This window comes from Mytilus galloprovincialis, chromosome 9, assembly GCF_965363235.1.
Source record: "Mytilus galloprovincialis chromosome 9, xbMytGall1.hap1.1, whole genome shotgun sequence".
NCBI lineage: Eukaryota > Metazoa > Mollusca > Bivalvia > Mytilida > Mytilidae > Mytilus > Mytilus galloprovincialis.
In genome coordinates, this window is record NC_134846.1 from 3387940 (window position 1) to 3456230 (window position 68291).

The 68291-nt window shown below is 34.1% G+C and overlaps 1 protein-coding gene and 1 long non-coding RNA gene across 2 annotated transcripts; one reads left to right on the forward strand and one right to left on the reverse strand.

Moving 5' to 3' along the window:
• Positions 1-39379: 39379 nt before the first annotated feature.
• On the reverse strand, positions 39380-54399 carry LOC143044272 (growth hormone-inducible transmembrane protein-like). Its single transcript, XM_076216208.1, has 8 exons — positions 54278-54399; positions 48785-49022; positions 47650-47761; positions 47056-47197; positions 46279-46477; positions 45201-45299; positions 44566-44737; positions 39380-40301 (listed from the first exon to the last, which is right to left on the reverse strand). Exons 2-8 carry the CDS (start codon positions 48987-48989, stop codon positions 40217-40219), a joined length of 1014 nt encoding a protein of 337 aa, XP_076072323.1. The 5' UTR covers positions 48990-49022; positions 54278-54399; the 3' UTR covers positions 39380-40216.
• A 1067-nt stretch (positions 54400-55466) lies between these two features.
• LOC143046589 (uncharacterized) lies at positions 55467-57555 on the forward strand. The gene is made up of 2 exons (XR_012969169.1): positions 55467-55579; positions 56447-57555. It is a non-coding gene; the product is annotated as an uncharacterized LOC143046589 (long non-coding RNA).
• Positions 57556-68291: the final 10736 nt, after the last annotated feature.

Here is a 68291-nt window from a genome sequence, read left to right on the forward strand (position 1 = left end):
AGAAGACCTAAATGCCGAAATACGCGTGAAAATTAAGAAATAGCCAATTTTGAATAATGAAATGGATATTTTGAATAATGGAATGGACTGCGGCGACCCTTTAGCCCCTAATTATAGATAAACCTTATACCTCATTCGAAAGCTGATTACAAGACGAACAAAATGTGTATAGTCAATATGTTCCGCAACGAATATTAAAAGACCTGATTGCCGAAATACGCGTGAAAATTAAGAAATAGCCAATTTTGAATAATGAAATGGATATTTTGAATAATGGAATGGACTGCTGCGACCCTTTAGCCCCTAATTATAGATAAACCTTCTACCTCATTCGAAAGCTGATTACAAGATGAACAAAATGTATATAGTCAATATGTTCCGCAACGAATATTAGAAGACCTGATTGCCGAAATACGCGTGAAAATTAAGAAATAGCCAATTTTGAATAATGAAATGGATATTTTGAATAATGGAATGGACTGCGGCGACCTTTTAGACCCTAATTATAGATAAACCTTATACCTCATTCGAAAGCTGATTACAAGACGAACAAAATGTATATAGTCAATATGTTCCGCAACGAATATTAGAAGACGTAAATGCCGAAATACGCATGAAAATTAAGAAATAGCCAATTTTGAATAATGAAATGGATATTTTGAATAATGGAATGGACTGCGGCGACCCTTTAGCCCCTAATTATAGATAAACCTTATACCTCATTCGAAAGCTGATTACATGACGAACAAAATGTATATAGTCAATATGTTCCACAACGAATATTAAAAGACCTGATTGCCGAAATACGCGTGAAAATTAAGAAATAGCCAATTTTGAATAATGAAATGGATATTTTGAATAATGGAATGGACTGCGGCGACCTTTTAGACCCTAATTATAGATAAACCTTATACCTCATTCGAAAGCTGATTACAAGACGAACAAAATGTATATAGTCAATATGTTCCGCAACGAATATAAGAAGACCTGATTGCCGAAATACGCTTGAAAATTAAGAAATAGCCAATTTTGAATAATGAAATGGATATTTTGAATAATGGAATGGAGCGCGGCGACCCTTTAGCCCCTAATTATAGATAAACCTTCTACCTCATTCGAAAGCTGATAACAAGAGGAACATCATGCTTATAGTCAATATGTTCCGCAACGAATATTAGAACACGTAAATGCCGAAATACGCGTGAAAATTAAGAAATAGCCAATTTTGAATAATGAAATGGATATTTTGAATAATTGGATGGACTGCGGCGACCCTTTAGCCCCTAATTATAGATAAACCTTATACCTCATTCGAAAGCTGATTACATGACGAACAAAATGTATATAGTCAATATGTTCCACAACGAATATTAAAAGACCTGATTGCCGAAATACTCGTGAAAATTAAGAAATAGCCAATTTTGAATAATGAAATGGATATTTTGAATAATGGAATGGACTGCGGCGACCCTTTAGCCCTAATTATAGATAAACCTTATATCTCATTCGAAAGCTGATTACAAGACGAACAAAATGTATATAGTCAATATGTTCTGCAACGAATATTAGAAGACCTAAATGCCGAAATACGCGTGAAAATTAAGAAATAGCCAATTTTGAATAATGAAATGGATATTTTGAATAATGGAATGGACTGGCAGGACCCTTCAGCCCCTAATTACAGATATATATTGTACCTCAATCGAAAGCTTATCAAGAGAGGAACAATAGGTATATAGTCAATATGTTCAGCAACGCATATTAGATGAGTAACGAAGGACTTAAATATCGAAATACACGTAGACATTCAGAAATAGCTAATTTTGAATAATGAAATGGAAATTTTTAGTGTTGTCAAATCGTACACTATTGTCTAACCGGTTACTCGGATAATCGTTCGACCGATTAACCGGTTAACCGGTAGTTTAAGTTGGTGTTTGAAAGCCTTATATCTTTAGTACCCTACACATAGCTTTAAGATGTGGTAACAACCTTCCATCCAAGTAATAAATTTACGCTTTTTGTCCTTAAGCATTATAAGGCTTGTTTGTGAGGATTCCTTGCGAAGTTTGACTTTTAATATTCAGATACACCGTATCAACTATGGCGTTTGTATCAACTTCAGATTGAAAAATAGAAAAAAAAATTCTTGATCTCGTAGAAGCGAATATGTCTAAACCCGATTATATTTTCCTTTTCTCTTGTCTCCGATATTAATGTGGAGTGTTTCAATTTGAAATGATTAAGCATGTTACTCGTACTATCACGTATACATTTAGTACATTCACATTGGTTTTCATTTCGCAATATTTTAGTTAACATTTCGTTTAAAGTATATCAAAGCCTTAGGCAGCAACCATTTGATTTTCTGGGGGGGGGGGGGGGGGGGGGGGCTATGTTTTTTTTTTGGAAAAAAAAGTTTGTTTCCAGGTTTTGGTGAAAAAAATAATTTGTTTTGGACCCTGAGAAAAAAAAATTGTTTGTTTCACCCTCAGCTGCCACTATATGTAATGCTAAAATTTAAAGAAAAAAATTGTTTTCGGTTTGTCGCTAAAAAAATAGATTGTTCTTCGCCGAAGGCGAAAAAAAAAGTTTGCACAGAAAAAAAACCATAGCCCCCCCCCCCCCCCCCCCCCAGAAAATCAAATGGTTGCTGCCTTACACGACGGAGGTTGCACATTTAGAAGTAGGTCTACACGCTATTAGATCAAAATAAAATAATGAAGTAAATCGTAAAATTTAATCGTATTACTGATTTAAAGTTACTGTTAAAATAACAAGTATACTAATTATGTTTCATTAAGATCTTGCCCCAAGCTGAGCGACACGTTCTAATTAATTTTATGTTTGTCGGATTACCAATAGCAATCAATAGATCTGTCAAATTAATTACCGCGACGACAATTTTTAAATAAAACATAACTATTTAATGATTTCAATACAAATTTATATTAAATTTATTAAAATTGAAAACAATGTCCGGTTAACCGGTTAGTGTTTTTGGTATTCGGTATTCGGTCGTTTGACCGGTTAACCGGTTAACCGGTTAATCGTTGACAACACTAGAAATTTTGAATAATGGAATGGACTGGCAGGACCCTTCAGTCCCTAATTACAGATATATATTATACCTAAATCGGAAGCCTATCGAGAGAGGAACAAAATGTATCAAGTCAATAGGTTCCGCAACGCATATTAGAGGAGTAACGAAGGACTTAAATATCGAAATACGCGTGAACATTGAGAAATAGCCAATTTTGAATAATGAAATGGATATTTTGAATAATGGAATGGAATTCTCTGACCCTTCAGCCCTTTATTACAGATCTACCTTATACCTCATTTGGAAGCTTATAAAGAGAAGAACAAATGGTATATAGTCCATTTATTCCGCGGAGTAACGAAGGACTTAAATATCGAAATACGCGTGAACATTTTGAGGGGAATTTCTGCTAGGACCTGACCGAAAAATCCGAAAATCTTGCACGCTCGTTGACGAGGTTAAGAAGGGAAAACGTTGGTGGTTGGGGTTGAAGGGGAAAAAGTGGGGTTGTGGTCCTGGGAAAATGTATCTTTGTGGAAGAAAGAAAACACATCAAGAAACATCTGCAGATAGTAAACACAATGGATTGTAAGATTACAAATATGTCTGATCAGAGAGAGAATATGGCGCAAGAGGTAGAAATTTTGGAAAATACTGATGAGGAAACTCTTAGAAGTAGGTCAGGACTCAACCTGGATTGTCAAAGACATTACAGATGTTAACACGAAGTGTGGGTTTTCAAAAAATATAACCTTGTGCTGGAAAGGGGAAAATATCCGCACTTGGGGATGTGAAAGACTAAACAAACAGCTGACCACCGTCAAGGAAAAGAGAGAGACCGATGGAACTGTGCAAATCGTGAGCTATGGGATGAAAAAAAAAACAGACGCACCGGCTATGATTACCACGACTTTTATATTTTTGATAAGGACGGTATGATTGGAAGTGTTAGGATATGTTGTTTAAGCCTGAAAATTGGGTCTAAAACCATTGGATTTGGGATGGTGGGAAAAACCTAAAAGGAACATTTTGACAGATCCTCGCTGAAATTGAACACGGGTTGCTGCAGCTAATCTTTATGGTCATAGTAGTTTTTGAGGCAGGTGACGACTTTCCCAAACTCGACATCATAGATATGTTCATCATTAGCTAAAACAGAGCTGACACATGATTGCTCAACCAAGGACTTTTTGGACTTTGACAATCGCAAGGTATCGTAGTGTTTCTTTTTTTATTATTACATGCCTAGAAATTAGTGAGAGATCCATTACGGTGGTAGCATTCAAGCAAGCTAAAACCCCAGAGGAATTGTGGCTATAACACCTGTACCGGTCAAAGCTGAACCCAGGGTACTGCTGGTTAACACCAAACTAACCACAGAACAAACACCCAGTGCTACAGATACAGCTTTGTCCGAACGTTTATAGGCATTCAAGGTATTTTGATACCTTCAAATTTCTGCATCGAGTTGATTCCACACACATTGACTATAGTCTGTCGGTACAAAGAATCTAAATCGTTCATTTATTTTATAGGAGCATACCGAGGAGGGGAATGTTTTTAAAGGGACTGTAAGCATCTAAATATAAGATCAGAACGGCTCCGTCGTGGAATTGCTGACCACGCTCCAATTAGAGTCCATACCCATAGATAATCCGGGCGTTTGAGGATTTGAGGTAGAGACCGTTGGCACTGGGATTCACTGTGCAAACGCAAGAAGATGAAAACGGATAGTGAGATGTTCACCTCTGAGATCGATGAGCCTACCGTCTTGATCGTTGAGATATGTTTGCATGCGATTGCTGGTTCGCACTGGCACGTATACTATCAATAGGTGCTGGGGGGTTTGAATGATTTTCATAACGGGACCGTCTGCGGAAACAAAAGCTGTAGATTGAAGACTGCTGTGTACCATTTACATAACTTCATGGTTGATATCACTATGCTGTTGATTCTGATGATATTTACAATGTGCTACCCTTCTGTATAACCGTTTGTGATCATACCGAACGTGTAAATCTGCCACTTGAATCCCAAGACGGTGTTGATGTTATTGACAACTTTGAAGTCTACTTGATAGAGTTTGACGAGGGTCAGCGTTGCTTTTAGGGTCGCCCGGTTGGCATCGATGATGATCTTCGTTTTGTGTTTGTTGAGCCGTAGCTGTTGCTGGGTTTCATTGTTGATGTCTTCGATGTCATAGGAACCTGTGCTCAGTGCGATGGAAAATCAGTTGTCACCATCATCGGGAGAGTAGCGGAAGGAATGGTTACCTGTATGCATATGAATGTTAGGGATGGAATTATTGGTTTACCAGGTTTACCAATGCTATCTCGTAGGTCTTGGATTCCTTGAGTTGCAGTGGGGGTTGAACCGGATAAGGATTTGGCTATCATTTCCAGAAACGATGAAGGAAAACCCATGATTGGGGTTGGTGATTTTAGCAATTTGCTGCAATCATGTGTTATCCATTTATTTATGGTACACCATTGTCACATATTTTTGCTTCCACTCTTCGATACCGCCATTCTTCTCAGTTGTTTTATTAACTTCACCACGATCGCGTAGACTTCGGCATGGCGGCTGGCAAAGAGGAGTTACTTGTAGGTGAATTTTATCCATTTTTTTACTTTTTGTACACGACGTTCATCTTCTGACCATCGGATTCAAACTGCAGGATGCTGTCGGAAATCACAAGTGAAAATGCCTCGGTGTTTGCAGGTACTTTGGGCTCGAACTCGATCAGGATCTGAATGTCAACGGTCGACTCTTCAACCACTTGGACTGGTGACTCACTTCAATGACAAACAGTGGATAAAGATCGACGAAACTCTGCGACATTCTTGTACACTCTGGCGATCTTGGTTTGCGTGAAACTGGCATTGAAGTCTACCGCCGGGTAGCATTCTGCGTTGAGAGTGACGAAGATAATTCGCAACCGGTAGTGGTCGAACACGGCTTCATTTTGAGTCCGATCGTACTTTTATCGGTCTGAAAGGCAACAATGATGTATCTCGGTTTCTCCCGACCGCTCTTGGCAGACAAACGCAAGTGGAACTGTAAGGTTTAGGTAACACTTGTAGAATCACACTGTTGTATTCAGAAACCACAATCGATCTTACTCTTGATGGTCTTTTACAACCGCAGTTTTTTTTTCATCGGACGGAAGGACGTGAGGAACAAACCTAGAGGTCTTACTCAGGTTGTTTTCGCCACGTCCTCAGGTTTATTTTCGCCACGTCATTGATGGCAGCAGCAGGATGGCATTGTCGTCCGAGTCGCGTACGAGTGAGAATTCGTGCTTGAATCCATACACAATCTTGTTGTAATCGTCTGCAAAGCCGAAAATATATATCAGGGGTATGGTGAATGAAAACGATCCTTTTATTGGCGGGCTTGGTGATAATATACCCATGACGTGCTGCAAACCCTGTGTTTTCGGCCTCGGCTTCGGTAGATGAATCTTTGTACCACACTAGTTGAGACCTTGGGATTTGGGAAAAATTGTTGGGATAAATCACATTCCCAGCATAGTGATGGCAACGACTGGGTCGTTGATATGTTTGATCAGCTGGCCTGAGAGCTTGCATTAATTGTAACTGATAGTCTTGAAGAGATACATGATTCCATTGTGAATGAGAGACACTAGATTTGCATTAGCATATGCACTACCGTGGTTCTTTTACAGTCGCCTCTCTACCAAGAGTTAACTTTCAGCGGGATGGAGGAACAAGTCTTGGGTTTCGATGTTGATGCGGATTTCACCTGAATTATTCAGGTTGGCACCAGCTTCAGGTTCGTATTCGTGAACCTTATATTTTTGGAGACTTTCGTCGTAGATCAACCCTTCGGTGATTATAAGGATGTTAGACATTATGTATTTATTTATAGCGTTGCACAAAGTCGAGGTTTGTAGCAATGCCAGAACCGGAGATCAGGTTGTTCAACTGGGTTTGCTGCGGTTTGCTGATTGACCATTGGACTGTTGAGTAGACATTCTGCGTTTTCGGGGGCGGGTCACTTTATCAACCACATGGTCGACGGCTTTGGGCCCCTTTTTCAACACCTCTCAAGGCTGCATTGGTGTTTGCACTCACGGCCTTACTTTCTATGGTTTTGGTGGCAGAGGAAGTAAACATGCGCCCAGCCAAACTGGCAATTGTGCCAAACAGTCCTCTACCACTGTATGCCTACTTTCAGGCGTAACCTTTCTTGATTTGCAACATTTATTATAGGATACTATGATGAAGCGCCATATATTCTTCGATGCTGATATATCTACCCTTTTTCATAGCATGGATAATCGACACAATTTCGTTGCGCACACCATTATTTCCTGCTCGGTATGCTGCAGCACACAGTTCCAAGCGATCGAGAAGCTGCTTGAAGTGCGAAAAAAACACGGTTTGCAGCTCACTGCCAAACTTATACTTCTGGTAGATGTGGGACACGATTCCCTTCCACTTGTAATTCTTATTCGCCTTCGGGGTTCTTGAAAAGATGAAATTGCCTTTATACATATCACCGGAACTTTTCAGGATCTCTGCATAGTCGTCAAGGTCGTCGAGCTCGAACGATTCTGGTTTCTTTTTCACCATAACTTCCCACAGGCCAAGGGTTCCTTGGGCGGTGGAGGAGGGAGTACTGGCACTGTTGCAGGAAGGTCTGCCATCTTTTTGGTGATCTGTGAAGTTGCCTCTCGCTAAGCCTCAACCACAGGCTTGAACACCTTGTAAAGGTCCCGGCTAAGCTCAATCTTGTAGAGGCGATGCTGTATATTACTGGCTTGAATCTTCCGTTTGGTGTCTTCCAACTCCCTGACAAGTGCCTCACGCTGCTTAGGGTCGATAATCTTGATAAATGTCATTCATCTAATAGGATCGAATGCTGTTGAACGCCCCTAAGCGTTGGTGTGAACGCACCTAATCAATGAGTTGCGCATGAAGGTATTACACAGCTGATACGGATCCCTTTTCTTCGAAAGATTCAAGTGTCATGGGTATGTGCACTGGTGGCCTCAAAGCGTCTTGGCAGGGCATTGGGGTTGAGAAAATCGCTACACCTTACCATAATGGTGGAGTTCCATGCATTGAAATCACCTCCACCGCTTTAGATCGGTCGAAGGATCACGCAACTGCATTTTCAACATGGAACCCACTCAAAATTGCATTTGCAGGGCCATTCGAACTTGCAGGGTTCCTCTGTGTCCAGATATTATCTATTTATATTATCTTATACCTCAAAGAACTCATTTAATTTGCATATTTTCCATTTGCCTTTGTGCTTGTAAAATCGATGGTTACAAATCCATAGGGCTTAGACCAGCAATGCTTACACAGAGAGTCAAACTGTACTGTTCCTTGGTGAGATCGTTGCAGTGATCGAGTCGGATGTGGTCGATATTCTTAGCATTCTGCTGAAAGAGGCAGGGGAAGTTGGCATTCTCCCGGATCGACTGGCTGGGCAGTGTGAAGTAGTTCTGGCACAGTTAGAAACAATCGACGTTGTCTTCACACGTGTTCTGTTTTCTCAGCATCAAGTCGTCGAACACCATGAGGTTCACCATGAGGTTCTTACGGTTGGGATCAAGTTCTCGGGGGTTTGGTACATCGCTCCCTTGACCGAAAAAAAGTCTCGATACCACTCGGGTGTCGCGGTGGTGATAAGGTGTTGACCACATCGATCAACGAGTAGGGTGACTTGCCCTTGCACTGTAGGAGGTCTCGATATCTTCTTTAGGAAAGCTTTTTTCCAGCGCTTGCTCCAACAGCTGGTAGATAGGTTGGTGAAGCGATTATCCGTAGACGTACAATCGATTGTAGTCGGAGCCATCCATCGCGCTGGAATAGGTTGTTCAGCAGCGTCGTCTTACCACAGTCCGATTTCCCAATGATCAACCGTCTTATCGATCGCTGAAGTAGGAGGTAGTGATTACTCCTCGTGAGGGCGTTGGCACTGTAGGAAATGTCTTCAACGTTCATTTATTAAAATAACATAGAGATGATTTTCTGCGTGAAAGTCATAGAAAGATGGACACAGTTAACACAAGCGAGGTAATGACCAGCAACGGGTGACGGAGAAAGGTTTGCAACTGCAAGGTGTGCGATGCCAAGAAGTCTCAGTTCGTTGCTACAACCGGTACAGGGTTCATGAACAAACTAATCAACCGATTACCCATGGAAATGCATGTACCCGGACACAACTTCACCGGGCGAGGGACTAGACTTAGAAAACGACTACTTCACGATGGCACCCGAAGGCTTGGTCAAAACCCATTATTCAAGTTGACCAAATATCACCACGATCTTTGTTATGCCCAGCACAAGGATACAACCGCACGCAACACCATCTGTGACGAAGCTATGCTAGCCTCGATTAACACCATTCCCAACTGTACCACACACGAACGCTTGGACTGCAGTATCGTCGGACCAATCATCGGTACCAAAGTTCGATTCGGTCTGGGTGTTAAAAATAAAGGCAACAGTAGTATACCGCTGTTCAAAACTCATAAATCCATGGACAAAAAACAAAATCGGGGTAACAAACCAAAACCGAGCGAAACGCATTAAATATAAGAGGAGAACAACGACACAACACCGAAACGCAACACACACAGAAACAGACCAATCATCAGACAAAACACCACGAGAATAACAAATGTAACATGAAAACCAAATACATGAATTTGGGATAGACAAGTAAAAAACTGTTCGCTGGACCGATGAGTTAGCTGAGGAGTTGCACAAACCAGTTCGACGTTAGTTTCATAAACGCTGTGTAGCGGTGGGTGGTGTGGATGAGACCTGGGCGGCCGACCTCGTTGATATGAGTGACTTCTCTAGGGACATCAAGGGAAATAAATTTATCCTGAGCATTATCGATGTCTTTTCGAAATATGACTGTCTATACCACTCAAAAACAGGAAGGGGGTGATGGTGCGGGATGCCTTCCAAGCGGTGTGCCCAAGAAGCTATGTACAGACAAAGGCACTGAGTTTTACAACACACATCTAAATCAGCTGCTTCAAAAGCATGGTATCGATCTCTACTCCACCGGGAACGAAGATAAGTCGAGTATTGTCAAACGTTGAAACCGCACCATGAAAGAGAAAATGTTCAAATACTTTTCAGCCAACTCCACACGCACCTATATCGATGTCCTGGACGATCTTGATCGCCAGTGCAATACCACCAAGCACCGCTATCAAGATGGCCCCTGTTGCCGCAAGTCATAAGGAGCATGAAAACAAGTTGTATTGGAACCTTAACGGCAGCATACCTCCCATATAACCACCGCGATTTTCCGAATCACCAATAAGAAAGGTACATTCGAGAAGGGATACACCCCCCACTGGACCGAGGAAGTATTCACCATTTCCCTAGTTTTGTCGGAGGTCCACCGGGCAATCTTTTCAACGATCTTTTCATTTATCTCCTCAAGGGTTTCAACCAAGCTCGTGGCCGGGGTGAAAATCTAGTTTCCAGAGTGAAAGTATCTCTCGTTCTCATCATCCGCCTTACCTGTTGGATTAATCTTTTCAAAAATACAGTGCATGATCACATTGGTTTTCCCCTTACAATGCCCATATTCTATAAGTTCCCCTAGTGACACCCGAGAGACCTCAAGGGAGGTCTGCACATCCATGCCATGATGGAGTCATATTCCAGGTAGTAAATACATCTTTAAAGGCTTTCTTCGGCGAATGTACCTCAATGTTATCCCCAATGGCTTTCCTATCTTTCCAAATCTTTTCCTGCACCTTCTTCAGCAGTCGATCTATCGACAGCCTGCTAACCCCTTTCAACCCAAGTTGTTTTGTCTGGGTGATAATCTCCTTCCTCGTGTGGGGTTTGGGACGACGATGAAATTTAAGATTTGTCTTCGTTTCTATCACCTCTCAACCAACTGATCTTTCCTCAACCGGGAATACCCTCGAAGGTGGTTCATTTTGGCTATACCTCTCAGGGCTTTGACGTTTTCAACTACTAACTCCATGTTCACTATTGGATTCATGTCTTTATCCTAACAATAAAAAAAATCAATTTAGGTTACCCCAAAATCACCATCCCCAGTTCACTGGTTTTCAGACCCAGTTTTGGGGCCTACAAAACATATCCTAACACTCTCGATCCTACATCCTTATGAAAAATAAGAAAGTCGTGAAACGTACCCGGTGTGTCTGGATTTTTTAATCCCATAGCTCAAAAATTGCACAGCTCCATCGGTCTCTCCCTTTGCGAAGACGGTAGAAAGCTGCTTGTTTAATCTCTCACATTTCCATGTGCGAATAGTTTCCCCTTTCGAGCACAAGGTTATAATTTTGCAGACTTTTACTTCGTGTCAACATCTTTAATGTCTTTGACAATCCATGTTGAGTCCGGCCCTACTCCTTGCTATTTGAGAATTTCCTCATCATTGCAGCGCTGTTCTCGATTGGCTTTAACAGCGTCCACTTTTTTTTCAGAATTTATACCTCTTGCGCCGTATTCTATCTCTGTTCAGACATATTTGTAATCGTAAAATCCATTGTGTTTATTCTATTTGTGAATTTTTATTGTCGAGCCTGCAACTTTTGTTGCAGAAAGCTCGACATATGGATAGTGATCCGGCGGCGGTGTTAGATTACTTTTTAAAAGCTTTATATTTTAGAAGGTAGAAGACCTGGATGCTTCAAACTTTATATATATAGATGCCTCATGTTACGAACTTTCCGTCAGCCACATGTCTAATGTCATTGACCTCATTTTCATGGTTCAGTGACTACTTGAAAAAAGTTAAGATTTTTTTTAATGTTAAATTCTCTCTTATTATTAGTAATAAGATAACTATATTTGGTATGTGCATACCTTGCAAGGTCCTCATGTCCGTCAGACAGTTTTCACTTGACCTCGACCTTATTTCATGGATCAGTGAACAAGGTTAAGTTTTGGTGTTCAAGTCTATATCTCAGATACTATAAGCAATAGGTCTAGTATATTTCGTGTATGGAAGGACTGTAAGTTGTACATGTCCAACTGGCAGGTGTCATCTGACCTTGACCTCATTTTCATGGTTCAGTGGTTATAGTTAAGTTTTTTGTGTTTTGGTCTGTTTTTCTTATACTATATGCAATAGGTCTACTATATTTGGTGTATGGAATGATTGTAAGGCATACATATCTAACTGACAGGTGTCATCTGACCTTGACCTCATTTGCATGGTTCAGTGGTCAAAGTTAAGTTTTTGAATTTTGGTCTATTTTTCTCATACTACATGCAATATGCTTACTATATTTGGTGTATGGAATGATTATTAGGTGTACATGTCTAGCTGACAGGTGTCATCTGACCTTGACCTAATTTTCATGGTTCAGTGGTCAAAGTTAGTTTTTGAGTTTTGGTCTATTTTTCTAATAGTATATGCAATATGCCTAGGTCTACTATATTTAGTGTATGGAATGGTTGTAAGGTGTACATGTCTAACTGACAGGTGTCATCTGACCCTGACCTCATTTTCATGGTTCAGTGGTCAAAGTAAAGTTTTTGAGTTTTGGTTTTTATTCTAATACTATATATGCATTAGGTCAACTATATTTGGTGTATGGAAATTATTTACATACTTATCTATAATAAAATTATGTCAGTCGCGCAGATTTTATTTGACCTTGACCTCATATTCACGGTTCATTGCTAAGTGCTATGTGTTTGTGTTTTGGTCGGTTTTTCTTAATTTGTAAGCAATAGGTCAACTATATTTGTTGTATTGAAGAATTGTTAGATGTACATGTCTGCCTGGCATGGTTCATCTGACCGTGACCTTATTTACATGGTTAATTGATCAATGTTTCATTTTCTTGGTTTATGTTGAGTTTGTGTGACAGTTGTAATAAAGCTTTACATTTAAGACTATCAAAATAATATCAATGATTAGTAAAGAAGGCGAGACATTTCAGCGTATGCATTCTTGTTTTTTTGTGTGTGTGTCTCTTTCTTCCACAAAGAATGTCTTGATTAGGGACTGAATGGTTGCAGCAGTCCACTCCATTATTCAAAATAAGCTATTTCTTAATGTTCAAGCGTATTTTAATATTTAGGTCCTTCGTTACTCCTCTAATATGTGTTGCGGAACATGTTGACTATATACATTTTGTTCCTCTCGTAATAAGCTTTCTAATGAGGTGTAAGGTTTATCTATAATTAAGGGCTAAAGAGTCACAGCATTCCATTCCATTATTCAAAATATCTATTTCATTATTCAAAATTGGCTATTTCTTAATTTTCACGCGTATTTTGGCATTTGATCCTCCTTAAACCCTCTTATGGTCATTGCGGCACATATCGTTTATACTCAGTTTATTCCTCTATCATTTATCTTTAATTTAGTGTATAAATTTTGCCTTGATTAGGGACTGAAGGGTTGCAGCAGTCCATTCCATTATTTAAAGTAAGTTATTTCTCAATGTTCACGCGTATTTCGATATTTAAGTCCTTCGTTACTCCTCTAATATGCGTTGCGGAACATATTGAATTGATACATTTTGTTCCTCTTTTGATAAGCTTTCGATTGAGGTATAAGATATACATGTATCTGTAATTAGGGGTTGAAAGGTCCTGCCAGTCCATTCCATTATTCAAAATATCCATTTCATTATTCAAAATTTGCTATTTCTCAATGTTCACACGTAATTCGATCTTTAAGTCCTTCGTTACTTCTGTAAATTGCGTTGCGGAACAAATTGACTATATACCTTTTGTTACTCTTTTAATAAGCTTTCGATTGAGGTGTAATATATATCTGTAATTAGGGGTTGAAGGGTCCTGCCAGTCCATTCCATTATTCAAAATACCCATTTCATTATTCAAAATTGGCTATTTTTCAATGTTCAGGTGTATTTCGATATTTAAGTCCGTTGTTACTCCTCTAATATCCGTTGCGGAACATATTGACTATATACCTTTTGTTCCTCTCTGAATAAACTTTCGATTGAGGTATAATATATATCTGTATTTAGGGGCTGAAGGGTCCTGCCAGTCCATTCCATTATTCAAAATATCCATTTCATTATTCAAAATTGGCTATTTGTATATGCTCACGCGTATTTCGATATTTAAGTCCTTTGTTACTCCTCTAATATGCGTTGCGGAACACATTGACTATATACCTTTTGTTCCTCTTTTAATAAACTTTCGATTGAGGTATAATATATATCTGTAGTTAGGGGCTGAAGGGTCCTGCCAGTCCCTTCCATTATTCAAAATCGGCTTTTTCTCAATGTTCACGCGTAATTCGATCTTTAAGTCCTTCGTTACTCCTGTAATATGCGTTGCGGAACAAATTGACTATATACCTTTTGTTCCTCTTTTAATAAGCTTTCGATTGAGGTATAATATATATCTGTAATTAGGGGTTGAAGGGTCCTGCCAGTCCATTCCATTATTCAAAATACCCATTTCATTATTCAAAATTGGCTATTTCTCAATGTTCAGGTGTATTTCGATATTTAAGTCCGTCGTTACTCCTCTAATATACGTTGCGGAACATATTGACTATATACATTTTGTTCCTCTCTGAATAAGCTTTCGATTGAGGTATAATATATATCTGTAATTAGGGGCTGAAGGGTCCTGCCAGTCCATTCCATTATTTAAAATATCCATTTCATTATTCAAAATTGCCTATTTCTTAATGTTCATGCGTAATTCGATCTTTAAGTCCTTCATTACTCCTCTAATATGCGTTGCGGAACAAATTGACTATATACCTTTTGTTCCTCTCTTGATAAGCTTTCGATTGAGGTATAATATATATCTGCAATTAGCGGCTGAAGAGTCCTGCCAGTCCATTCCAATATTCAAAATATCCATTTCATTATTCAAAATTGGCTATTTCTTAATTTTCACGCGTATTTCGGCAATAAGGTCTTCTAATATTCGTTGCGGAACATATTGACTATATACATGTTGTTCCTCTTGTAATCAGCTTTCGAATGACGTATAAGATTTATCTATAATTAGGGGCTAAAGGGTCGCTGCACTCCATTCCATTGTTCAAAATATCCATTTCATTATTCAAAATTGGCTATTTCTTAATTTTTGACGCGTATTTTGGCATTTAGGACTTCTAATATTCGTTTCGGAACATATTGACTATATACATTTTGTTCCTCTTGTAATCAGCTTTCGAATGAGGTATAAGATTTATCTATAATTAGGGGCTAAAGGGTCGCCGCAGTCCATTCCATTATTCAAAATATCCATTTCATTATTCAAAATTGGCTATTTCTTAATTTTCAGGCGTATTTTGACATTTAGGTCTTCTAATATTCGTTGCGGAACATATTGACTATAAGCATGATGTTCCTCTTGTAATCAGCTTTCGAATGAGGTATAAGGTTTATCTATAATTAGGGGCTAAAAGGTCGCCGCACTCCATTCCATTATTCAAAATATCCATTTCATTATTCAAAATTGGCTATTTCTTAATTTTCACGCGTATTTTGACATTTAGGTCTTCTAATATTCGTTGCGGAACATATTGACTATAAGCATGATGTTCCTCTTGTAATCAGCTTTCGAATGAGGTATAAGGTTTATCTATAATTAGGGGCTAAAAGGTCGCCGCACTCCATTCCATTATTCAAAATATCCATTTCATTATTCAAAATTGGCTATTTCTTAATTTTCACGCGTATTTTGACATTTAGGTCTTCTAATATTCGTTGCGGAACATATTGACTATAAGCATGATGTTCCTCTTGTAATCAGCTTTCGAATGAGGTATAAGGTTTATCTATAATTAGGGGCTAAAAGGTCGCCGCACTCCATTCCATTATTCAAAATATCCATTTCATTATTCAAAATTGGCTATTTCTTAATTTTCACGCGTATTTTGGCATTTAGGTCTTCTAATGTTTGTTGCGGAACATATTGACTAAATACATGTTGTTCCTCATGTAATCAGCTTTCGAATAAGGTATAAGGTTTATCTATAATTAGGGGCTAAAGGGTCACCGCAGTCCATTCCATTATTCAAAATATCCATTTCATTATTCAAAATTGGCTATTTCTTAATTTTCACGCGTATTTTGACATTTAGGTCTTCTAATATTCGTTGCGGAACATATTGACTATAAGCATGATGTTCCTCTTGTAATCAGCTTTCGAATGAGGTATAAGGTTTATCTATAATTAGGGGCTAAAGGGTCGCCGCACTCCATTCCATTATTCAAAACATCCATTTCAATATTCAAAATTGGCTATTTCTTAATTTTTACGCGTATTTTGGCATTTAGGTCTTCTAATATTCGTTGCAGAATATATTGAATATATACATTTTGTTCCTCTTGAAATCAGCTTTCGAATGAGGTATAAGGTTTATCTATAATAGGGGCTAAAGGGTCGCCGCAGTCCATTCCATTATTCAAAATATCCATTTCATTATTCAAAATTGGCTATTTCTTAATTTTCACGCGTATTTCGGCATTTAGGTCTTCTAATATTCGTTGCGGAACATATTGACTATACACATGTTGTTCCTCTTGTAATCAGCTTTCGAATGAGGTATAAGGTTTATCTATAATTAGGGACTAAAGGGTCGCCGCAGTCCATTCCATTATTCAAAATATCCATTTCATTATTCAAAATTGGCTATTTCTTAATTTTCACGCGTATTTCGGCATTTAGGTCTTCTAATATTCGTGGCAGAACATATTGACTATACACATGTTGTTCATCTTGTAATCAGCTTTCGAATGAGGTATAAGGTTTATCTATAATAGGGGCTAAAGGGTCGCCGCAGTCCATTCCATTATTCAAAATATCCATTTCATTTTTCAAAATTGACTTTTTCTTAATTTTCACGCGTATTTTGGCAATCAGGTCTTCTAATATTCGTTGCGGAACATATTGACTATATACTTTTTGTTTCTCTTGTAATAAGCTTTCGAATGAGGTATAAGATTTATCTATAATTAGGGGCTAAAGGGTCGCCGCAGTCCATTCCATTATTCAAAATAGCCATTTCATTATTCAAAATTGGCTATTTCTTAATTTTCACGCGTATTTTGGCATTTAGGTCTTCTAATATTCGTTGCGGAACATATTGACTATACACATGTTGTTCCTCTTGTAATCAGCTTTCGAATGAGGTATAAGGTTTATCTATAATTAGGGGCTAAAGGGTCGCAGCAGTCCATTCCATTATTCAAAATATCCATTTCATTATTCAAAATTGGCTATTTCTTAATTTTCACGCGTATTTTGGCATTTAGGTCTTCTTATATTCGTTGCAGAACATATTGACTATATACATTTTGTTCCTCTTGTAATCAGCTTTCGAATGAAGTAGAAGGTTTATTTACAATTAGGGGCTAAAGAGTTGCCGCAGTCCATTCCATTATTCAAAATATCCATTTCATTATTCAAAATTGGCTTTTTCTTAATTTTCACGCGCATTTCGGCATTTAGGTCTTCTAATATTCGTTGCAGAACATATTGACTATATACATGTTGTTCCTCTTGTAATCAGCTTTTGAATGAGGTATAAGGTTTATCTTTAATTAGGGGCTAAAGGGTCGCCGCAGTCCATTCCATTATTCAAAATATCCATTTCATTGTTCAAAATTGTCTTTTTCTTAATTTTCACGCGTATTTTGGCAATCAGGTCTTCTAATATTCGTTGCGGAACATATTGACTATATACTTTTTGTTTCTCTTGTAATCAGCTTTCGAATGAGGTATAAGATTTATCTATAATTAGGGGCTAAAGGGTCGCCGCAGTCCATTCCATTATTCAAAATATCCATTTCATTATTCAAAATTGGCTATTTCTTAATTTTCACGCGTATTTCGGCATTTAGGTCTTCTAATATTCGTTGCGGAACATATTGACTATACACATGTTGTTCCTCTTGTAATCAGCTTTCGAATGAGGTATAAGGTTTATCTATAATTAGGGGCTAAAGGGTCGCAGCAGTCCATTCCATTATTCAAAATATCCATTTCATTATTCAAAATTGGCTATTTCTTAATTTTCACGCGTATTTCGGCATTTAGGTCTTCTAATATTCGTTGCGGAACATATTGACTATATACATGTTGTTCCTCTTGTAATCAGCTGTCGAATGAGGTATAAGGTTTGTCTATAATTAGGGGCTAAAGGGTCGCAGCAGTCCATTCCATTATTCAAAATATCCATTTCATTATTCAAAATTGGCTATTTCTTAATTTTCACGCGTATTTTGGCATTTAGGTCTTCTTATATTCGTTGCAGAACATATTGACTATATACATTTTGTTCCTCTTGTAATCAGCTTTCGAATGAAGTATAAGGTTTATCTACAATTAGGGGCTAAAGAGTCGCCGCAGTCCATTCCATTATTCAAAATATCTATTTCATTTTTCAAAATTGGCTATTTCTTAATTTTCACGCGTATTTCGGCATTTAGGTCTTCTAATATTCGTTGCGGAACATATTGACTATATACATGTTGTTCCTCTTGTAATCAGCTTTCGAATGAGGTATAAGGTTTATCTATAATTAGGGGCTAAAGGGTCGCTGCAGTCCATTCCATTATTCAAAATATCCATTTCATTATTCAAAATTGGCTATTTCTTAATTTTCACGCGTATTTTGGCATTTAGGTCTTCTAATATTCGTTGCGGAACATATTGACTATATACATTTTGTTGCTCTTGTAATCGGCTTTCGAATGGGGTATAAGATTTATCTATAATTAGGAGCTAAAAGGTCGCCGCACTCCATTTCAAAATTCAAAATATCCATTTCATTATTCAAAATTGGCTATTTGTTTTTTTTCACGCGTATTTTGGCATTTAGGTCTTCTAATATTCGTTGCGGAACCTTTAACAGCTGACTATGCAGTATGGGCTTTGCTCATTGTTGAAGGTTGTACGGTGAGCTATAGTTGTTATTGTCTGTGTCATTGTGGTCTTTCTGGATATTTGTATCATTGGCAATCATACCACATCTTCTTTTTTATATTTCCTCATTTTTATGCATATTGTAGCATTTAGGTCCTCCGTAAACCGTCTTATGGTCATTTCGAATCAAAATATAGCTATAGTGTCACAGTCAATTTTTTTTATATTTTTTTCACTATTCACCGCTTCAATTTGAATAATGAAACATAAACCATTTCATTATTCATTATTCATTTTTCAATATTGAATATTGAATAGTGAACTATTTCATTATTCATTATTGAATAATGAATAATGAACTATGAATAATGGACGTACTTCAGCGCGGTACAATAGAGACAGTTACATGGCGTTAAAATTGCTCTTCTCCGCACGAAGAAAACTATTACACGGCGTTGAAACGACTCGTCTATACACAATAGAGACAGCTACACGGCGTAAAATTGATTCTTCTTCACACAATGGAAAGTGTTACACGGCGTTAAGATGACTCTTCTTCACATAATGGAAACTGACACACGGTGTTAAAATTATTTTTCTTCATACAATTGACGAACTGTTACACGGCGTTAAAATATCTCTTCTATATACGGCGTTAATGACTCTTCCTCACACATGGAAAGCGTTTCACGCCGTTTAAATTTCTTTTAAATGCAAATTGCAATTTGCCGCCAGTTTATTAGTTGTAACATCCTGTCGACTATTTAATAAAAAAAAATGCATTCACTGATTTCTTTCATAGATTTTCTCCAATATTATTATAGATTACACATATCTAATTTGTTGCAAGTTTTGTTTCATATAAGTGACCCCCCCCCCCTTTCCTAACCTAGTTATATTATTAAAAACTGTGCTTGTTGTATTCTTCTGATTGTCTTAATAAATATTTTTTTATAACATTGTGTCTCAATCATATTGAATCACTTGTAATCATTTGTATGTAATTAAATGATAAATGTTGATCGTTCTGCTCCTTGTGGGCGCTTTGATTAGCAATAAAATAAATTTGATTTGTTTACCCAATGGATATTATATAGCTAAGATAAATTTAGTAAAATGAGAAGTATGAAAACGTTATCAAAAATACAATACATTAGGTTCTAAATCCTCAAATATCAGTCAAAGAAAGGCAGAAATAAGCAAATTAAAGGAATGGTCAAATTCATAAGTCGAATACAATCTAATGAAGCCATGGCAAAATTATAAAAAACGACTAAATTAGGCCGTTAGTTTTCTCGTTTGAATTGTTTTACATTGTCATTTCGGGTTCTTTTATAGCTAACTATGTGGTAATTGGATATTTCTAATTTAACAACAGATCAAACACTTCAGATAAGTTTTGGGCTTTGCTCATTGTTGAAGGTCGTACGGTGACACATAGTTGTTCATTTCTGTGTCATTTTGGTCTCTGGTGGAAAGTTTTCTCATTAGCAATCATACCTCATCTTCTTTTTTTAATATATAAACGACAATTTATTCTAATCATATGTTATTGCAACATCCAAGCAATAGGATTGGACACAGATGGAGTTCGGTATTAAAAAAAAAGAAAAACGAATAATGGGGTACTAGAAAATAAAGAATAAAGAAAAGCGGACTACTAGAAAACAGAGAATAATGGGGTACTAGAACATAAAGAATAAAGAATAATGGGGTACTAGAAAATAAAGAATAATGGGGTATTAAAAAATAAGGAATAATGTGGTATTAGAAATAAGAATAAGAATAATGGGAGACTAAGAAATAAAGAATAAAAGATAATGGGGTACTAGAAAAAAAGAATAAAGAAAACTAACATTAAAAACATTACTTGCCACATGTACATGTAGTATAGTTTTGGATGAATCAGCATTGTTTATTCAGGTATGCTCAATTTAATACAAAATGATTATACCATTGTTTAGGAACCCACAGGATTATTGAGGTTGATGAGGTTGAAATCTTGTAAATCTTCGTCTCTTTCCGACCGACAGGAAAATTCTTTCAAAAGTGGGCGTCCGTTTTGTTAAATGGGATGTTTAAATTACCAGCCACGTATAGTCAAAATAAAGATGTTATATTCAATGCCTCGTTTAAAGAGAATGCCAAGCTCTCTACATTTTAAGAACGTGTGTTATAACTGTTTGAGGGATCCGTAGATACATGTATACACAATTTCTATATATGTTCCTATCCGTTTTACATCCATTTTCTTGTTGAAATTCAAATTTGCAGCCTTCCATTCCAGCCAATCCCTATCGAAGGATCTACATATCGTTAATTTGTTCTCGTCCTGAACATGCATACAATATTTGACTCAAGAAGTTTAGCCATTTGTAAAACAATAAATCAATAAGTCTGTGTTGAGGAAACAATCTTCATGATAGTGTATGCTGAACTGCATTTGATAACATTTGTTTATACATGTATATAAATAACGTTTATGTCTATACCGATTAATCTGAGGCAAAGGGACAGTTAAAGAACAATTAATGCAATGTATCATTTGATAGATTTTAATAATAATGAACCGTCTATATAGTTTTTGGCACAACTGATTCCGTACGGGCCTCAAAATGAGTCCCAACTAGCTATATATTATATATAGTGTGACAATTTGTGAAAAAAAAATCAAAACAAAAAAAAAAACAGCTACAATCTCCTTGAGTTATTCTCAAACAATAAACCCAAAACTAATATATAGTACATACAGTAATCAACAACGACCACTGAATGATCGGCTCCTGACTATAGGAACAGGTACAGTCATAATTAATGTAATAATTGATGTGGTCCGGTTAAAAATCTTTCTAAACGCTTAACCTTCAACCCCAATACTTGTAGCGAAGGATAATAGTTAACCTTAAGACCAAACTTTAAAAATCATTTGAAAAGTGCTTGACTCAGGCGAGACGCCGACACGGAGTACGAAATACGCGGGTATACCAATAACTTGAATAAGCGCATGTAGCCGTATAGGAATACTAATTAATCGGTTATTATTCATCAGAAAATATTACGAAATAATCTTCAATTTAGAAAAAAATATGTTTTTCTATAGAGAAGGACAAAAAAGATCTATTTAATAGTTATGTTATTCAATCTAATATCAATTATTTTATTTCAAATATCAATAGTATGCTACCATGGTACGAAATGTAATTTCAGTCAAAGTCAAAGTTAAGGTGGTACCCAACACTTTAACTAAAATTAATTTGGCTCGTTTAATTATCTTAAAATTTTGACAAAGTATTTACAATGACCCTTTGACAAAAATATAAAAAAAAAATGAACAAATTTGAACCAACCGTTTTATCAGAAAAATTACACAGGTTATATAGCAGTTTGACAAACACTTATTTTGATCACTGAGAAGCTTAATATTCCCTTAACAACACAACGTAATTAAAACGTTTAGCTGATTTTACAGAGTTACCTTCTATAGTGTTAGGTACCACCCTAAATAGCCTTCCCTTAGTAAATTTGACTCCAGCTTCTGATATAATATAGAATCGCTCATTTCTTTAAACGTCTTAATATTTCATAACAAACGAATTATATAAATATCAAAACATAATAAGACCTGTACCTTTCTCTCGTCGTATAATTATAGTGTTTTCTGGCTTTTTTTCACTAATTTTTTAATATGTGTTTTCTAACTAGTTGTTTCTCTCGTCGTTAAATAAGTGTTTTCTCTTCGTTTGTCGTTTAACATAAAGCTAGAGTATCCTGACTTTACATGTATCTAATCTTTTATGACACTGACTCCTTGATACAATAATAATAATCAGATGGGCATTTAATATCAAATTATAAAACCATTATGATTTAAAATATGTTGATGCATTAAAAACATATACAAAATCATATATATCCAGTTTGCGTCTGAACTGAATAAAATTGTTTCCATTTAAAAGCATTTAATACATTATTTGATTATCACTGCGCCCAAACAAACCACTAGTCGAGGAAAATATGATTACTCAAAAGTGTGGAAAATAACGTGTCACGATTTTGATGAATTGTGTCTACAATATAAATGTTGAAACTCGCGAGCCATCATAAAAAATCGAATATAACGACTGCAGTATTCGGATTAGCTAAGATAAATATTGTGTGAGTTTAATGATTGATTGTAGAGTGTGTATTTTGCTTAAAAGCAAATATGTTTTATGTATTTTCAGGACGAGAACAATCCTATTTTTTTTATAAATTAACATTGAGAGAGGTAAAGTGGGAATACAACCACGACAAAAGACGGTATTTTCTTTTATTATGGCGTAGCCAATTTCCGCTTAATTTGTTTCACTCACATGTCAAAATTGGAGAAAAAAAGATAACAAGAAAACGCCTAATTAGAATTGAAAGACATAGTATAACAATATGTTATTTTTCTTTATATATAGCTGCTAAAGAACATAAATTATGATGTTGCAATTACATAAGGGTCTAAAAGGGTGGTCCTTCAGGTCTGTAAGGGTCTAAAAGGGTGGTCCTTCAGGTCTGTAAGGGTCTAAAAGGGTGGTCCTTCAGGTCTGTAAGGGTCTGAATGGGTGGTCCTTCAGGTCTGTATTCTTTATTTTTGCAGATACTTTTTTTCTATTCTTCCTAATATTTGGCCAATTATTCTCTATTCTATAATAATTTTACAAAATGTTGTTCTTCGTTAATTGTTTTGATCTCTTTTACTGAAATCCCTATTTAAGTGGCCTATGTTTGTGTGTATCCGTTATTCTCAGTTCTGAATACCCATTCAAACCCTTATATATATTTTGGTAAAACTTTGACCTGAAAGACGTCAATAACAAAACTTAAAATGTATCATATAGATGACACATATCGATTTTCTTCTGTTAAAGTTTTGATTTAGTTTCTGGTTTTCTCATGTCTTTATTCATTTATAATTTAGCTACATATTTTTTTGTCAGTAAGCTTTTATTTATTCAGCGTATATTTGGCTATAAAGCTACCAACTATTCAGAGTATTTTGGCCATGAATTTTAACTATGCAGCGTATTTTGGCCAGAAGCTATTAACTATGCAGCGTATTTTGACCAGAAAGCTATCTACTATTTAGCGTATTTTTGGCCATAAAGCTACCAACTATTCAGAGTATTAATTTTGACCATAAAGCTGTCTACCATTCAGCGTATATTGGCCATTACGATATCAACTCTTCAGCGTTTTTCTGGCCATAAAGATATTAACTATGCAGTGTTTTTTTTTGGCCATAAAGCTATTAACTATTCAGCGATTTTTTCCCATAAAGCTATTATAACTATGCAACACATGTTTGGCTATAAAGATATTAACTAAGCAGTGTATTTTTGGCCATAAAGATATTAACTATGTATCGTATGTGTGGCCATTAAGCTATAAACATATGCCCTGAAGACATGAAAAATAAAAAAAAAAATTTTATTATACCAAACTTAGTATAGAAGGGTCATGTGTGGGATGTTTTTTATTGTGCGTTCTATTAAATGAAGGTTCTTTTTGTTTTGCAGCTGAACACAATTTCAAGGGGACGAGTTCCGATCTACAAACGAAAGTTTAACTCGCTACATGGTCATGCGCTTGTCCAATGCCGTGTACATTGTCGGTGGTTGACTTCTCTCTTTTTTAAAAATCATTTATTGAGTATAGTGTTGGGAATCTTGATATAACGATTACGCCATTTTTACATGCTTTAATTTCTAGATTGGGATTATGTCATATTGTATTATAAACATTTGTCTTATGTAAAAGAGCACATGTCAAGTTGACTTCTGTGATGTCTTGGTTTTTATTTGTATTATTTGTATTTTATTTTGGGTTATGGATGCTTTCTTGATGATTTGCATTTTGTAATGTTTTTTGTTTGTTTGTTTGTTTGTTTGTTTGTTTGTTTGTTTGTTTTTGTTTGCTTGCTTGTTTGTTTTGTTTTGGTCTAGGAGGAATTTAAGGGGTCCGGCGACTGTTTTTTAATTGGATATGTAAAACATGATCGGAATGAAAAACATCCACATCTGTACATATATTAAGGGGACGATTTAAGGCTGTGGGTAATGTACATGCACTTGTCTATTGTTGAAGATAGTTAGACGACCTCTTAAATTGTGTGTTTTATAACTTTCAGTGTCGTTGTATCTTCGATATATTTACTCTCCATCTCCTTTTATTCCTGATAAATTATGCCCCATTCGGTTCAGATCAATAAATTGGTAAGTAAGTTGAATATTGTCTGCTATACATAAAAAGAAGATTAAATCCGCCAAATATCCTTGTGCCTATCACAAATAAGGAATTCGTCAATGGTTGTATCATGTCATGATATCTGAGTGTTTTCTTTTTCTTGTTAAAGGGATTCGTGTTTATGAAATAAGTTTGTTTGTTTACTAGTATGTTTATTTATTTGCAACGTTTAGATACTCGGTGTCGGTGTCAAATTTGGCATGTTGAATATATGTATGCTACTCTCTTGGATTGCTGTCTCATCGATGTTTAACAAACATGTCTATTTATTTTATAATAAAAATCTTATACGGTAGAAAAAAATAAATTGGTTACAATTTCACATATTTAATTAATTCAATAATTCACACAATATCTACAAATAATTCCGACTGCTTACGTTATGATCTCGTCAAGCTTTTTCACAATAGCTTGGTTAATTCCAGTAAATCTTATATACGAGCAGTCCTTCATTTCCAAAAAGAATCGGGTCACGCGCTTCAGTTCACGATCAACGTCTGCAGCCGTAAAATTTCGTCGATTGGATTTCGGTACGTTCCACTGAACACCGGAAGACACAAATGGGGTTGTGTTCATTGTATTATATTCATCGTATTCTGAAGAACTTTCATCTGTTTCCGAGTCACTGCCTGACTCAAGTTCCTCGTCCGTATTTTCTGATTCTTCCGGAGTCCGAAGGACAGCGTTTAATATCTGTGCTTTGCGACGTTTTTGCTTTTTCATTTTTCGCATAATTATCTGAATTTTGATATCTTTGGCATTCATATCAATGCCACGTAAAAGTTCATGCAAATCTATATCTTTTAATTTTTTCAATTCTTCTTCATTTAAGCTTGGACGTCGCTTTAAAACCTGACTCCTGTGAAATCTAAAATATTTGGCTTTCGGAATATCCGACTCCTCTTTAATCGCACATGATGAAGATAGTATATGCGATGCACGAGCACGCGTAACTGATGTTCTTCTATCCGGTATTAAATGTTCATGGTGAATACAAGAACACTTTCGGACTTCTGGTGTTTTTGGTCTTTTTTCGATTTTCTTTTTAGTAGATTTTATTCGGCGGACGGATTTACTTCGGTCGCGCTTCCTTCTTTTCGATTTTTCCTTAATTTCTATCAGCAATCCTTCAGGCATCGAAAGCAGAGGAGCACTATGTCTTCTTAGACGGCTGAATTTCTTAAGCGTACGATTTTGATCAGTCAGCAATCGCTCAACATCTTCAACACAAGCTTTACTAACTTCTATTCCGAATTTAGACAGAGGTCTACTTTTACGATCTTGTTCGATTTCAGTTCCTTCTAATATCTCGTTGGTAGAAATATCTAAACTTTCAACATCTTTAAGCAAGTCTATACCTATATCGGCCATGAACTTGTCTTTCAGTGTTGGTGACGTCAAGGTTCTTTCATATGCAACGTATTCATCAATCGAAGGTTTCCATTTTACTCGTCGAAGTTTCTTCTTTGATTTTCGACTGCGTCTTTTTTTCTTTCTTTCTCTTATAGTGTTTAATATCTTACGAAACTGAAGTGCCACAAAAACTGCATTTGCTGCTTGTAAAAACTTACGTTTTCCTGTCAATACTGGTGCCGGCGTTTTCTTTTTGATGTTCAGTCGCATAGCTCTTAGTTCCTTATCAGTTAGCGGTGGAATTTCAATATTTTCGGGTTCAATAATTTCTTTGTAGCGTTTTTCCTTTTTCCTACGTTTTTTCCTCATTTTATGCTTTGTTTTCTTTTGAACCAGTTCATTATCTTTCAAGATGATCTCTATATCCGATTCTGTATCTCGGTCCATTTCATTGTCTTCTCCCGTTAACACATCAGTAGACGCGTATAATGCTGAAATATCAAGTAAATGTTTCTTTCTTTCAAACTGTTTCATTTCAGTTACCTTATTCCTATTGTCACGTTCGTAACCTTCATTTAAGTCGATATCATCATCACAATTGCTGTCAATATCGCTAGCGTCATCGAATATTTCGTTTTCCCGTGCGGTAGGTTCGGGGCTGTAGAACAGTTCTAAGTTTACATCAAACTTACTACTTGTCAAGTCTCCTTTTTTCTGTGATTTGGCCTGTTGAAGGAAACTTTTGAACCAATTCTTTTCCAAATTTTTACCATATTCTTTTCTAATCTCAAAATTACTTTTGTGTTCCTTCACTACATTCAGTTCATTTGCAGATTCGTTGGCAGACGACACAAGAAACCCCATGTCACCATTTGCTGTTGCACGTCTCAGTGAAATTGAAGCTGGATTTTTACTTCTCTCAATTAAATCATCTAGTTCTGATTGGTTTGGACGTAACTTTAGTTCTCCTGTGAATCCATGAACTGCTTTCCCCCTACTGTGACGAAAAGCCAAAACTTGTTTCTGATTAGCGTAAACGTCGTGTATTGTTTCTTCAACTCGATCCAGGCTTTTTTCAAGCAGTTCGTTTTCTTTTTCATTGTTCTGTCTTTCGTTTATTCTATCGTTCCTTTTCAGTAACTGAATTGGCGGAAGCTGTTCCAGAGAAATTGAATTATGGTGCGATTTAGAGGCACCAAAGGTCATGCGTTTTTTCATACGATTATCAGTGGACACTTTGTGCAGCGGTGGCAAATTGCATGTTCGATTCGCATACATTTCAGGCATATCTGTTTTTGATCGCTTGAAAGCTTGTTGATAAATATTAGTTTTGTTTGATCTGTTGCCAATACTATCCTTCGTCAAGTTCGAAAATGCACGGCGGAGTTCCATCGCTGTAGTCCGTTCACTGGCTGCACTGTGTTCGTCGATGAAATATGCTGTTTGTTTTAATCCCGTTGAATTATGTCCGGTACTGATATTGAACTCTGGATTATAAAATCGTCCTGTTGGAGATTTTGATAACTGTTTGAAATACTCGTTGTCAAAGTTAACAAGTTTTTGCAGTTCTTGATTTGTTAGTCCAATTAATGAATTAGCACGAAGATCGAGAACTTTTTCCGCCTCCTGCAAATGATTCGATGAACGGCGTTTCTGGAAAATTGCGGTAGATGCTTTAACATTGTCGCCTGTCACAGCTATATTGTTTTTCGTAGTTTTTACCATTTTTCTTTACTTTTTTCTTAAACTAATTAATTAGTCCTATTGTTGCGACCGTCCAAACCGACATGCCGTTAAGAATGACCAAGCTGTTAAATTGCCGATTGAAAATAACTGCATTTTGGGAGACATTTTTATTTGTTACACGTAAAAAGTATATAACACATCCTATCAAATAAAATATTCAATATTGAAATATATTACAAGTTAATTAAAAGTTTAGTTTATTTTCTCACACCTCAGATAACACATAGAGAAACGGTGGCATTTGATGCAATATTATAAATGCTTATTACACACATTAATTGATTTCATTTTGATCTTAGGAACAAGATAAGTCACTTCAAAAGTAACTTGATGCGATCGATCAGCAAAACATATAGTTACAATGTTTTAGTTTTTCATAAAGCAAACGTATAATAAAACGAATTAAAATGCTATTTAAAACAAAGATATGAAATCATTTTTATATTTTATTAAAAATGTGTCCGATCCTTATAAATGATCATGAATTGGCTGTAATATTGTAAGATAGATTTGGTTTCTTCTTTTTAAAAGTAGAATCAAATCACCGTTTATAGAAATGTCTCGTTAATTCAGAATTATGCCGAGCGGTCGTCCATTTTAGGATTATGCAGAAAGCTTTTAAGTAGCCATGTGGAAACGCACAATAATAGGAACCTCAATGGAAAAAAAACAACACTTTCTAAATTTTATGAATACAAATATTTCCCCTGTAGCAATTTCGTTAAAAACCAAAGCGCTGTAAGCGCTGAGGGCAGTTAACCAAAAACCAGGCAAACGTAATTATGTGCAGTGGCGGATCCAGAAATTTTCATAAGTGGGGGCCCACTGCCTGCCTAACAGGGGACCTGCTCCAGTCATGCTTCAGTGATTCCCTATATAATCAACCAAATTTTTTCTCAAAAATGGAAGGGGGCACTGAAAAACCCTCTAAATCCGCCTCTGATGTGGCATTAAACATTCATATATTGTATATTGTACATTTATGTTTATCAAATGAATTAATTATTTAGGCAAATAATTTATATGTTATCAAGGTTTCAATAGCAATGAAATTATAAATGTATATTTTTTATGGTGAGTCTGCAGTGGTACAAGTTCGCAATGATTGTAGTTGTTCTAGTTGGTAGTTAACGTTGGTTTTAGTTGACTGTTCTAGTAGTACGTGTTGACTTAGTACGAACATGTAATAGTATGAATGGACTGGTTTCCCTGTAAAGAAAACTGAGTATGTGTTCTATAGTACAATAGTTATGCGACACAAATCAGACAAATGTTCACCACTGCAAGGATCAAAGGTGAGGTCTGACTGACCTGCCCATAGTAAATGTAAATGATTTGTTATATTGTCCCATACATGAATATATATGGTTTAGGGGTGGGGATCTCGAGGGTTTTCAAGTTCTCAAACAGGAAGGGATAGGATGACCCCAGGGACTTCCCCTATATTTCATTTGATTTGTTATATTGTCCCATACATGAATATATATGGTTTAGGGGTGGGGATCTCATCGGTTTCCAAGTTCTCAAACAGGAGGGGGTAGGGGGACTCCCCCTATATTTCATTTAATTAGTTATATTGACCCATACATGAATATATATTGTTTAGGGGTGGGGATCTCGACCGTTTCGTAAGTTCCCAAACAGGAGGGGTGGGTCACCCCATGGACTCCCCTTATATTTCATTTGATTAGTTATATATATAGTCCCATACATGAATGTATATGGTTGAGAGGTGGGGATCTCATCCGTTTCAAAGTTATCAAACAGGAGGGGGTAGAGTGGCCCAAAGGACGCCACCTGTATATCATATGATTTGCCTACATTCAGGTAGTTATTTGTGAAAATAAAGTAAGAATCTTCCAGCTACTTTAACTGACCCTTCAAAATTGAGAAAAAAAAATTACCCCTTCAAAATTGCAGTAATATGTTTACACTTTAAAAGCATCTTACATGCATTATCAACATTTATCACTAATAAAGAAAATTTATACTGTGACCAGGAACATATATAATGTTAGATATACTGTTCCCAGCTATCACATTGTATTGGATTTTGACATTAAAATTTGTCAAAAGTAATTTTGAGTTTCTGTTTAAAATATTTTCTGCTTTTTTTTTCTTTTACATATATCTTTTGGTTTTCAATTCTAGTGTTTATATTCATTTACCATGCATAGATGTATTTTGTCACCTGCCTGGATTCGCCCAAAACCCGGAATTACCCTTATCCGCTTCCGGAATCGGATCCGAAATTGTAATTGTCTTTTCACGGCAGCCATTGTCATTGTGTTCCAATGTTGTTTTAGTCAGTCAGGTACGATTTTACTCGTATTAGGTAACACATTTGTTGTCGGCGATTTTCTGTATATAGCTAGCGATTGAACAAAATTGACATCGCTGTCATGAATAATAATGATTAAAATAAGTTTTGAGATCGTTTATTTGGAGACTTTGGCGAAAAGGTTTGCAAAGCTATTTTTATTTTCTTTCAAGTGGAACTGAGACTACTATAAATGTGATATAGTTGTCTCAGAGTGGAAGGCCCGTCGGGCGCGGCTAGTAACCAAGTCGAAAGTGGAAGGTCGCGGATCTCGGACCACCGCTAATTTGAACCCCTGCCTCCAAATTGAAAAGATACGAATTTCGTCTTCTAATTTGAAATTGCCGCCAACAGCATGAACAGTTGAAATTATTATATAATAGACTACTGACGTAGTTGTACTACGTATTGACGACAAACAATATTCCTACGACTTTTGCCAAACTACTTGTCTTAAAAGATTTTCGGCGATTAAATATTTCGTACTAATGTTTTTTTGACATCTTAGCCAAAAGCACAGGCAATAATAAACTACATAAGAATTCCTAATGAGCACTACTTCCTATGTGCAACTTCAAAAGTTTTGGGTGATTCGACGATCATTTAAGGTTTTTCTAGTCATATTTTTTGTAATCCAGAATTAAAAGTATTAAAAAAGTGTTCAATTAGTTATATATAACATAGTAGCCAGATAGATAATAACAATGGCCAGTATTTTTAATAGCATTTATTGGGTAGACCACAAATCTAGGGGGCTCGCATAATGCAGATTAACTGCATAAAAACGACCTAATAAACGGTCTTTTTCCGTAACGGCTAATTCTGGTAAAACAAACCTGACAAAGTGAATTCCAAGACTTTTAAAAATGTTGTTGTGAAAACATAGTTTAAACCAATTTTAATATTTGTATCTATTCCTACAAAATAAATTTTCCGTAATCATAGACTAAATTTTGTAAAAGCCATATAGGTGTCAAGGTTTTAAAAGAATACAACACAAACTGCCTTCAATTTACTTAAAACTTTTCTTGTCAATCGTCTACGGACAGGACAGAAAATATCATTGGCCCCCCTTTTTTTTCATTTTTCAAGTTCTGTTTTAGAAAGCTACTTATTCTGTTAAAATATTTCACGAGATTTGAAGTTTGTTTAGATGATTTTCAAAACCACTAATTTTAGCAACTGGGTGAGGTGAGGGGGTAAACTTTCTGTTATTATTTAAATATTGTAATTATTATTCACTTTGCAGGTGTTCCGTACAACTAATTTTGAGTTTTTTAGTGCCTGCGACAACATGACCCATGATGTACACATGATGCATAGAAATCTAGCGATTGACAGCATTTATTCTATGAATGCTAAATACTGAAATGCATATATCTGCATTTTCTGCAAAAGTGATGCAGACGCAGAAGAAACACGCGTTATGTTCAGTTTTTGTCTCTTGTGGCAGCACCTTACTGGTGCCATGCAGACAGACTTAAAAGAAATTTACCAACAAGCACTGGCACAGGCACTGGTTTTGTCACGTTCGTTTTAGCAGTTTGTTGTTGTTGGGTATTACTTTTTGTTTCAAAACTAATAGGAAAAGTTCAGAATGTCAATATTTTATATGGGTTAATTTGTATGCTTTGCTTATGCATGGGTATTATATGTTTTTTTAAAAGACGTAATTTTAGTCTTCGTATTAAAGAAAAATGTACTAGTATCAATTGGGCACAGGACGTTTGCGATTTTTTACCTGTTAAACGATAGGACATTTGTGCTTCAAATACTATGGACATTTCCGCTTTTTTGGCAGGTCAAACATGCGGGTCCCAAGTCCGGATAAAAGAGGAGGATAGTCATAAAAACCAAATATTGCAAAAGCGCAAATGTCCTATGTAAAAAGCGCAAATGTCCTATGATTTAAAGCGCAAGTGTCCAAAACAAATAAGCGCAAATGTCCTATTAAAAAGCGCAAACGTCCTGCGCCATATCAATTTTAATATTTATGCTTTATATTAGACTTCCTATTAAAGAAAAAAGTACAAGTATCAATTTTGATAGTTATGCTTTTTTGTCAGTTAAATATTTTAAAAGGACACGTTTTTGGAGACTACTTAATATTGTTAAAGTATAGAATATCAATGTATATTCATGTTTTGTATAAATGTTAACTTTAAAGAAGACATATTGGTAAATAGATTTCTTATTAAAGTGTACGTTTTTATAGTCTATTCTTAATTTATATACTTCAATTTTAAACATAAATAAGACCGGCAATATAGCTAAACTCTATATAAATCGCTATTTTACCAGAGCTGGCAAAATAGCGCCAAAAACGGGCCTTACGAAAAACAATCCTTTACGAAAGTAAAAAGAAATAAAATAATATAAGAAATTTTACGGTTAGATGTTTATTTTTCGTTCGTTTTTTGAACATTAAAGGGAAATTCCGCGATTTTTTACTTATCATCTAATTATGTTCATCTTAACATAAAAAACACATTTGCAAAGTTTTAAATTTATATTCCTTCTAATAACGGAGAAAATCAAGTATTTGTAACTTTTTTGGTTGAATTCTCGAGTGGGTCGTGACGTATTAGCCCGATTTATTGAATTCTGGGAAAAAATAAAATCTGTTTAACTCTTATAGCTTATCGACAATATACGTAATTAAAAGCGCACAGCTGACGAATGGTCGAAGTTATTAACCACAATATAAGAATGAACGAAAATGAATATGCATATACCGTTTTGTATTGATTGAATTAAACTCCTATAAAATTATCTCTAGTAAATGTTTTTGAATAAATTAAATTAATTATTGTTGAGATTTTTTTCATAAAATATTTATTGAACATTTTTACTGATATTGAACTGAAAATATTTCAGTTCTTTTTACCGTTATTGTTTTGATAATCATTTCAATGCAACTAATGTGTGAGCAGAGTGTGTATATTATTTTGTAAAGGTCACTGTATATTTCTCGGCTTGAGGTCAATTCGTTTACCTTGTAGCTATTTAGCCGCAGGTGTGAGTTCAAGCGTACACAGGTATAAATGTTGTTATTTGGAAAGGATAAACAGAAAGGATTAGAAAGAGTATGCTGTCACGATGTCAATACACTAAGATTTAATACACGATGAGAATAAAGATACAATAATTAAATTGTGTAAATTAATTGAAAATAAAATTCAGATTCGTAATTCCGAAAGTGTATAAAAATAAAAGGAAACAATTTTTGATTACTTTCTTAGCGGCAATTGGCGTAAAGATTCAAATATGAAGCAAAAAATAGTAGTTTTAATCTTTTATAAAAACTAAATGCAATATTACCCAATTTGATATACCATTGTACATCTGTTTGATATCATTGACTTTACCGGAATTTCTTAACTTGTATTCAAATCTGGCTGTGTATAAATGCTAATAAAACTATTGCAATTTTAAAGTTTTTAATTGACAAAAAAATACAACATACAACATGCATGATTTTTTTTTAGTTTCTTTTTAACATTTTATTCTTACATAATTAAATTCATTTGACAATCATTTACACGAACTTTTTGTGAAAAGAATATCAATTATCTAAGCTAAGGCATTATTTCTTTTGAGGATTTTTGAGGATTTTTTTTTTAAATTCTATGATAATATTTGTGCAATGTTGAACATGATAGCCGTCATTAATCCAAATAAGTAATACAGTAGTTGTAATAAAAGTTATATTTTAGTCATGCATAACTGATATTGACGAATTTATAATAGTTCGTCCATGCATCGTTGTTCTTGAAACAATCATTATTAGTATACATGTAAGTTTCCTGACGTATAAGAGCCATTGAGGATGAGCTCCAGAGAAATCAGACTAGTGGCGTTTCGTTCGTTTGTTTGTTGGGAAAGTAGAGGAAATGCAACCGCTTGTACAGACAAGAGTGCACACGCTGAAATGTCTCGCCTTCTATACTAATCATTGATATTATGTTGATAGTCCTAAGTATAAAGCTTTATTACAACTGTCTCATAAACTTAACATTAACCAAGATAACTAAACACAGACCAATGAACCATGAAAATGAGGTCAAGGTCAGATGAACCATGCCAGGCAGACATGTACAGCTAACAATGCTTTTATACAACATATATAGTTGACCTATTACTTATAGTTTAAGAAAAATAGACCAAAACACAAAAAATTAACACTGTGCAATGAACCGTGAAAATGAGGTCATGGTCAAAAGAAACCTGCGCTACTGACATAAAGATCATAAAATATTTCCATACACAAAATATAGTTGACCTATGGCATATAGTATTAGATAAATAGACCAAAACTCAAAAACTTAACTTTGACCATTGAACCATGAAAATGACGTCAAGGTCACATGAAATCTGCCCGCTAGACATGTACACCTTACAATCATTCCATACAACAAATATAGTAGACCTATTGCATATAGTATGAAAAAAACAGACCAAAACACAAAAATTTAACTATAACCACTGAACCATGAAAATGAGGTCAAGGTCACATGACATCTGCCCGCTAGACATGTACACCTTACAATCATTCCATACAACAAATACAGTAGACCTATTGCATATAGTATGAAAAAAACAGACCAAAACACAAAAATTTAACTATAACCACTGAACCATGAAAATGAGGTCAAGGTCAGATGACACCTGCCAGTTGGACATGTACACCTTACAGTCCTTCCATACACCGAATATACAAGCCCTATTGCTTATAGTATCTGAGATACGTACTTGACCACCAAAACTTAACCTTGTTCACTGATCCATGAAATGAGGTCGAGGTCAAGTGAAAACTGTCTGACAGACATGAGGACCTTGCAAGGTACGCACATATCAAATATAGATATCCTATTACTTATAATAAGAGAGAATTCAACATTACAAAAAATCTGAACTTTTTTTTCAAGTGGTCACTGAACCATGAAAATGAGGTCAAGGACATTGGACATGTGACTGACGGAAACTTCGTAGCATGAGGCATCTATATACAAAGTATGAAGCATCCAGGTCTTCCACCTTCTAAAATATAAAGCTTTTAAGAAGTTAGCTAACACCGCCGCCGCCGCCGCCACCGCCGGATCACTATCCCTATGTCGAGCTTTCTGCAACAAAAGTTGCAGGCTCAACAATAAACGACAGAATTACCATACAAGCATTTATAGTCAACACAATCAGAAAGAGTTCCCATCGTTAGACGGGGAATATGAAGGCTTCCAAGAATGAACAAGTGACATGTTTAACTCTGTACAGTTAGAAAACAGACTATCGACATCGACCGCTTGTTCTTAATATTTGAAACTGTATGCATATATATACGTATACGTTTATGATATATATAGTGATGAGTTCTTGCGTCTGACAAAAACTAAATTCCTTCAAGGTTATATCTTGCCATACGTTTATATTGGTTTGTAAGGTGATTACTCACAATCGTTATTTGAAAATCCTGTTTGTGAGATGTAGATTCATTTCAATACAGAAATTTCGTCTATATATTTCACAAGTGTATAACACGGAGAAGCTCTGAAGGTCCATTACTCCAATTTTGTTTGGGTGTGAACCATCGATGTTTACAGCAATATCACAGAATAAGATGATGATGGTAGAAAGAACTATGGGCGTCATGTGGCAAATATTACATGCATATCGGACAATGAGTTGTCAATCTGTATGAAAAGATTTCCAATACAACCATATTATTGAGAAGGAATGTTTACATGCTATACTCTCGTACTAGTATTACAGGGTTCTTGTGGCGTTCACCTTAGACACACATCTTTTTAACGATGTTTAAAAAAAAGACAGAACCAATTTAATGTCATATTTCCCTATTTTTTAAATATAACTAAAAGTCTTTTATCTGACAAGAATACCCCTATTTAGCGAACAAGTAATTTATTCTTTTTTCTGTTATTGAATACCAAGAAAGAAAATAAATCCCGAAATTAATTTGAAACTTTGATACTCAAAAGTTTCCCAGCAAAATATTCACATTCCCTGGGGATAATTAGTGTTCGTCCAGTGGCATATATAACAATTGTGATGACGAATTACTTCCTTTGTTCGAGAACAATCTTATTGAAATATAAATCTGTGATTTTACTAGGTCCACAGCTTCAATGAACCAAAGCAAAAGTTATACATCGACCTGTATTTAAATCAAATTGGTTCTCTTTTTCTTCTGGTATACAATAGTCTATCGACATTCGATGATTACATACTGTTGGCATACGTGGACTAGTCTATTTACAACACTTTTACCCCTATTTATTCAAAATATATGTTTTTTTCTTATGTTCAATGTATACATGTATATATTTTAAATTGCGCTATAGTTCCGTAACTTTCTATCCAGTCGTATAAACGAATCGTCGGCAAGTGCGTACATTTTTTTAAATCAATATTTCTGGTCTGTTCCAATCTGTCCTTCACTATTGACAATGACTATATATTACATTTTCCCAAATTCACCCTTGGAAAAAATATTTAAATAGATTTTAATTTCATCAAATCTTATTTTTTGGGTATTATTTATATGTTTATGAATTATATTCTTTACACCAGAAATGTTATTTATAAACAAGCGTATGAGTTTAGTAATGACAAGTAAGACAGAGTTGTATATTATTCATCTGATAGTTCAAAATGGAAAGTTATAAGTTATAAGTTATCAGCCGTGTACACTGATCAATACCTACAGAAGTGAAACGATGCATGAACTTGCAAGCCCGACAGGAAATCGCTTGAATACCTGGAAGTGTCACCTCACACCCCTCACAATACCTTTGGAAGTAATACCTTTAGCCATGCTGGTGACCAGAGGAGGGAAGATCAAAATATATTTGTTTATTACTTTAAAGAATTATGAACAAATTAGATTTTCGAAAACAATTTTCACGGAACACTTATTTATGATTTCAACTTTGACTTTTCACCTAATTCCAATATCAACAGTTTAAAAACAACAGACCATGGTAATTTAAAAAAAGTAAGAATATTTTTCGTATCAAGTTAGTTAGTCGGATAAAATAACCGTGCGGTTGACAAGATATCGACACGCAATTACGACTACATCGGTTACTGTAGTTTTGTTTCTTTGTGGTTTATAGACATATCGTTTTTATTAATCGGGAAAGAAGACAAAATGGCGGATCGCAGAGAATTGATACTCTAAAATTTAAAATCGATGGTGATCGCTTATCTAGCGGAATAAAACTTTAATATCTATGAATTTGAGCATTTTTATACAGAATGAACATAATATCAATTTTTGATTTTTTTGCGAAGTTTCCCTTTAATTAGGTCGTTAGTTTTCTCGTTTAGAATATTTTACATTTGTGATTTCAGGTCTGTAACAGCTGACTATGCAGTATGACTTTTGATCATTGTTGAAGGCCGTCCTGTGACCTATAGCTGTTAATTACTGTGTCAGTTAGTCTCTTATGAAGAATTGTCCTATTAGCTATAATACCACATCTTCTTTTTTTTTTATATTTAATGAAATTTAATGAAAATTGTAGAAAAAAATCTTTTAAAAATTAAATTTATCAGATTATCTTAATAAGCTTTTTAATTGTCTTAATTTCATGTGAACTTTTTTCCTGCGACTTTTTCCATGACCCTAGGCCTTTTCTATATTTTAACAAACGTAAATGCTAAACCAACTAACAACTGACCGCCTTGTGTTAAGTTAAACTTATAATTATCAATAGAACATGCCAATATAAAGGGGGGTTAATTTTTGGGAAGGGCGGGGCAGTTCACAACAGCGTAGTGCAAAAAGTCAATTTGCATATTGACGTTTTGTAACTTGTCAATTAATAAATTGTCAATTTGTATATTGATGCTGAGACTACTATATGTGTTATAGTAGTCTCAGATTGATGTTTTGTAACTTGTCGATTCCTAAATTGTCAATTTGTATATTGTGAATTTGTTATGTAGTTAAATCAGCCCTTTAGCTTTCTCGTTTGAATTGTTTTCATTTTGCTTATCTTTGTCTTCATTCAGTCTCCGGTAAAACAATGGCTCATTAACATTCACACCCCATCTTTTTTTTCATATACTTTCATTTTTCTAAGTGTGTTTTATATCAGCCTTTTTGTCAAAGAGTATTTGACAAACATGTGAAAATATACCAAACACCATTTGGATGATCAAGTGAGCTTACAAAATGTATGCTGCTTCCCTATAATTAGCTCACATCATTCTGATAAATTGATCCATAATTCAGGTATGGGGTCTTTGTGATAAGAACAGAACTTGTTAGCCCTCATCTTTTCAGAGATGGAACAATGTGTGAGGAAAAGTTATCAAGCGTTCTTTTGTCGACAGCGTTAACGGTCCAAGTGAAAAGGAAAAGATAAAAAATAGCACTATAAACAGATAATCATGATTTTCGGAATATACATCATGAAATATCAGTCGCTGCAAACAATATGAAGCTTTAATATCTGTTTACTACCCTAACTAGCCACAAGTGTAAACTTGAAAATTGACATGTGTTCCTTTCTGTAAAAATAAGGTGTTTATCAGAATCTTTTCAGGTAGATGTAGGATCACATATATTCATGTACTGTAATCTTATGAAAATCCTGCTAAGTGGTGACATTCAAACACAAACACATAACCTTAACATCTTCTTATCCTGATATACATGTAATATTTGTCACTGGACACTAAAACACAAATTCATTATAATCATCATTTTTGTCTTACTTTTTTACAGGAATGTACTGAAAATTCAGATAAGGAGGCTAATGAGTCACATAAGGTAGTTTAATGATAACATCTAGCTCAGTACCGTATGTTAAAAATAGCTGTATTATAGCGAAAAAAAATGTATTTGACCAGTACAACATATATATTCTTTATACGAAATAATGAAAAAAAAAGACATCAGTTATAAACTGATAAAATCAAACATTCAGACAAAACAACAAACAAAACTGTTATAAACATAAACATTTAATACATCAAGTCTATACTGGACTGTTTTATATGTCATTAATTCTCCTGATTGTTTATTTTATGGCCAAGAATATATTTATCACAGTCATGACAGTTTGAAGCATTGTATTTAAATTCTACTTTTCAAATAAATATCCATTTTTGATAATTTTTCAACCTTTTTAACCTTACCATCAATTATTCATGTACAAAAAAAAAACACCAAAAAAACAGTCTTGCCATTTAATTTCAACTGAAAATGTGGATATTTTATACAAGAATTTGTATAGTCTAAATAGGATTCAATGTAGACAAACTGGCTAACTTTAAAAAGTTTGTTTTTCTTTTCCAATCAGTGATCAAGAAATATTTGAAATAATGATGAACAAAAAGCTGTGTACAGTAAGCAGGCACACTTGTTATTTTTGCCTAATACATGTACAAGCAAATAAGTGATGTGTTAATATATATATAGCATGTTGTCATAATGTTGTTAAAACTCATAAAACAGAAAAAAAAACAATGAACATGATGAATCCAGGTACAAATATGTAAATTGTCAATAATCACAGATGGAAATTCACTGTCCAGATCAACTTCAACGGTCAGAATGTACTGTTTGTTTAAATCAAAACTTTATTTGAATGTTTATTTTCTCTTTCCACCTCCACCTGACAAGATCATAGCTATACGAATAAATATGTTGACTGTGTCCAAGTATATTCCAATACATCTGAAATTACAAAGAGTAAGGCATTATTTCAAATACTAAGAAGAATTAAAAGAACTTTTATGAGAAAGCTTTTATTAATAGAAAAACAAAAGATACGAGGCATCCATACAGTACACAAAATAAGTATATATGCACAGCAAATAAGCACATAAAAAGCAAAGAAATAGCGCTTTTATTGCTGTTTTTAATCTCAAATTCAAAATGAGGCCTTCAATACAGAGAAAAATAAAAAACTCTCATCTTACTGCAAGTTTAAGACAATGAAATCTGAGATAGTTTTACAAGTCACCATTCCCTCCAAAAAAAATCCCCAACTGCAGATTATTTTCAAGATTGAGCTAATACAACATTTTAATAGTTGCAAATTTATATAGGACCTCAGAAGAAATGAAGGCGCTATCCCAGCAACAAGATTAACAATGGAATAAGTTGCTTTCCCGACCATTTCAGATTTCTCTTTTTATCAAACTCAACAGAGGACCATGATTATAATGATAGAAAAACCTTTCTAAAAATTTGAAAATAGTCTGATAAGAAACAAAGGTATTCAGACAAGAATCATTATTCAATATTTTTACTAGACCACCTTCCCCAATAAACAGTAAACATGGTAAAAGTGATAAAACTTGCAAAGGTTAATTATATGTGTACCTTTTATAGAAAATATAGGTGTGTCGCAGATCTGAAAAGTTCTTGCAACTTACAACTCATTATAGTCGAGCTGCAGAAAAAATTGTTCTCTCAAACATGTCAAATAGTTCTGGATAAAAGTGTGACAAATTTATTTTTACTATAATAAACATTGTGAAAGGGTCACATATATGAATATTCACATCATGCATTATATATTACCTAGGATTATCCAATTATCTTTATAATCATCTACGGTAATCAACAAAAGTGATAAAACTTCAAAGGCTTATTATAGGTAAAAAAAAGAAAGTCATGAAAGTGTCACATATGAAAAGTGCTCATATGTTACAACTCATTAGGGTCAAGCTGCTCTTGAAATATGAACTACTTTTCAATTGTTCCTGAGAAAGTGTGAAAAAAATGTGTACCGGTACATGTGAAAAAAAGAAGCCAAAGATAACCATGTCACAATCAAACTCAAAAGTTGAAAAATAAACTGATAATTGATAGAAAAAGTGAATGCAATAATATAACCGCCTAATTGGCAGAAATCAATCATAAACACAGGTGATTCCAGGGGTTTCATTATCTTTCATGTTGACTGGTACTTTCCACGTTTCTAGGTGGTACTTTTCAATTTATTCCATGAATATCTTATATAAAAATTCCTACATTTAGGCGGTACTTGTCAATAGCATAGGAGGTTAAAGTACAGGGTACCGCCTCCTAATGAATGGCCTGAGGTGATAAAACTTCTGTAGAATAATTATTTGTACCGTTTTGCCATAGTTATAAATTAACTACTGTGGATTCATTATTATTCGTTAGATACCAATTATCTTTGATTTCGATGGTACAGTTGAACCACAAATTTAAATGTTCAACAAACTGTATATTTTCTGTAGGTTTGAATGTAGACTTTGGCAAAACCACGAAATAAAATATCCACTAAAAGACAGGTATTCCTCGATCCACAAAAAATTGGTAACCACGAAGATAAATGAATCCACAGTGATTAGTGCAGGTGTTGAAAAATAAGTTAAATATAAACTTGCAAGGTTGAAAGTTATTTTAGTTAAAAAGATTACTTGTGAAAAGGCAGAAGAGTACTTATATTTGTACTTTTATGTCAGTCAATTAGTGTCGACAGAAATTTAAACTAGAGGCTCTAAAGATCCTGTGTCGCTCACCTTGGTCAACAAAGGACACAGATGGATTCATGACAAAATTGTGTTTTGGTAATGGTGATGTGTTTTTAGATTTTACTTTACTTAACATTCTTGCTGCTTACAATTATCTCTATCTATAATGAACTTGGCTCAGTAGTTTCAGTGTAAAATGTTTGTGAAAATCTACAAGTTTTATGAAAATTGTTAAAAATTGACTACGAAGGGCAATAACTCCTTAGGGGGTCAATTGACCATTTTGGTCGTCGTGACTTATTTTTAGGTCTTACTTTGCTGAACATTATTGCTGTTTACAGTTTATCTCAATCTATTATAGTATTCAAGGTAATAACCAAAAACAGCAAAATTTCCTTAAAATTACCAATTGAATTCAGGGGCAGCAACCTAACAACAGGTTGTCCGATTCATCTGAAAATTTCAGGGCTGATAGATCTTGACCTGATAAACAAATTTACCCCGATCAGATTTGCTCTAAATGCTTTGGTTTTTGAGTTATAAGCCAAAAACTGCATTTTACCCTTATGTTCTATTTTTAGCCATGGTGGCCATCTTTGTTGGTTGGCCGAGTTACCGGACACATTTTTAAAACTAGATACCCCAATGATTATTATGGCCAAGTTTGGTTTAATTTGGCCCAGTAGTTTCAGAGGAGAAGATTTTTCTAAAAGATTATCAAGATTTACGAAAAATGGTTAAAAATTGACTATAAAGGGCAAAAACTCCTAAAGGGGTCAACTGACCATTTCGGTCATGTTGACTTATTTGTAGATCTTACTTTGCTGAACATTATCGCTGTTTACATTTTATCTCTTTCTATAATAATATTCAAGATAATAACCAAAATCTGCAAAATTTCCTTCAAATTACTTATTTCGGGGCAGCAACCCAACAACGGGTTGCCCAATTCATCTGAAAATTTCAGGACAGATAGATCTTGACCTGATTAACAAATTTACCCCATGTCAGATTTGCTCTAAATGCTTTGGTTTTTGAGTTATAAGCCAAAAACTGCATTTTACCCCTATGTTCTATTTTTAGCCATGGCGGCCATCTTGGTTGGTTGGCCGGGTCACCAGACACATTTTTTAAACTAAATACCCCAATGATGATTGTGGCCAAGTTTGGTTAAATTTGGCCCAGTAGTTTCAGAGGAGAAGATTTTTGTAAAAGATTACAAAAATTTACAAAAAAATTGTCAAAATTGACTATAAAGGGCAATAACTCCTTAAGGGGTCAACTGACCATTATAGTCATATTAACTTATTTGTAGATCTTACTTTGCTGAACATAACTGCTGATTACATTTTATCTCTTTCTATAATAATATTCAAGATAATAACCAAAATCTGAAAAAATTCCTTCAAATTACTTATTTCGGGGCAGCAACCCAACAACCCGTTGTCCGATTCATTTGAAAGTTTCAGGGCAGATAGATTTTCACTTGATGAACGATTTTACTCCTGTCAGATTTGCTCTAAATGCTTTGGTTTCAGAGATATAAGTCAAAATCTACATTTCACCCCTATGTTCTATTTTTAGCTATGGCAGCCATCTTGGTTGGTTGGCAGGGTCACGCCACATATTTTTTAAACTAGATACCCCAAAAATGATTGTGGCCAAGTTTGGATTAATTTGGCCCAGTAGTTTCAGAGGAGAAGATTTTTGTAATAGATTATCAAGATTTACGAAAAATGGTTAAAAATTGAGTATAAAGGGCAATAACTCCTAAAGGGGTCAACTGACCATTTCGGTCATGTTGACTTATTTGTAAATCTTACTTTTTTTAACATTATTGCTGTATCTGTAATAATATTCAAGATAATAACCAAAAACAGCAAAATTTCCTTAAAATTACCAATTCAGGGGCAGCAACCCAACAACCGGTTGTCCGATTCATCTGAAAATTTCAGGGCAGAGAGATCTTGACCTGATAAACAATTTAACCCCATGTCAGATTTGCTCTAAATGCTTTGGTTTTTGAGTTATAAGCCAAAAACTGCATTTTACCCCTATGTTCTTATTTTTAGCCATGGCAGCCATCTTGGTTGGTTGGCAGGGTCACGCCACACATTTTTTAAACTAGATACCCCAATGATGATTGTGGCCAAGTTTGATTAAATTTGGCCCAGTAGTTTCAGAGGAGAAGATTTTTGTAAAAGTTAACGACGACGGATGACGACGACGACGGACGCCAAGTGATGGGAAAAGCTCACTTGGCCCTTTGGGCCAGGTGAGCTAAAAAAGGGAAAAGTAAAAAAAAAATTTTAAAAGGCAAAGGGTGCATTTTTTGGCTTTGAAGAAAAAAGAAAGGCTACGGGCACCAATGGTGGCCCATCTTTCTGTATAAGGCAGACAGACACACTGTCAATACAATACTATCTCCTCAGTTTTATATAATTGCTGAAACAAAAATTCAAATAACAATTTTTGAAATCAAAACTTACGCATTTATAGGATCAAACTTTTGCATATCGTAGGGTGGATGACTTTCTGCTTTTTTGATGATTTTCTGTGTGTCATATAATAAGAACATTCCAAACAGGACTAATCCACCATAGACACTTATTGAGTATAAACCTGCTCCTAAAGCTGTGGTGGGTGGTAAAAACATACTTCCTGAAAATAAACAGTAGACTTATACATGTTATAGTTTTAGGAGTCACCACAATAATTGTCATGCTTTAAAAAGTCTGACGTCCAAGGCTTGAAAAATTGCTTTCAGACTTGTGAAATTCTTCTCTACAAGCCAACAGAATCCAACTAAAAACTTTGTAAAATTGAGCTTAGGGCTTGTCGATCTAAAATTTATCGTAAAGACTGCCACAAAATAATGCTTAATTGGTTTTCTTATTTTGTCAATTATGTTTTCATCATGAAATTACGATAAACCTTGCAAATTGTGTTAGCACGTGAACATTTCTTAAATACAAAATGACATGTGTTGACTGACTGATACTATTTGAAATAAATAAGGTTTATGATCATAAATGACCCCTCTGTTGATTAGCTGGGTTTGTAAACAAACCATAAGCCTCATGTAGCATTATTGTTATACACTTTACAAAAGAATGTCACTTACCAAGTGAAGATGCAAATACAAATCCGAGACCAATAGCAAGAGGTCCTCCCATATTCAGGAACTTCTCACTTGGAGCACACATTGCAACTGTAGAAAGACCTGTTTGAATGCAAACACATAAAGTATTAATTTTTAACTATAAACAGAGAATATATTTTTTACTATAAATTTAGTCTCACAGTCAAAATTATTGAAAGATTTCTTTTGTTTAATCCAAAACAAATTGGGACTCGTTGCTTTATTCCCCCCCCCCCCCCCCTTTTTTTTGTTTCAAATACTGTGGATTCATTTATTTTCGTGGGTACCAATTTTCTGTGGTTTGAGGAAAATTTGCATATTTGTGGATATTTAAATTTGTGGTTTTGGCAAATTCTGCATACATTCCTGTAGACAATTTGTAATTCGTTGAACATTTGAATTTGTGATTCTCCTGTACCCACGAAATCCATGAATATTAGTATTCAACGAATAATAATGAATCCACAGTATTTCAATCCAAAACAAATTAGGAATCTCATTGCATTGTCATTTTTGAGTATTCTATTCTTTATGGTTTTCAAGTGCAAATGTACTTGTATTTAATATTTAATGTAGACTAGGAGTTTACTTTTTTGGCCCCTTACATGTAAAAATTAACCACAGTACACATATTTTAAATCTATAAATAACATACGTGAAGTTGTTCATAAAACAACATTACCTCTTAATACAATGGTACTTGTATTTTATATTTGTAAATTGTCTGTTTTATATTGTGTATATATTATTTATGTATTGCAAGAAGGGAAACTATAATAAAATATTGAATCTGAATCTCTTCCTACATTTCTTTTCTACATTTAAAAATGGAAGGCTGTACATTGACATATAATGATTTACTTTTTTTAAATTGTTATTTGGATGGAGAGTTGTCTCATTCGTACTCACACCACATCTTCCTATAACTGTAGTAAGTCAGGAATATGACAGTTGTTGTGCAATCGTTTGATGTGTTTTGCCATCTGATTAGAAACTTTACGATGCATTTTCCTCGGATTTCAGTATTTTTGTGATTTTACTTTTTCCTTTAAAAACTTACCTCCTACTACTCCTGCTGTGTACCAAGCTGCTCTGATTAACAAAGGTCCACCCATAAGGGTCATAGGGGCCAAAACAGCACCGAAAATACCACTGTAAGCTATCCATGCTAACTGTTTGGAACCAAAGCCTTCTTGGTATGGAATTGACCGACAGACCATTCCTGCACCGATTACTGTGGCAAAGGTTACACCAATGGCCTATAATAAACATGATAAAAGCATTGTCTTTTATAGTGATCCAATATGTAAGGTATAATTTTTTTTCTTAGAAAAAGTCTGCATTGAAGATTATTATAATAATAAAATTAAAACTGTCTAACATGTAAAATAAACAGTAAAAGGGAACTAACTCAATCTTTATTAAGGTTATTCATTTTTTGAACATTTTCAATGTCCTTTTTTTATTGAGAAAATATGTTTTATCTTCTCGTTCATTTCAATCTATTTAGATGTTTCTTTATTCAAGATTTAATCTGATGTAGATAATTTTCTCAATAGGGCTCTTCACGGTTAGTTCGGCCATATTGGATAGGGGGCAGATTTTCATAATAGAGGTAAAAATGGTGTGAAAAATACGGGAAAACATCATTAAAACAGAGCTGTTGCTTGGAAACACACATAGGATTTCCCACACTTTCATACCATTTCCACCTCCTTCCAAAAAATCTGCCCCCTATCCAATATGGCCGAACTAACCGTGAAGAGCCCTATTTATATTTTGGGATGAAAATTTAATTTAAAATATGATCTTTTTAATTTCTATAGTTATAGCATACCATCCATGAATTTTTCATCATCAGTGACATGAGTCTTGGGTTCCTACTGACAGCTATTGCAGATGCCGCTGTGATTGCCACACTGCCACCAAAATACATGTATGTATCTCTGATCCTTTGTCGTACTTCCTGGGGCCACAACCTGTAAAAGATTCTAAATATAAATGATTTGTTCAATAAAACAATAAGCTTCTCTTAATAAATCTAATCAATATTTCAGATAAAAATTCTCTTAATATACTGGAAGAAATTAATCATTTCGTAGGACCTTTGCTTATAAGCTAAGATACTATTTCTAAATAAATTAAGTATAAATGAAAGTAGAATTTCTTCAAATTCTAAGAACATACAAGTATTATTAAACATGTTAAAGTTGAAACCTTTGAAATTGATGGCTTCAAATTTTAGTGGAAAATCTCAAAACTGGTCAGCTATCTCCTTGTGCTTTGTCATTAGACGAACTTTAAATAAAAATGGAAAACTTGTCCCAAGTTTTTACTTGTTTAGAAAAATTGAAAAATTATATTAATTTGCTGTCCATTATTAAACAATTGCAGATGTCACCAGAAATCATAAAACATAATTGTATCTTACACTGCTCTATCTACAGCTCCAAGCTGACTGGACATTCCGAGGCCATAGTAACATAAAGCTCCAAGACCAAGAACTGAACCTCCAGCTACCAGTCCTTTCCCTACACTAAAAGCTGAAAATAACAAATAAAATAAAAACACATGTGTATTACTTACATGTACATTTTAAGGCATATTCAATGTTTACATGTTGAAAATTATTTAGATTTAAAGCACCCACAAAAACATTTGTTAACAAAATACAGACTCAGCAAACACTGTTTCAGAATAGAAACTGGCAGACATGAACGAATTACCAATGTATGTGGTAAATATGAAATATTACCTCCACATGAGAGTATATGTTTATATTGTAATTCAAATTGTATTGAAAATGAAATGCACTTTCTTCTGGAATGCCCTCTTTACAATAACCTCAGAAGAGATCGATGTGACTGATTATATAAAAAAATACCCCAGTTTAGATAATTCAAACAGAAAAGATCTTTTTTCATGGATCATGATTAATGAAGATATTTTATGTGCATACCTTGATAAAGGCCTGCAACTTAGAAAATCAGAAAATTAGTTTACTTAAATACTCTAAAAGATATCAAAATTATCTCCCCTTGACCACTGATTCTTTCCTCATGCATTTGAATTATTATTTTATGTTTAATCACTCTGTAATGTTTATGTCATGTTGTAATTAATGTTATGCTCTTAATGAGCCCTTTAATTTAGAAAATAAAAATATCTATCTATCTATAATCAGATAATGGTTTACTTTTAAAAATTAATTGTGACTTGGATGGAAAGTTCTCTCATTAGTACTCATACCACAGCTTCTTATATCTATGAAGGATGAATAAAAAATGTTATTCATAGAATCAACTAATGTTATATAAGACATACTCATTAGTGGCTCGGTTTTAAATCTTATACAAGTCATGCATGTAATAAAAGTATAAATGCATATATATAATATATATCAAATTTTTTAGAATACTCAAATGATCAATATACAATGTATAATAATATAATCAACAGGGTATCAATTGTAGTAAAATCTATATAAACATGATAAAATATTTATGCATTAATCTGATTAATATTCATAGATTAGAATAAACAGACTGAAATCGTTATTTAAATACCTCCAGGTCCTGCAGGGGCCATAGCAATCTCCTTTAGTGACCTTCTTTTTGCAGCCCTTCGTGTGGCAGTTTTGGTTTCATTAGCATACATCTGAAATCGTGCCATGGTATTCTGTGTAGGTCTTAGTAGGGATGGCTTGGCAAAGCCAGACACAAAAGTTGTGAGTGTAATACGAGTAAGGCCTGCAGCCATCATGGTGGACATTTTTCAATGTTATCTTCTCTTAATAAACAAATTCTGCAAAAATAAATTGTAATCATGGTAATAAGACCTTTGCATTGTCTTAATAAAAAGGTACAACACAACATACATAATACATGTAGCTTAATCATTATCATGATTATGAAACTAACAAAAAGTGCAAGAAAATCTTCTGTGATAGTTGATTTGACATATTCATACTAGAGCTTAATTGATATCCATGAGAACAGTGATAAACTAACATGACTAACTAGCCTGATGCCTAAGCAGTGTTTCATTTAAAGCAATTTAGCATGGCACAATACCATGCCCTTTGTCTTTCAAAAATTTGATGCCATGTGTCCTTTTATCATGTTTATAGCGTTATCTGGATCTATATCGGGTTGCGGTATTGAATTTTTTGCTGATTAAAAGGCAACAAGCATTGACTTAAGATGATTGTATGTTATTTCATGAAGACAATATATTTATCACTTCCACGAGACTTGAGAGCATAAATCAAATCATTCTTGGTTTCTACAAAATAAGTGTGATACTTCATTGGATTGTGGAGAAAAATTTGTAGTCAATTAAATTGATTGTAATGACATGATTAACTTGAGGGCAATCACCTGGTATCATATTGTAATTTAACTTTGTGATAAGAAATTGATGAACAAAAGGCAATTTTACCAAAACGGCACAAGGCTTTTTTGGAAAAAGGGGTCTGGGCAGAAGGTAGTGGATGAAGGCACCCAGGGCGCAGCGCCCTTCTATTTTGGGCGAACGAAACCACTGCATTTATTGCATTAAAAACGTCATATTCCTTTCCAAATTGCGTGCAAAACATCGTATATTTTTGTAACTCGTCTGCCAATGAAATATTGTATGATTATCATGATTATGTATAATATCAATATTAACATGATTAACATGATCAATATACATTCATGACATTATAAATTACATGCATGTATATATTTTTACTCCTGTTTTAAATATTTTTTATTGGGGCCAGATCCTCTTTAAATATGGAGACTGATATACATGTATGATTATGTAGTGTCCCTTTTAGTTTTGACTATGGAAGTGTATATATCTATCAAAATTGTCTAAAGGTTGTAGCCAAAATAAATTTCTTGAGTTTTGCAGTCTTCACGCTGAGTGGCAGCCCAGGCAGCCCAGGCTTGTAAAATTGCTCTCGGGCCTGTAAAAATCATATCTACAGGCCAACAGAGTCTAACTAAAAATTTTCAAAAATTGAGCTCTGGGCCTGTAGTGTAGATTTAAAAGTTCATCGTGAAGACTGGTTTTGTTCTTGTTATTTAAATTCAAAAATGATCAAAATAAACTGTGCATCTAATATGGGGACGAAGTCCCCTATTACAGTAGAAAATTCAATAAAAAAAAAAAAAAAAAAAATCAGGGAAAATTTCCCGAATTTTTCATTGTACTAATGAACTCAAAATCGTTCAATTTTTTTTGGTCGCGTTTTTGAATTTCTGGATTGACGCAGAAATCTACTTCCGTTTCTGGTCTTGTTTACATGAGACTTTGAATAAAATGTATATTTATCAGTCTAAGAAAGGAACTAATACTAATTCATTTAAAAAAAAATGTTTGTTATTAAAAAAAACGTTACCTGATGACAGCGTTTCTTTGTTTACAATATTGAATATGACGTCATAACTTAAATAACGTCACAACTAAAATCCCTGACAACAGAACCAAAATCGGAAACGTTACGGTATTTCCGTTTCTCTTTTTAACATTGTTGATTTAAAAAAAATATTCATAGACTTCGTCCCCATTCACAGGTAATTCCTGCCTCATATTAATAACAATATTGTATTAATTTAATTTTTTAAATCATGTAAATAGGGACCATCGTTTATTTTTTGTTCTTTAGAACATTAACTTCACTATGTTACAAGTCCTTTGTTTGCATGTTTATACTGGCTTTAAGCCCGATTTTTCATCTGAAAAAAACCCTGGTAGAAATCTAAGACTACTTTAACAAGCTAAAAGGAATTGACAAATCTCTGTGTTATACTAGTCTCAGTATAAATCAAATATATTTTATGGTATAAACATGAAACAAATTTAAAGTTTAGTTGGCTGGAGCAGCACAAGCAGCAGTTGGTCCATATAAACAAAAGCACATTTCTGTAACAATGTACTACATGACATCTGGTTTTGAGTATATTCAGTGGTATATCCAGAACTTTTTATAAGGGATTCCCTATTTAATCACCAAATTATTCCCTCCTTCATGTCTGGAAGCAGGACAAATTGCCCCACTGGCAGAACGCCCCAAACCAAATCGCCCCACTTTTTCACCAAAGTTGGTAAACAAGAGTGGGGCAATTTTTTAGAAACTGGGGCAAGTTTGTAAAAAAGTGGGTCGATTAGGTGTGGGTCGATTTGCCAGTGGGGCGATTTGTCATGGATTCACATATATGTCTTACATGTCTTATGTGAACACAAACTATAAAATTTTAATTATATATACGAAAAAACTGCAAAAGTTATTTTTACAGGCAATTTTATCAAAACAATTAACTTGTATAATCCAATTCCACTACATACAATGACATATACATTTTTACCATGTTTACATTGATAAGTCTTTTACATACATGTATATTACATGTATTATTTGTAATTGAAATATCTATTTAACATGTTTAACATAAATGTCATTATTTACATATATAACCTACAACTCATATTATCATATATTGTTATCAGGTTATGAAATGTTTCAGTTACAAAATCAACTAGTTAGTTACGAAATTTGGCTAGTTACGAAACCACCAGGTTATGAAACAACCTGCACCCACCAAGACTTAGTTGATCAGTCCCCATTATGGTTTTCCCATTATTTCCCATATTTAGTAGAAGCACAGGTTTTTGATTTTTCATGTCTTAGACTTAATCAATCAGTCCCCATATTAAAAGAGGATCCAACCCGTCACTTGGGGCTGTAGTCCAAATAATTACATGAATTCTGATGTCTTGGAAGGCTAATATATATATTTTTGCTTTGACACCTTCCCACAGGCACTTGTTTCTATCCATAGGAAGGTCTTCTATCCATAGGAAGGTCGACTATCCATAACTTCTATTTATATGGATAGTCGACCTTCCTATGGATAGAAACAAGTGCCTGTGGCTGTATCAACATGAAAAAGGGTTACACTAAAGACCTGAAAGTGGACCTGAAAAGACCTGAAAAGACCAGAAAATGTACGACTAAAATTATTCAAGTTGCAATAACTTTTTTATTATCGGATGGAATTTCTTCAAGTTGGAATTTTAGTAATTGTTAATATCTATATTTCATTCAATGTAATTGTTTTAAATTAAAAACATTTTTTTGATGCCAAAAGTTGGACCTGAACGGAGAAATGAAAAGACCTGAAGGGACCTGAAAATCTATGGTTATGGTCGGACTCGTTCTAATTGCAATAACTTTTTTTAATATTAAGTGGGTATCTTTCAACTTTTGATTTTGTGAAACAAAAAGTTCAATATAATGATAATATATAAAAAAAAAATATATAAAAAATATTGTTGGATGTCAAAACTCGGACCTGATCGGAAAATAAAAAATCTGAATGAGTCTAAAATTCCGCTAATATTATTTTAAAACGAAAAAAATAAATGTAGACGAAAAATATGGTTGTTAACTTTTCATGCTGGTTGTCATTTGGTCTCTTGTGGAGATCTGTCTCATTGGACTGGAGATACCAAAGAATAATCTAAACAATTAAAACTTATAAGTCAAAGAGGCCATATTTTTCAAATAAAAGAAGTGTCTTCGGATTTTTTTTACATACCATACACATGATTGCATTCTTAGGCTTTTCTTTCATGGAAACCATATATATTGATTATACATGTACCTATATGTTGTAAAACATTTGGTTAATAAAGAATTGAATTGTGAAACAAGATATAGTGATTATTCAATTAAAGTGAAATGTTTATTTAGACTAATGATCCAATTATCACCTAATATCAATACAAGGTGTGAATTACAACCGGCACACGTTCACGTAATTAAACATGCCAATCGACGAACAAACGTCCTTAAAGAACATATGGTTTATGGGGAATTTAAGCAATACTATTTTTTTCATTTTTCAAATAAAACAGTTTAAGACCTGCTTTAATATATATTAATGCAGTTTAAGCAAGTTGAATTAGTTTGAATAATTTCAACGGACAATCTTCTTTTTTAATCCTTAGGTACAGGATTCATTATCAACAATTTGTATTCAAATATATTCCTGTATAAATATAAAAGTTCTCTTCAATAGACTTTTGTCTAAAATAAAAACTAATCTATAGAAAATACAATGTTACATGCATGCGACTTTAAATACATCTACCCCTATGATCCATTCATGTCTTTAATTTCCCCGACAAGGTCCGAATTTAGTATATTTCGATAAAATTCTTTATCATTTCAAAGATATATTATACCTTTCCTTTAACAAAATTCATATTTCAAGGAGATTGATTTAAAACAGTTCAAGATCTTGAATAAAACTGACCGCATTTTTTTCAAGCCAATTTATGTTATTTAATTTTCCGTTCAGGTCCGAGTTTTCACACTCCAAAGATATTTTTCATATCATTTTTTAAAATTTATCATTATACTGAACTTTTGGTTTCACAAAACCAAAAGTTAAAAGATAATCATTGAATATTAAAAAAGTTATTGAAGTTAGAATGAGTCCGGCCATAGATTTTCAGGTCCCTTCAGGTCTTTCCATTTCTCCCTTCAGGTCCAAGTTTTGGCATCAAAAATTTGTTTTTTAATATAAAACGTTTTGATTTTAATGACATATGGATATTAAGAATTAAAAAAAATCCAATTTGAAGAAATTTCATCCAATAATAAAAAAGTTATTGCAATTTGAATAATTTTAGTCGTATATTTTCAGGTCTTTTCAGGTCTTTTCAGGTCCACTTTCAGGTCTTTAGTGTAACCCCATGAAAAATCAAAAAAAAAAATCAGTGCTTCTACTTCTACTTCTACCATAACCATTTTATTAAAATAATTAGCCATATTTGAGTAAATTATCAATCAATTTATTGAAGTAAATTTTTGCATCATTTCAATGAAAGTAAAATAAGTTTGCTCGATTAATCATACAAAAACAGTTAGGCCTAACTGTAATACGACTTACGTAAAAAAAAAAAAACGTTATTTAATGGAAATGCTTGAAAATTAATATTTACAACTTATTCAAGACAAATATGAAGTGTGTTGGATACATTTTTCAAATTTATCAAGATACCTGTTATCCACTGAAATAAATAATGTGTAGAAATCCTCGAATTACCAGAAACGCAATGTCAAAACCTGATGCGAAATTTTAAAACATGACGAGTTGTCGTTCTTTATTTGGCTGACGAAATGATGTCGCTAAAAACCGACAAGAAGAGTCTAGAATACACGAAGAAAAGTCGACATGACAGAAGACAACGACGATTACTATTCAGCGATAAAATATATAAAAAAAAACTAAATGTCCGTGTCATTTTGGTCTTTTGTGGATAGTTGTCTCATTGGCAATCATACCACATCTTCTTTTATATATTTAACACACCATATTGTTATATATATCGGTATGTATGGTCAGATTATGTTTAAGAGAGAGATGTTCCCCTTTTGTCAGTATTTTGTATCTATGAGGGTTTGGATGGGGTTAAATGATTAAAGAATAATGCCCTTAAAAAATGAAGATTAGAGAATAACGGGCAAAAAAATGAAGATTAGAGAAAAAAGGGGTTAATTTTTGGAAGATTAGAGAAAAAAGGGGTTATTTTTTTAAAGATTAGAGAAAAAAGGGGTTAAAATTAAATGTTTACAGAATAACAGACCCCCCCCCCATCCAGACCCTCATCTATGTTTGTGACGTCATCTTGGTCTGATTAAAATGTAGAAATGGAAGCTGATGTGTTTTATGTGTCCGTATGTAATCGCCTCCATCCATGCTAGGGGCTAGGATGAAATTTAAAAAAAATAGGAGTTTTGAGTAAAAAAAAGGCAGGATGAGACACTTGCAAACAAAAAAGTCAGGACGAAAATTTCGGTAAAAAAAATCAGGATAAACTATAAAAAAAAAAAAAAAAAAAAAAAAAAAGGCAGGACGGAACGGAGTGAAAAATAAAAAGGCAGGACAGAGATTACAGCTAAAAAAAATGCAGGACAAAAATTTTCATCATTATTTAAACTCTGGCGATCTACATTTTCTGCGTTCTAGTATCCCAAACTAGTATGTGACGAAAACACCACGCAAACATAATCATGAATGATCATATTTCACATAACTGCGAAGTACAGCAGCTGCATATCGACGTGAAAGCGGGTTCGAGGATAAATTGTCACCAGGTTAAAAATTCTTTGCACACTAAATATTTTTATTTACACTGATCAAATGTTAAACCGTTAAGGGAACCAAAGCGTGAAAATAATTCATTGTTTCTGGATCTACATGCCCTTTATGTGTAATTTTAAATCGCAAACGTGTCATTCGATATTTGTTTTTTAAATGTTTACTTTTAATTCTTTCAAAGACGAATATTCTTTAGAACAGGTAAAATTTCTTTTATTATTGATAATTTGCATATAATTACTTGGATTACAAATCAGCATACCTCTATCAAGGTATCATCCGTAATAATTCTAAAAACAGTATTTTTCTTCTAAGGCTAGTTTTTTTTTATTTCGTGGTTTCATTCAAGAGTAAAATTTTAAAAAAATTATGTCATGATTTTACACTTCAATTACAATACTTAAATGATATTACGAAATTCAACTGCTTTGAAATTACGATAATAAGACAAGACCCAACAACAGCAATAACACAACAAAAGACAAAAAGAGAACAACAGTAGACACAACTTAATGGATTGTCTTCGTCACCTCAGTCTAATCAAAAAGTGAACCAAAAAAATACAAGGACTACACAAGATTTAATTGCAAGAAATCAGGATCAAAGATATGGAAACTAGTATTTATTAATACTATATACACTCCCACTTTTTTCATTTATTCTTGTAATATCAGAGAATTCAACGAAAATTTAAAGGTACTATGAAAATAATTTAGTTCAGAAAAATACATTACTGCGCAAAGTACTGTTCAGTAGGAATCTTTATTTAATGTTTTGTGACTCCGGTGTTTGTCTTTCCGCCCCCCCCCCCCCCCCCCCCGTTTCTTGTCTTGGTTTTGTCGTTTTTCCTTTGTAGTTGTAGTCTCGTTGAAATTTCTATCATTATAAAAAAAAAGAGACGTGTGATTGCAAAGTAGACAAATATCCACCACACTTCAAATAAAGTAAAGCTAAGCAATAATGGGCAACTGTACAGCCTTTAACAACGAGAAAGATGGGCAAAACATGAACCGGATCCACTGTTATATACATTAGTAACAATATGTATATCATAACTATATTTTAAAGGTATCAACGACATGATATGATTGGTTAAAAAAAGGAGAATAATGACTTGCTGTGCAGAAACTTAAACCACTGTCCAGTCTTTTAACTCCGTAACTTGGTGAATAAAATCCATGGAAATGGAATCTAAATGGATGATGAAGAAAAATCTACAAATACAGAGAGGCATAGAAGATCTGTGGATTAAAAGTTGTGCGATATTACCGAATGGAAAGTTAATGTTCGTCGACCAGGGAAACAATAGATTAATATTGCACCACCAAACTGGTTCTTTTGACAAAGAAGTCAAGTTACAATATACCCCGTTCGACATAACCGTCATCAAACCGGAAATGTATGCTGTTACATTCGGAAAGTACCGAACCCTTCAGATTTTTGACACTACCGAGCACACGCTTTGCCATGACATTAAATTTGGAAAAAGCTGTTGGGGTGTCTCGTACTCGGATGGAAAGTTATATGTAGTCGTTTTTCAGAAAGGAATAGAAGTTCTCAATCTGTTTGGTATGAGAATAAGAACTATCGAAGTAGACGTTCTCATTGAAAAAGGCTGCTACTGTACCGTTGACAAAGACCGGATATACTATACAGGCAACTTTTGGGGCGTGGTTAATTGTTGTGATTTAGAAGGTCGCCCAAATTGGCAATTTAATGACGACATTTTAGCATCACCCTGTACCATTTCTGTTTTGACTACTGGGGATATTTTTGTCGTCGGCTACGAATCTCACAATGTCGTCTCTATCAGTCGTGATGGGAAAAGAAGAAAGGTTATTCTCCGACAAAGTGATGGTTTAAACTATCCGGAGGCCATTTACTATGATGTAGCTAGAAAATCTTTGTTAGTTGCAAATTCCTGGGGAGGGACTGCCATTTTATATAACATAGTATGATAGTTTTTAAAAACTTTTATGTTCGTCATGATTGTCCAACTGAGCCCCGTAGAAGGATAAGGGAATACGATTTTGCTAAGCAAATACGACGATAACAATACGTACGAAAATTAATTTATTAACTTGTAAATTAAAAAAAAATGTATATGTTTGATTACAGATTTTAACTATTAGAAATATCTTGGCTAAATATTGTTTTAAATAAAAGAAGTGTACTTATTTATGTTTTATTACATTAATTTAGTATTCGCTGGTTAAGATATAATAAAAAAGTTTCTCAAGGTTGTCTATGTTAAATTAAAAGAAAATGACATATATTCCTAGAATTAAGTTCAACTATGAAATGTGTAATAGAATATATTGTATAATTCAGGGTCATTAACTTAGTTTGTTCATATCCAAAGGGAAGAAGCGAAAATTACTTTTAAAAGTGTCAAGACAAATTCAATGCTGATGAAAAATTGAAAAAAAATAAACACGATAAACTCATTAATTTTCATCCTTACTGTCTGTGACATTTTAAATATTTCATTTATCATTTTTAAGCCGAAAACGATTCACAAATTTTCTACCAAATTGACGATATATCTAATTCTTGGAAAAAAGCTATTAGCCACAATATTTAACACAATAAAGCCCTCCCACATCATCAATGAAAGAATATGATGTTTTCTTTAAAACATTTAGTGGTTTTATAATACGTTATTTTTTTGCATGCCCACATCATTTTTACATGTGGTGCCATTTAAGATGCGCTTGAAAATTCCATTGAAAATATATCATAATGTAAGTTAGCCCTTGCGAACTCTTTTTCGAATTAAGACTGCATGAACGAGTTGTCATTTACCGTGTTTAAACGTGAAATTAATATGGACATAGTGTAGGTCTCATGAAATTAATATGGACACAGTGTAGGTCTCACGAAATTAATTGAACTTGTTCAATCCTACATCATGTCTGCATGTCAACGTTGTACATGTAGCAATAGAAGAAAGACTCCATTTTTATTGTATAAATATACGAAATCGCACCAATTGGAGATCGGTCATCTGTTGTTAATTTTTTGTGTCCATTGATCTCTCCTGGAGAATTGTCTCTCATTTGCAATCAATGCCACATCTTCTTATTTTTATATTTGAACTAGTTTTCAGTACAAAGGAGACTCTCCCGTCGGTTCATGTACATTGTGTTGTTTAATTTTAGTTTTTTTTTGGTGTGTTTTGTGCAGATTTGACAAGTCTTATAAATAATCTGATTTGATATAAAGAGCAATACATTTATAACTGTCCTTCTCTAGATAAATATCGGCTTTCACATATTGTCACACCGGGGTGTTTTAGCTTGCAGTACGGTATAAGTTTAAACTTGTAATCATTGACGAATAAAGCCCGTACGACGCTGACCCATATTACACCCTCGTCTGTTTGTCATTGTTGGGTAGCTGTCTCATTTTCACTCCCACAACATCTCCGTGTTTATAAATCTTAACAATCGAGCTAGTAAGAATCTCGATCAATACATGTACATATGAAAATGAATAACTGTTTGAATGTACTTTATCAACAAATTACAATGTGTGTACTAGTTTACAAAAAAAAAAACCAACAATATAACATCACCTCAGAAAATAGTACTGCAATGGTATCTTTAAACGTTCTGTATATATACGTTGTATTGTATTCACGGTAATAGGTGTGACAACAAAAAGAGAGAAAAAAAGATATGACAAGATTTATCCTGTAAAACAATTAAAGAATTGAAATGACGAATGCACTCTAATTTGACATTTAGTTTCTGATCGATGCATCATTACACGGAACCACTTATTAATGGTTGATCTTCTAGTGTTATGACCAGGTAATAAGTGTATAAGTATTGTCATTAATTACCAGTAAACAAAGTATAACGAGAGACATTGTAAGGTAGGTTTTATCTAAACAAATTTTATATTTAGTATATTTGTATTTACTACTAATGATATGAAAAAGTATCATCTTAACTTTATTGGTATAAACTATCCGATCTAGTCCTATGATATAAGCAATCGTAGGTCCATATCGTTTGCTTTTAACTAAGTTAAAACGTTTTGTATTTAACGTTCATTATTATAATAGAAAATACTCCGATAAAAAAATCAGTTTCAATAGCAAACGATTTGGACATTATATTTATAGAACTATATACGAACAAGAAGTTTTGTATTTACTTGCTGAATTCTATATAAAAAATAAGGAGGTATGGCAAGATTGCCAGTGCCACAATTATGGATCAACGATCAACGTACTGACTTCAACATAAAGCAAAACCTAGGCCGCATAATTAACATATAGCTATGAACTAAAGAAATATCCGGACATATCAACTTGTGAAACGATTGAATGAGAAAACTAACGTATTAAAAAAAGTGAATTTAAAAAACCCATAAGAGACAGCAATCGCCCAACACTGAATACAACATAATATTGATTCGAATAGTGACAGGCCTTATTAGCGATCAGACTCTCCTTTGACATACCCTTCCTTAACATAGTTTTAGTCAATGGTGTCACAGCACAACATTAAACAAGACAAGCTATTCGATCGGCACGGAGCCAACAAAAACACAAGTTGTCAAAGTAACCCGGAAAGTACTTGCAGCTTCTGAAAGCCAGTACCAACTAATAAAGGAACCATGTTTTCTAAGACTATAATATCAAGTACATATCTTAAGTATTAGTGTAAAAGTCTTAGAAAATCATAACCTGGCGCATTGCTAAAATAAAAGTATTGACAGCTAGGATGCGGGATTTGAAGTGTGATTAACTGACAAAGAGCTCCTGTGTGAAACTGAAATATCGAAATATAAACAAGAACAACTACTGTATGTTGTCTTTATTAAAGTTATTTCAAAAGTATAGTTTTCGTGTTAGTGGTTCTTAAAGAATCGAGGCTGTTATCAAAGAAGTGCAATTGTGCCCATAGGAATATCTACAACTGATCCGTACAGGTTATTGCTGAAATTCACATCAATGTACGCAATGAGAAAAATCAACAGCTTTAATCGTTTCATCACAATCACAGCATACATATGTATGAAGAATTTATCTAGCATATGTATTCTTTTTATGTACTTTAAATGTGACAAATAAGTATGAAATTATAATTTTCAATTGACCATTTAAATAAATAGGAAATCTATACAGTTTGACGAGATTATGTGGAAGTGTAGTGTTGAAAGTCGAAAAGTCAGCACTGTCACCAATGATTTACTTATATTGCCAACACCTACTTCGTTAAACGTTGGGATGGAGAGCAAAACATTGGGAGTTGTGACCTAAATTAAAAAAAAAATATATTAATATTAAAAAATAGAAATTACTAGAATATAATTTGAAATAAACTGTTAAAGTTTTTGATGTATATTAGATAATTTTTGATTTACGATCATACTAAATTATAATTATGAAATGTTGTATCCGGATTTGTTTTTTTTTTCTATTTCAATGACAAATTGTTAAATGAGAAAGAAATATATGAACATGACACTTATATTAACATATATACTATAAATCATTTATAAAAAGTATCGAAATTGATTTGAAGACAGTTTTGAGTAAAAATTATGTCACAAATCAAAAATAAAAAGTTTTCATAAATTGATGTACTTTTTAATCGTAAAGGAATTTGTTTAATGCAATCATTACATTTGGAAGAAATATATTAACATAAACAGGTAATTTTAATTGGACCAATACTGTTATACGTTTAGATATATATATCATCATGATCATTCATTTCAAAGCATAATAAACTCTTTTGAATCCAACTATCTAAATCATCTTTAGTCACGGCTTAGGGTTTGTCAGAGGAGGGAGGACCGGAGCGGCTGGGTCTTATCGGGGCGAATCTTAAGAATTTATAGACCAGTGAATACATTGACACTAAGTAATTTCTCACCCCGTCGAGAGAAATTCAATGAACATTAACAACTAAAAGTCATTATGAAATCAATGTTATGTATCCTCATACCATCACAATGTTCTTATTCTGGTAGATAATGACAATTACATATTGCAGCTTTTTGACGGTCAACAAAATTTCAGGTTTTGTTCAGACGTACGGAAAAATTAAAGGAAAAGCCAATATAAAAATATGTTTGGTCGCTTTGAACAATTCTGGGCTGGGAGAAAAAGGAAGGTCCATGGATAACACGTAGTAACTTTTACCATCAATTAATAAAGGTCCACAAATGGTTTACAAGTAGTTGTAAATACAAAGGATTGTCTTACCACGATAATTATTTACAAATTAATGATGATTACGAAAACAACAACAAAGTGTTGAACTGTGAAAAAGGGCGTGGTATCTTTTTAATGCATACGTATTGTACATAGAACAAGGCTAGGCGTAACATAAATTAAATCTTCCACTATGATCGTCACTGTGGTTCTTTGAAATTATTGTTCATGTCAAAAATGTCTGCTATCAAAGTTAAATGGTTTTTTTTGTGTGTGTATTTTATATTGTTTGTGAAGAAATTTAACGTTTCTACGTATCTCTATATAATTATACATTTCGTGTTGTTGTTTTTAGGGAACGACCATTCAACTTCAAGAGATACAAATGTACGTGGGAGGGTAATCATTTTTGACTAAATTCTGTTCCCAAATTTGCTGAAAGAAAATATTGTAGTCAAGCGGATGACCAAAAAAAATCTGAGTCCAGATTTCCTTAGTAGTGTTTTATCTTAAATAAGAATAATTTGATGATAACGTCGAAAAACATAAATAATGTTAACGCTTTGTGCTTACAAAGTTTCTGACTTAAACAAAAAAAAAACATACCCATGCTGGCCGGTATAACAAGTCAACAACCCGAGCAAAGAGCTGAAAACATCCCAAGGCCACCGATGGGTCGTCAACGCAGCTTGAAAATCCCGGACCCGGAGTTGGGCTTCAGCCGGCCTCTCACTAGTAATGTATTATATTAGTTATGGGAAATGGAAGCCACACTTAACTCTGAAACATAAAAATGATCTAAAACTAAAACACACAAGACTATCACGATCTTGATGTTTTTGACTTTGAACAGTAACATAAATGTAGACAACTTTTTTATTTTGTTATAATTTGTCATTGCAGGGTTAAACACAGCATCATGTCGATTCAAAAGAACGTTGTAGCAATTTTATTATTGACCTTGGTCAAATCAATTTCGACGATACAACTCGAAGCAGAACTCTTCACACTGGCCAAAACAATGAATATAAAAGAACGATCGTCAGCTTCAAATGGAAAAACACTTCAAATGACAAACCAAGATGCCCTGCAATACGAACTGTGTATTAAAAATCCAATGAAATTGTTTATCAGCTTGAGGTATTCTAACACAGAGAATAGTACACATGTCAAAGTATTAATTGATGGTCAACAAGCATGGTCATTGAACGCGTCCACTACCAGCCATTCGTTTTCATTTGTAACAAGCGATTCGCTCGATCATCCTATACTACTAGTCGATGGCCGTTATACTCTAACTGTTGTGATAGAAACACCAGAGGATGCTGCATTCGAACTTGATTATCTTGAACTCTCAAGCCACGAAACCACTAAACCACAAGATATGATCTGCATGCCAAATCGAAAACAAGTTCATATAGAAATCGAAGACTTTTCTGACTTTGATGTCAGTAAAATCATGCGACGGTCTGGTGCGTCAACTTCTAGGACTGTTCTGCTTTTTCAAGGTCAAACAATAAAATACAAAATATGCATTGATACCACAATAATTATTGATATTCAAGAATTGGTTTATTCAAATGACGGTAAATCTGATTTCATAGTTATCAAAATTGATGACAAAATTATTGGTTCTTTTAGTACTATGGCTATTTCTAGTAACGGACGCGCATGGAACAATTTCAAAACCAGTGGTATAATTGGAAAAGGAATAAGACTTGACTCTGGCGTTCATGAAGTGGAGATTTCTGTTGTTTCAGCCGATAGTTTTGGCGTTGAGTTGGATTACATGACTTTTAGTGTTGAAACCTTGTTACCTGATAAAGAACCTCTTAAATGTGTATCAAAGAAACAGTTAGAAGCAGAATCTTTTAAAGGTGGCGAAAGAATGCGACTACGGGAAGCGTCGAAGGGCTATGCAATAAATCTTAAAAATGGAGAATTCCTACAGAAGAATATTTGTTTGCGTGTAGACACTGATGTGACTATTGATAAAATTGCGTATTCTGATCGTGGAACATCTAACACGTTATCTGTTTATGCAGGTGCAACCAAAATAGTTACTTTATCAACTGGTACTATTCTGTATTCAAATGACTCAATTTCCAGTACATTTTCTACAAATGGCCCGCCTATTGTTCCAACGTTACCGCCAGGTTTTACAAGCAATGGTGGAGTTAAAAAGAACAATATAACAACATTAACTCTTCCAGAGAATAGAATCAAATTATCAAAAGGACTACACGCTATGAGTGTGGTTGTTGAAAATTCCGATGTTTCTGGCATCGACTTAGATTTCCTGTCATTGACTTTTAATTTTGGAAATAACCTATTACAAGGAATAGAATGTCTGAGTCATGAACGTGTTTTGATGGAAGCTGAACAATTTCCTTTGGAAAGTACTCGGGGGCTCCGATTCAGATCAAATGCATCATCTAATAGAACTGTTTATATGAAACAGGGAGACATCATAAAACGGTCGGTATGTGTAACTGGTCGAGTTAAAGTTTCTACGACAACAATTTTTTTTTCTAATGATGGACTTGCTGATCAGATTTCCATACAGTTTCAGTCTATCCCCATGGGAACTTTATTGACAAGCGTAGATTCTAATAACGGAACAGGATGGAATGATATTGAAAGTAAAAAAATAGATAGCGTGCTCTTCCTCCGTGAAGGGGAATATGAACTGCAGGTTGTGGCTGCAAACACGGACAAATATGGAATCGAAATAGATGCTTTGATATTAGACATCTCTACCTTCGATGGGTCGTTAGTGCCTTGCTGAAAAAATCAATTTATACTCATGTCACTACTAAACAATTCATTTCGCTAAAAAAGGTGACAGCTCTAAAAAAAACGTTTAGATTTAAGAAGTTTGTAAATATTTTACGCGTCATTTGTATACTGTTTAATACAAAAAATCTATCGACGAAACATAACCTTATGGAAATGCGTGCCGACGCAGAGTTTACAATTTAAAGCTAGATGAATGTATTTATGAAATTTGTATGAATATTACAATAATACCTCCATATATCTGTAACATGAATATAAACAATACGATGACTATCTTACTGAAAGCAATCATGTATTGGTTAGAATTTACCTATGTGACTTATTTATTACCCCCCCCCCCCGACATTTTCTTATACCATTATTTGTATAAAAATGATATTTGATATTTTTATATGTGTACATTGATGTTTTGTATAAATAATTGAACTTGCTTATCTGATATTATATTTATTTTTTTAACTTATGTTCACTTGTTTCCTTCCTTAGTCCAATAACTTTAGATTTTTATACCAACCAATGATACACATTTTACATCTAAGTTTTCCCGCTTTATTCAGAAACTTATTGCAATATTGGGAAGTGTTTGAATAAAATTTTGATGCAGTCTTAATTTCATTGAGTTTTTAATGGGTTGTCTTTCTTTGAACAAAAAAAAATAAAAAAATACCCAAACGATGCTTCATATAGTTGTTCTTGAATATAGTTAGCTACTAGAATTACTACCTAGACACTCAAGTTAAAAAAAAAACACACAAAAAACCAGACAGACAGAAAGAAAGAAAGACGGACGGATAAGAACATTAAGGGCTAACTGCAAGAGCATTTTAGTTTCATTCAATCAATCAACCGGTGGTGTCGTAGACTAATTGCTGCTTCTCCTCTTAGCACGCAGCATTAATGTGTAAGCACTATATATGACTGGTCGGCTAAGCTGCTTAGCACGTGGCATTAATGTGTAAGCACTATATATGACTGGTCGGCTGGAGCCAGAATGAGGTGTTCGAGAAAGGTTACATAGCAGCATGTCTTTTTTGCGATTTTCATTTTGTGAAATAGTACATCCAAAATCCTAATATATGATGGAAGTGTTTAACAGCCTTGATTGGCTTTACAGCCCTCACACGGTCGATCCGAATAAGTGTTTCGGTCAACATGGTCAAGTACAAAACAGTGTTTATAAGTACTTATATCGTATTTGCATGTCTTCGTCCAAATACGTACTAAATTTGCCACGAGTCATCATCAACCAATCAATCGAAATATGTTCTTCATTTTAAATCAATGTTGAGTAAAGAAATACATGGCATTGCTATGTTGAATTCCAAAAGAAAAAAAAAGCAAATTGAATTTGGAAACTGACAGAATTGTTATTTCATAACATGTGTATGACTTTTAGATTGAATAATTTTAACAAATGATTTAAAAGGTGATTGTTTCAGCAGTAATTTCAATTAAGAATGACTTTCTTATTCTTAAGAGATCACAAAAGACGCCATTATGTATGGATTCCAAGTGCAAGTCGCTTATTTCGTGACATATTTAATAAAATTATTACAGATGGGTTGCCATCCTCCGGAGGGATACAGGTTAACAGATAAATATAGTCTTTAAACCCGTCAAAATTTAATCTAAAAACAAAATAATTACATTTTGTCTCCTTAGCATTCTCAAGAAGACAAAGACGTTCATGTTATGCAGATACAATTGATTTAATTATGAATTTATGCCATTAACAAGTAGTCAAGTTTGACTTATCATTTCACATAAAGGCCATCTTACAAAAAGTCTTTATTGTAATTCAAATTATTTCAGATATTTTATTGCATGGAAACACAAATTACGTTTAATATAGAATCGGCTTTGAATTTTATAATTTCAAAATCATGTCCGGTTTTATAATTTCAATGTGAAACTGGATTAATTAGACATTTTTCTTAGAATACTGTTTAAGCAATATGGAGATGTTGGCTATAACATCAATTCAACAACAAAACTTCGGTTATAGTCACCGGATATTCGTATTGCTTAATCTTTAACAAATCAAGAAAGTGTTACACAGAAAACAAGTCGTTTCTGGGTTGTTTTTTTTAATGTTTTTTGCCATCGCGTTGTCAGTTCTTCTTTCACTTATGAAATATGAAAGCCCCTTGGTCTCTTCTGCCGTATTTAATTAAAAAAAACCTTTAGCCTGTAACAAAAGGAATTTTTTGGTATTTAGACGGAAACTGCCACAGCTCCTTGTGTTAAGCGATACGTGTTGGCCACAGATGTAGAGTGGGGTGCTCATTTTCGCCACATCTTTCCATGTTTTCTACAGTTTATGTTCAGGTCTAAATGTTTTTGAAGTATACCGATATTTCTATATGAAGATAACTTCAATAGCAAAATAAACTTAAGCTTGAAAACCGGGTGTTTTAAGAAAATCATCTGAAAAGTTAGATTAAAGGGTGTTTGAAATTTCCGGATGTTTTGTCAATGGGGGACACATATTCGCCGTTTTTACACATCTATTTAAAACCAAATAACCGCAGCTTTTAACAATTTTTATCAAATCAATTGCATTATAGATGAATAGCAGACATTTCAAAGGTATAAAGAATTCAAAATTAGGGCATTCAGTCAAATATTTACTTAGAAATACTTCTTTGAAATCGTGTTTTTTAATCAGGAAATTGTCCGAAAATCGTTGTCCGTTTTTCGGTCATTTTCGGTAGGAGCCGCAATTTTGTCTCAGTTTAAAAAAATATTATTTTTGTTATAAAAATATAATTTACGGGTACATTTCTTCCATTTCAGCCATCCTTTGAAGTTTTTACACCTCAAAATCCTTAAACAGCGAAATTGTGTCCCCGGCGAAAATGAGCACCCCACTCTACCTTTACGCTTCTGACGTACCATGTTGTAATAGAAATAAGATGTGGTATAAGTGTCAACGGGACAACTCTCCATCCAAGTCACAATGTGTAAAAAGTTATTAATCATAGGTCAAAGTAAGGCCTTCAACACCGAGCCTTAGCTCACACCGAACCCCAAAATTCCTAGTGTTAAACAATCCAAACAGGAAAACCAACTGTTTAATCTATATAAAAAACAAGAAACCAGACACAAAACATTTAAAGAGTGCAGGTTTACAACCACTGGGTTGATGCCAATACCAGTGGACGTATCGTCTCAGAGCAGACGTACGGACTTTTGTGTAAATGTAAGTTTTCTGTTTATGTTATGTTGAATAGTTTGAAATATTAAGTTTTTGTATCCACAGACAATTGCAAAGGTAGCTGTAGTCGTATTTGTCATAACTGTCCGAATTTGTGGGTTTGAAATATTCTCTTCAGTTTCGTGTTTTATTTTGACTTTCAACTGCATGTTTTGTTTCGAGCACCTCTAATGAGTAGGAGTCCTTTTTAGACAAAACGCTTTGTCAAGCGTACCAAATCAAGTTATTATTTGCGTGATACCTCTGTGGAGTTTTTAATGTCCTGTTTCTTTTACAGGTCTCATTGGCATATAAACCACATCTCCCTATTTTATCATTGTATTTGTTTTTATACAATATGCCCTTGAACTTTGAATTATATACTTTCATATACTATACATGTGTTATTGAAGGTTGAATTATCAGCAGTATATCACAGTGAAAATTGTACTGACAGTGATTAGTTAATTAATAAAATATGACAAGTTGAAAAATCATGTAATATTAACTTAAATTAAAGCCATCAATGTACGGAAGCCTTTTAGGGTCACGTTATTTTACTTTTTCAAAATTTGATTTACACATAAAATAATAATCTAGCTGATATATCAAATTGAAGAATTCTTATATCAAATAGATAGTTTGTTATATCAATTTGTAAATCTGTTAAAATAAAATCATTAATTTGTTATATCAAATTGGACAAAGTAAATTATCATGGGACTAAAAGCCAAGCCGTCCGT

Excerpts from the sequence above, each read along its gene's own strand:
- LOC143044272 (XM_076216208.1), bottom strand. The coding sequence starts at position 48,989 with ATGTCCACCATGATGGCTGCAGGCCTTACTCGTATTACACTCACAACT. Across the intron at positions 47,762-48,784 it reads GGCCCCTGCAGGACCTGGAG|CTTTTAGTGTAGGGAAAGGA; the intron begins GTATTTAAATAA and ends TGTTATTTTCAG. Across the intron at positions 44,738-45,200 it reads TGTATTTGCATCTTCACTTG|GAAGTATGTTTTTACCACCC; the intron begins GTAAGTGACATT and ends GTTTATTTTCAG.